At 51.9% G+C, this 60,948-nt stretch overlaps 4 protein-coding genes, 1 long non-coding RNA gene, 5 other non-coding genes and 2 pseudogenes across 14 annotated transcripts in view; 8 read left to right on the top strand and 4 right to left on the bottom strand.

Moving 5' to 3' along the window:
- The first annotated feature begins 6,869 nt into the window (after positions 1-6,869).
- On the top strand, positions 6,870-12,317 carry NOP56 (NOP56 ribonucleoprotein). The gene is made up of 12 exons (XM_040638076.1): positions 6,870-6,959; positions 7,119-7,208; positions 7,580-7,694; positions 8,415-8,576; positions 8,749-8,947; positions 9,298-9,485; positions 9,563-9,714; positions 9,888-9,988; positions 10,347-10,495; positions 10,720-10,841; positions 11,029-11,166; positions 11,859-12,317. Exons 1-12 carry the CDS (start codon positions 6,957-6,959, stop codon positions 12,231-12,233), a joined length of 1,794 nt encoding a protein of 597 aa, XP_040494010.1. The 5' UTR covers positions 6,870-6,956; the 3' UTR covers positions 12,234-12,317.
- Positions 8,191-8,258, top strand: LOC121104688. The gene has a single exon (XR_005837036.1). It is a non-coding gene; the product is annotated as a small nucleolar RNA SNORD110 (small nucleolar RNA).
- LOC121104680 lies at positions 9,046-9,176 on the top strand. The gene has a single exon (XR_005837029.1). It is a non-coding gene; the product is annotated as a small nucleolar RNA SNORA51 (small nucleolar RNA).
- On the top strand, positions 10,051-10,136 carry LOC121104687. Its single transcript, XR_005837035.1, has one exon. It is a non-coding gene; the product is annotated as a small nucleolar RNA SNORD86 (small nucleolar RNA).
- LOC121104677 lies at positions 10,557-10,627 on the top strand. Its single transcript, XR_005837026.1, has one exon. It is a non-coding gene; the product is annotated as a small nucleolar RNA SNORD56 (small nucleolar RNA).
- On the top strand, positions 10,888-10,958 carry LOC121104676. Its single transcript, XR_005837025.1, has one exon. It is a non-coding gene; the product is annotated as a small nucleolar RNA SNORD57 (small nucleolar RNA).
- A 1-nt stretch (position 12,318) lies between the features above and the next one.
- IDH3B (isocitrate dehydrogenase (NAD(+)) 3 non-catalytic subunit beta) lies at positions 12,319-17,094 on the bottom strand. 4 transcript variants are annotated; one of them, XM_040638078.1, is made up of 12 exons: positions 17,031-17,094; positions 16,822-16,923; positions 16,615-16,713; positions 16,395-16,515; positions 14,876-14,936; positions 14,667-14,799; positions 14,429-14,562; positions 14,234-14,336; positions 13,991-14,137; positions 13,664-13,758; positions 13,479-13,539; positions 12,319-12,446 (listed from the first exon to the last, which is right to left on the bottom strand). In XM_040638078.1, exons 1-12 carry the CDS (start codon positions 17,064-17,066, stop codon positions 12,366-12,368), a joined length of 1,173 nt encoding a protein of 390 aa, XP_040494012.1. In that variant the 5' UTR covers positions 17,067-17,094; the 3' UTR covers positions 12,319-12,365. The 4 variants fall into 4 exon arrangements, with proteins under 4 accessions (XP_040494012.1, XP_040494015.1, XP_040494011.1 ...); XM_040638081.1 differs by having other exon boundaries at positions 16,822-16,902; XM_040638077.1 differs by lacking the exon at positions 12,319-12,446 and adding an exon at positions 12,457-12,767.
- A 49-nt stretch (positions 17,095-17,143) lies between these two features.
- On the top strand, positions 17,144-22,653 carry LOC103674381. Its single transcript, XR_005836903.1, has 4 exons — positions 17,144-17,512; positions 17,620-17,699; positions 19,694-19,874; positions 21,338-22,653. It is a non-coding gene; the product is annotated as an uncharacterized LOC103674381 (long non-coding RNA).
- Positions 22,654-22,979: 326 nt separating this feature from the next.
- LOC103674514 lies at positions 22,980-23,902 on the bottom strand (annotated as a pseudogene).
- Positions 23,903-24,234: 332 nt separating this feature from the next.
- On the bottom strand, positions 24,235-26,562 carry LOC103674515 (annotated as a pseudogene).
- A 13,976-nt stretch (positions 26,563-40,538) lies between these two features.
- On the bottom strand, positions 40,539-41,887 carry LOC121104648 (myosin heavy chain IB-like). Its single transcript, XM_040638660.1, has 2 exons — positions 41,753-41,887; positions 40,539-41,327 (listed from the first exon to the last, which is right to left on the bottom strand). The coding sequence occupies exons 1-2, from the start codon at positions 41,885-41,887 to the stop codon at positions 40,539-40,541; spliced, it is 924 nt and encodes a 307-aa protein (XP_040494594.1).
- Positions 41,888-41,924: 37 nt separating this feature from the next.
- The window catches only part of EBF4 (EBF family member 4), a 54,807-nt gene continuing 35,783 nt past the window's right edge, over positions 41,925-60,948 (top strand). The window contains exons 1-6 of one of the 2 annotated variants that reach the window (XM_040638075.1): positions 41,925-42,061; positions 52,036-52,192; positions 52,403-52,466; positions 52,637-52,692; positions 54,256-54,329; positions 55,336-55,404. In XM_040638075.1, the coding sequence (XP_040494009.1) occupies positions 41,925-42,061; positions 52,036-52,192; positions 52,403-52,466; positions 52,637-52,692; positions 54,256-54,329; positions 55,336-55,404 (557 nt within the window). Of the gene's footprint in view, positions 42,062-50,844; positions 52,193-52,402; positions 52,467-52,636; positions 52,693-54,255; positions 54,330-55,335; positions 55,405-60,948 lie in introns of those variants that run through there. The other variant, XM_040638074.1, reaches the window with a different exon arrangement.

Genomic DNA, 60,948 nt, shown 5'->3' with positions numbered 1-60,948 from the left:
ATAAGAAACAAACCTGCATTGCAGAAAGGGACACTTGTCTCTTTTGACCTTGGCAGAAAGTGGGGAGAAAAAGTCTCCCTCGAGAATTTATAGCCACAAGGCAACCCTCACACAGAAAACCTAAATTCCCCCACCAATGGTACATCGCAAAAACCTCAAATGGAAAATTTTAATTGAAAGTACTCTTAGGTTAATAGTACCTCCGAGAAAGAGGGGGAGGAAAGCCAAGCGACCACAACAACAACAACAACAACGAATAGAAAGTACATAAGATGGGGCGCCTGGGTGGCACAGCGGTTAGGCGTCTGCCTTCGGCTCAGGGCGTGATCCCGGCGTTATGGGATCGAGCCCCACATCAGGCTCCTCTGCTATGAGCCTGCTTCTTCCTCTCCCACTCCCCCTGCTTGTGTTCCCTCTCTCCCTGGCTGTCTCTATCTCTGTCAAATAGATAAATAAAATCTTTTTTAAAAAAAAGAAAGAAAGAAAGTGCGTAAGATGATAGAAAAAGAATATATCAGGAATCAAAATAAATGCAAATGGACTAAGCTCTGCAGATAGACGGCAGAGATGATCAGATGAATATTTTATAATCCCATGCACTGTTTCCAACAGATACTTTCAAAACATACAGATAGAGTCAGGAGGGACTTTATCCCCTTTTTCCTAGGGAACAAAACTAAAATACAATCTTCAGGGGCAAAATCACCAGGTGTGGGAGTGCTGTCCAATTTCGTAAGTTAGGCTTGTTTTTGAGTGTTGAGAATTGCTAAGTAAAGACGGGTCTCTGCAGCACTGCACCAGATAATTCATTCTTCGACACAGTATTAGTTTGGAAAATGTGAAGAAAGGCCCAAGATCACGGTTGGGGTTGATGAGGTATAAAAAGCATACAGACATCTCTATCACTGAACCATGTCTGCCGAAGAGCCACGTAAACCTCACCTCCAAATTCTGTTACGAAGACTCTCCTAGTTGACACAGGTAAGACTAAGTGTCATGCATCATGCTATCTGCTCATAAATAACAGATATGATCACAGGCACGGGTAAGATCAAACATCCCTCAGGCTCAGATTCTGAACGCGAACAGCACTGGCTGAACAAAACATTTACCCTGTAATCCAAATTACTCTGGGCTTCGCAAGCTGCATCTAAAATCAGTTCAAGGATCTTCCTTGGATGCTTTACATTCTTCTGTGTCTATGGAAATAAATATTGCATGTATGTGTAACTCATTACCAAAGACTGTTGCAGGGGGTTCTTTCCACGATTGAGAAAAGGGCCAAGGAATTCCTGGAAGTCTTTCAAATTCAATGCGAGGGTTTTCCAGTCTAGAAATTAGTGTAGAGTGCCACCATCTTGTGTTTGTTTCACACAATTTCCTTTCCTGAAGCTCCCCCTACTGGCTGGAATTTAAAAAGCCCGTTCCATTTCCAGAGAGCCCCATTAGTGTTGTCAGGAGTAAAAACTCTGGGTTAATTAACACCAAAATGACACAGTGAGCCACAGCCTGGACTAAATTAAAAGGGACTAGATGCTGTAGAGTATGATCCTTCCGGTGAATGGACAGTTCTATCTACACGGAGAAAGTAAAGGCCCCAGGTGCCACATGACTTTCAAGCCTGGACTTGGAACACGCCCGGGGAAACCCACAACTCCCCTTCAGACCTGCTGCCCATGCAGGACACTTTCTCAGCTGGAACTTTCTGGGAAATCTATCTTGCATCTCACCTCCAAACTAATCTCCAATCAAAGTGTGTGCAATGGAGAATAAGAGTCTCATCTGACCCCAGCCACTCCTCCTGGCTTTTGTTCAAGGCTTCTCAGGTTCTAGATCTTACACACTAGATCCTCCAGTCTTTCGTCCAACTACTGACCAGGATGAACCTTACGTTTCTAGCAGTTCCTTCTTTCACTGCTGGCTTTTGCTTCCACGCACATTCCATCCTAGATCTCTAGATGACCTACACGTTCTTCTCTGACTACCTAGAACCCCTTCTAGCCGTGAAGTCTTCCCCAGGAACACGGGCCCAAGCGGTCTTCTGGTCTACCTCCCACCCTGCTGCGCCTCAGCCCTTGCTTACATTCAGTCTCCCGGGATCAGAAAGTCCCTGAAGTCAGAGGCCACGGGCTAGCAGCATCACTGTGTGTATTACTCTCCCAGATCTCTGCATTGCTGACTCCCCTGCTTGAGATCTCTGCTTAATGTTGCCTCTTCACTGAGGGCCTGTGTAAAATCGTGCTGCCTACTATACACAGCATTACGTGTTTACCTGAGTTTTCATCTCCCAGAATGTGAACTCCCTGATGGCAGTGGCTTACTTGGTTTGTTTCTACTGTGTCCCCAGCACATAGCTTTCTAGGTGGCGTACATACCTACCTGGCACGTAACAGGCACACACAACCCTTTTTTTTTTAAAGATTTTATTTATTTGTTTATTTACTTATTTATATATTTGACAGGGGAAGAGCACAAGCAGGGGGAGTGGCAGCCAGAAGGGGAGGGAGAAGCAGGCTCCCCACGGAGCAGGAGCCTGATGCGGGGCTTAATCCCAGGACCCCGGGATCATGACCTGAGCCGAAGGCAGACACTCCACCGACTGAGCCACCCACGCGCCCCAAAACCTTTCTTTTTTTTTTTTTTAACAAATGGAAAAATTAACTGATTCTGTAGCTTCTTGGGCACCCAGACTCCTGAACATCCTGACCGTCATCTGTAAAGGATGCTGGGTCACACAGTGTCCAAGGTGCTCCCGAGTTCAAAACTTACCTGTGTTCTTAGGGGCCAAAAAAAAGACTAGCTGAATTCAGTTGTTTAGTTTGGGTTCTGAGAAGATGAGCGGAGGCAGCTTTGGGCTCATTGCTCTGCTGCCTCCTCCCAGCACCTGCCACCACCCCATCTTCATGTCTGTGAGGTATCTGCAGACTAAAGGAGTGCACTGGGCCTAAGGCACCTATAATGATGCCAAGTTGTGGGGGCCCCACCGGAACCTGTAAGACTGAGCTGCCACGATACAATCAGGGGAGTAAATCTGAGGTTAGGCAGCTCGCCAGCTTGGGGCACCCCCAACTTTTTCACCAATAGCATCTTGCCTCCTTATCCAAAGGGTAAGCAATGTCCTTCACCAGACAGTGATGGGTGGCTGAGGTTTTTCAAAGAAAAAGAGAAGGAAACAACACTTAGGAAGCAGCAATGGGAAGCAAGAAGGATGTCAACCTTTGTCACCAATCCAAATAATGTATGGGTCATAACAGCATTCCTAGCAGAAACCAGAATACATGTGGAATTGAATTAGAAGGAAAATATTGCACACCAAAATTTGCAGACTACCACTAAAGCAGTATTTTGAGGTCAATGTGTATTTAAAAGGAAAAGTTGAAATTAACGAGCCAAGCGAGGTACAATGTGTACAAGCTTCCATATTATCCAGGTTCCAGCAGTGTTTAATCAGGGTGACAGACGATGAACCATCCGTCTACTACCACCGGCAGTAGAAAAATGGAATGCATCACTGTTTTACCGTGTAAAACTAAACTGTGTTAGAGGTGATCTGTCCACACGGGTGAGTTAGTGGCTGAAGTGGTAGAATTAAATCATGGCAGCGGGGTGTATTAAAAAATGCAGTGTCAGTAGATTCTATGGGATGCAATGGGAGAAGTGGGACTCCCCAGAGAACAGGTGCAAGGAAATGTCATCATAATTTATTTATTTATCATAAAGGGACAAAAGAAGACAATGAAAGACCACTAACACTTGTTGAGCCCCTACTACCTGCCCAGTGCCACCCCTGTGTCATACCCAGCCCCTAGATGTTCAATAAAATGTTTGTTGAAGGGATAAATGAATCCTCAGTGTTCATTCTGCAGAAGAAATGAAAGCTCAGGAAGGTGAGTGATTCACTTAGGTCACATTGTAAGTAGTAGAGCTGAGGTCTGAACCCAGGTTTACGGATTGATTCATATTTATTGCTGCTTAACAAATCATCCCAAAATTTAGTGGCTTAAAACCACAATATATTATTTCTCGCAATTCTGTGCATAGGTGGGGCTCAACTACACGGTTCTTCTCATGGTCCTGTTTGGGGTTGCTCATGTGGCTGCAGTCAGATGGTGGCAGGGGCTGGACACACAAAATGACTTTACTTACATGTCTCCTTTCTTGACAGGGACAGCTGCAAGGCTGGGCTCAGTTGAGCTGCTGGGAAAGCTAGACCTGCCCATGAAATATCAGGGCCTGTCCTTCTCTATGTGGTCTCTGCAGCAGAGTAGCTGAATTTCTCATAAGGTAACTCAAGGCTCCCAAGAATGCACACGGCGGAGGCTTGGCACGGGCACGGAATCTCTCCTGCCACATTCTATTGCCCAGAGTGAACCACAGACCCAGGCTGGTTCCTTGTGGGAGGACTACACGAGGACCTAATGCCAGGAGGCATGGATCATTGGGGGTCATTTTTGGACACTAGCTACCACAGCTGATTCTGAGACACCAAGCCCTTAACCTTCCTATGACTTCATGCCACAACGAGCACCTATAAACCGAACATGATTTAGGAAGATCATCCCAGCAACAGAGAGGAAGGTGGCTTAGAAAAGGGGAGACCAAAAGTTTTACCAAAGTCCACTTTGGTGGTGAAGAACTGAACCTCGGTAGGAATGAACCCGACCCAAAGGGAAGGAAGGTATGGTCTCTAATATCACACGCGGCAGAGATGCCCATTGCGGTCAGGATCATGAAGTATCGGGGAGATAGCTTAGTACAAGAGGTGGAGGTGAGGAAGCCAAAGGAATATTTTTAGTGTTTACCCCGTGTCCCATCTAATCATGAGTGTTTGTATCTCACCAGTGGAAATGCGGTTTTCTTCCGTCATTTCCTAGTTAGCATACTGCTTCGGCACAGCTCTTATATAACCAGAGGACTCAACTCTCTCCCAAGTATGACTATGGTTAACTTCCAGCTCAGTGACTCTCAGCCTTCTTGTATTTAATCCACAGAAATGTACTGTGGAAATACTATTAAGTTTGTATGTGTATACATGTATTTTACATGCATATGTATGTTTAGCTAAAGCAAAAAGTTTTACAGATCAATACCGTATGTGACATACTCTTATTTCTTATTCTCTATCATCCAATTTTTTTTAATGCTGGCAAAGAATGTCTAAATTAATTCTGCAATCCATTAATGGATTCTGACTTCTCCTTTGAAAACTCCGACTTTAGTAGATAAGCGCCTATAACCCTAGAAATATTTAGCATGAAGTACAGAAATAATTTAAAAATCAGTCATAGCATTAATATTTTCCATTACATTTTGGAATCACCTGCTTCATTTGGTATTTATAATTTAAGAGAATTTAACAAACTGATGTATGTAACTAATTTTGCAATTCCACTTTACAGTGTGAGCAATTGATTCAGACCCATGACTATGTAAATATATGTAACAGAATTCAATCACATTTTAAGCAATATTGAGACGGTGAAATTTTAAGTTTCACCTTACAAAGTTTCAACAGTGAGCTCACTACTTGGATTTTGTTTACCAACTAACTGAATTGGTCAAGAAGAAAATATGTTAAATGCATAAATGCGCTTTAGTTATGGGAATATATGGAATAAAAATCCCTTTAAGATTATTTTTTAAGGGGCACCTGGATGGCTCGGTCAGTTAAGCGTTTGCCTTTGGCTCAGGTCATGATCTCAGGGTCCTGGGATCCAGCCAGGCATTGGGCTCCCTGCTCACCGGGGAGCCTGCTTCTCCCTCTGCCTTTACCCCTGGCTTGTACTCTCTCTCTCAAATAAACAAACTCTTAAAAAAAAAAAAAAACCTACTAAAAAATTACCGGGGGCGCCTGGGTGGCACAGTGGTTAAGCGTCTGCCTTCGGCTCAGGGCGTGATCCCGGCGTTATGGGATCGAGCCCCACATCAGGCTCCTCTGCTGTGAGCCTGCTTCTTCCTCTCCCACTCCCCCTGCTTGTGTTCCCTCTCTCGCTGGCTGTCTCTGTCGAATAAATAAATAAAATCTTAAAAAAAAAAAAAATTACCGGTACATATACCACTTTAGGATAAACAAGTTTGGAGTTTATAATTCTAATATTAATTATTAAAGTAAAGGTAATTTTGAAAATAATCGCCAGAACGCCCAAAACCCGCCCTCAGGACATGGAAGAAGCTGCAGTTCACTTGGAGCTAACTGGGGGTTCCGCCGGCCGGCCGAGCAACACGTGGCCCTTCCAAAAGAACTGGTTCTTCTTACAGAGGAACCAGAAACCGATCTAGGAAGAGGTGAGATCGTGATTCTTTTCAACTTTATCGCCTGTAATAAATATTTTTTTTAAAAAATACAATACAACCGAAAAGCTCGAAGCTGGCCATGAGGAGCCGTCTCCTCGGGGTCCGCGCCAACGCGCCCCAGGCCCCGCTTCGGTCCGCGGGAGCAGGGTGGCCCCCGAGCTGGAAGCAGGGAAGAAGGGGTCCCGGGGGGGATGGGGCGCAAGGATTGGTCCCTGCCCCAGGTCACCCAAGCCGCGGAAAGCGGGCTCAGCAAGCTTCTGCACGAGAATGGTCGCCGCGACCCACGCGGGGCCTCCCGCCCGGCGCTTGTCCAGCTCTGCCATCCAGAATTACTACGATTGAAGACCCGAGGGGTTGCAATATTATTCGGAAAAGCGCCTTCTAGAACCGCTTTGCGGCCTTCAAGGCCGGGCCCCATCCCGCGCGTCCCCAGCAACCACGCCAGCCGGCGCCGCAGCAGAAGCCGGAAGGCCACCCGCGCGCCCGCGCTCCTCCTCCCGCCCTCCGGGCGCTACCACAGCGGCGGACCCCTCCGAAGGCCCGCAAAGGTACCGTCCCCGGCCTCTGATTGGCCGGCGGCGCGAGGGGCGTGGCCTCCGGAGCCTGGTTCCGCGCGCCAGAGCCCCCTCGCCGCATTGCGAGCCGGGCCAGGAGCGGGCGCCATGGTGAGGAGTGGTTGCGGGTGCGGACGGGATGAAGGCCCGAGGTCTGGGCCTGAGTTCGGGCGACAGCCGGGGCCGGAGCCGGGGCCAGAGCCTGCCTTGGGAGCCGCGGCGGGCGAACGCGGGGACCGCGCTGATGCTCGCTCCCCGGCTCTCTTCCAGGTGCTGCTACACGTGCTGTTCGAGCACGCGGTCGGCTACGCGCTGCTGGCGCTGAAGGAGGTGGAGGAGATCAGCTTGCTGCTGCCGCAGGTGGGTGAAGGAGGTGGTGGGCTCCCCGGCCGCGTCGCAGCCCCTTGGGCCCCCGGGCCCCGGCATGCACCGCGCGCTCCCACGTGGCCGGCCGCGCATTGGGGGGGTGCTCTGGGCCCGAAAGCTCCAGAGCCGGGGTCCATACCCGCGTTCGTGACTAGAGTCGCGTTAGGAGCATTGAGAAGGAAGCCCCCCTGGACTCCACCCCGTGCGATGAAGCCGACCGGGCTTTAGGGCCTGTCTGTAATCGGCTCATTTACGAAGCGTGCGGTTGGTTCTTGCACGCGACCAGGGCTGAGAACCGCTGCTTTACTGCGCCCTAGAGGCAAGAGCGAGGGAAGAAAACCACTCGTGTTCTCTTCTCCCCCAAGGTAGAGGAGTGTGTGCTCAACCTGGGCAAGTTCCACAACATCGTTCGTCTCGTGGCCTTTTGTCCCTTTGCCTCGTCCCAGGTTGCCTTGGAAAATGCTAACGCTGTGTCCGAAGGTGAGTCGGCCACAACCAAGTATTTTAGGGAGATAAGCGGAGGATTAGTTGCTGCTGCTCTTATCCTCGTGGGGAGTTTGTGATGGCATTTTCCTTTCCTCGGCTAATTTGTTGTAAATCTGCTAAGTGTTGGGCAGTATTTAGTGTATAGGATGTAGTTTAAAACAGTGCCCAAGGTCTGGGGATACGGTATACTGTATGTTTCACGTGCACAATCCAGGTCCTAGGCTTTGTGAGTGGTAAATGATTCTTCCGGGAAATCTGGTAGGGAGGCGTGGTTTAATGCTCAAGGTGGTTCTTCGGTCATTGTTGAAGTAATTGGAAAAGGCAATTTTGATACAGAAGAATCAAGCAAAAAGGTTTGGCTCCAGAAGGCAAATCAGATACGAAGTATTTGTCTCATTAGTGCCCCTGGGTATGTTTAAGATTTCAGTTCTGTACTTCACGCATGTGCTGTTGGACCTGAATCCTCTTCCTCCCATGGTTGATGCCGGCTTTGCAGTGATGACTTGAATCTGTCAATCCCCTGAGTTCAGTCACTGATGTCTCCATGTGTCTGAGCAAAGCCTGAAGCAAGGGAGGATGTAGGCATGCCATCTCGGCATGCCCTGTGGGACCAATGTAGGATCAGTTTGTCACTCAGTGGTTAGGGGGCAGGATCCCTTTTATGATTTCAGCCTTTTTCAGCATGTTAGTGGGAGCTCTGTTGTTTGCCTTGAGGTGTTGTTCATGAGGACCTCCGCCTGCTCTTGGAGACTCACCTGCCATCCAAAAAGAAGAAAGTCCTCCTGGGGGTTGGAGACCCCAAGATCGGTGCTGCTATACAAGAGGAGTTAGGGTACAACTGCCAGACCGGAGGCGTGATCGCGGAGATCCTGCGAGGTAGGCCCACCTATTAACATTCACGGCTTTCTTGACATCTTTGAGGGGGGATCTGAAAACCTAAGGAGGGTGCTCAAGGTTGCATCTGGGAAGCCCTTCTGCTTGGCTGGTGCCCATGGGGGCTGGAGCTGGCTTAGAACCTTTTCTTGCTCACAGTCTTGCCCTCCTCCAGGGGTTCGTCTGCACTTCCACAACCTGGTCAAGGGTCTGACAGATCTGTCTGCTTGTAAAGCCCAGTTGGGGCTGGGACACAGCTATTCTCGTGCCAAAGTTAAGTTCAATGTGAACCGGGTGGATAATATGATTATTCAGTCCATCAGCCTCCTGGACCAGCTGGATAAGGACATCAATACTTTCTCCATGCGTGTCAGGTAAAGTGCGCAAGCAACCCAAGAATGGGTGTTTAGCGAATTTTGAATGCTGAATTCAGGACTAGGTCCCGTGGGTAGAACAGGGTGGGGTGGGGCCGAGCCTCCCGGTGCTTACCACAGGCTGTGTTCTTACACTGACTGTACAGAAAGAGGAGGTAGAGTAAATCCACCCATATACACCCCAGCCCAGGCTCTTTGCCTGGTCTGTATTGTGAATGGGGGGACATGGAGTTGAGGTTTTGAATTGGCCTTGATCCCTTTTCTCTGGGCAAAGAATAGGTAAGGAGAAGGGGGAGGCTGTGGCTTGGAGGCCTAGCTGCTGGGCCGGGAGTGACTGTGGCTCCTTGCAGGGAGTGGTATGGGTATCACTTTCCGGAGCTGGTGAAGATCATCAACGACAATGCCACGTACTGCCGCCTTGCTCAGTTCATTGGAAACCGAAGGGAGCTAAATGAAGAGAAGCTGGAGAAGCTGGAAGAGCTGACGATGGATGGGGCCAAGGCTAAGGCTATTCTGGATGCCTCGCGATCCTCCATGGGTCAGTACAGCCTAGTGGCCAAAGTAAGTTTGGTGCTATGGATGTCTGGTCCTGCGTTCACACTGGCTGTCCCTTAGGCATGGACATATCAGCCATCGACTTGATAAACATCGAGAGCTTCTCCAGCCGTGTGGTGTCCTTGTCAGAATACCGCCAGAGCCTGCATACTTACCTGCGGTCCAAGATGAGCCAAGTGGCCCCCAGCCTCTCAGCCCTAATTGGGGAAGCGGTGCGTCATGGGGAACACAAAATGGGGCTAAGGAATGTTACAACGTAGGTCTGTGCTGCTGTATTTCCTGACCCACTGTTACCTTCCCCGGTTGTACTTGATGGCGAGAAGCGGAATTATGCAGTTGATAGATGGCCATTCCAGCTTCTCTAATTCCTCGAATCCTTTTCCAGGTAGGTGCACGTCTCATTGCTCATGCTGGCAGCCTCACCAACCTGGCCAAGTATCCCGCGTCCACAGTGCAGATCCTTGGGGCTGAAAAGGCCCTGTTCAGGTACCAGTGAGGGCACCTGCCCACACTCAGGTGCCACTTCTGGTGCCCACTGCTTGTTTGGGGATCACGGTGATGGCTGACCAGGGCTCCCTGACCTATACAGACCTCTGCTATGGGGGTGATGGCCAGTCCTGGTGTCTGAGTGATTCCCAGGGCCCAGCAAAGGGACGAGATTTCCAGGTCAGCGACATTGGATGCCTTCCCTGTGCCTCTGGGAGCTGTGGGTTGGCATGAGGTGGGGTCACCAGCCTGAGGCTCACTCTGGAGACTGAGGGTACAGGGGAGGGGAGGAGCTGCCATGGCTAATAGGGTTGAAATTTCTGATCTTAAAACTCCCCACTAAATATTCTTCTCCCAGAGCCCTGAAGACAAGGGGTAACACCCCAAAATACGGACTCATTTTCCACTCCACCTTCATTGGCCGAGCAGCTGCCAAGAACAAAGGCCGCATCTCCCGATACCTGGCAAACAAATGCAGTATCGCCTCGCGAATCGATTGCTTCTCTGGTATGGGCGGGGCTGGGAGGAGAAGGGCTGGGAGGGAGGGAGGCCGACTGCCCAGCAGCTTCTACAATGATGGCAGTATTTTTCGTCAACAGCAGTTCACCTAGTGAGTGTTGATACTTTGGGTCTGAGTGAAGCTGAGGGTAGAGGGCAAACAGGGTGGGGAGTAGCTGGCCCTTTAGGGGCTGTCAGGCTTTGTTTATCCACACATACACACACACATCCAGAGGTGCCCACAAGTGTATTTGGGGAGAAGCTTCGAGAGCAAGTCGAGGAGCGGCTGTCCTTCTATGAGACAGGAGAGATTCCACGCAAGAATCTGGATGTCATGAAGGAGGCAATGGTTCAGGTCAGTTGGGGCTGTGCTGGGTGGGGGGAGGACCCGAGCTGGCTGTTGGAGGTGATGAACTGGCTTAGCCTGACCTTGTGGAGTGGAGGCAAAAAACTGATTTAATGAGCCTGATCCAGTGAAGCCGGAAGGGAGGCCTGGAGAGCCTACAGTCTTTGGGGCCTCTTTAGCACCTTTCTTTGGCCAGGCAGAGGAAGCGGCTGCTGAGATGGCTAGGAAGCTGGAGAAGCAGGAGAAGAAACGCCTGAAGAAGGAGAAGAAACGGCTGGCCGCCCTGGCCCTCGCGTCTTCAGAAAACAGCAGCAGTACCCCGGAGGAGTGTGAGGTCAGTAGGCAGGCCAGCCCTCAGCCCGGGGTGAAGACCCTGGATGTGGGTTCTCAACAGCAGAACAGAGGGTGTGCTACCTCAAGCCGTGGTCTTGAGTCCAGGCTTTTGGACTGAAATAAGGACCTGAAACATCTCAACTACCTCTTGATTCTATAGGAAGGAGATAGGTGCAGAGAGAACTGGCTCAGGAGCCCAGAGAGCTGGTTGTAGCACCCCCCAGTCCCTGGGCAAGTGTTCTGTCCTCAGCTGCCTCCCAGGAGTCCTCCAACCGGGGGTAGTGTAAACCCCTGCTGTGTGTGTTCTCAGCCGTGTGTCGGAGGCGGTAGCCTTTCCTAGTGGGGCTTGGGGCAGGGAGGTCTCCACGATGCTACATCAGGGTCCCCCGCCTGGGATTTTCATGGAGTGCCCAGTTTGTCAAGTAGTTTTTCAGGGTCCCCTTTGCAACATGGCATGGTGGTTCTATCGTGGTCTTTTCTATAAGCTATTTCACAGGCTGAGAGAACATTCTCCCTCAGTGGGAGTCACTCTTGGGGTGGATTTCCAGTGTCTGTTAAAAACCACCCCAGAAACACTGGGCAATTTTCACATTTCTACATCTTTCTGCCCCAACTGCTTAGTTGCTGGAATTTTAATAGAGCTGTGTGTGTTCATACAATGGGTGACAGTTTCATGCCTATTTCATTCTTCAGGAGACAAGTGAAAGACCCAAAAAGAAGAAAAAGCAAAAGCCCCAGGAGACTCCACAGGAGAATGGAATGGAAGACTCATCTGTCCCTGTCTCCAAACCCAAGAAAAAGAGATCTTTTTCCAAGGAGGAGCTGGCTAGTAGTGACCTTGAAGAGACAGCTGGCAGTGTCAGTCTTCCCAAGAGGAAGAAATCTGCCCCCAAAGAGGAACCAGGTAGTGACGCTGAAGAGGCGGGAAACAGGAGTGTCCCCAAGAAAAAGAGGAAATTCTCTTCCAAGGAGGAGCCACTCAGCAGTGGACCTGAAGAAGCTGTTGGCAGCAAAAGCAGCAGCTCCAAGAAAAAGAAAAAGCTTCAGAAGCTATCCCAGGAAGATTAGAATGGACGCTCACCCGGTGGGGGCATAAACCACGTGACCTTCCCCAACCCATTCCTATGTCCCAATAAAAACAACTTCACAAGAGTCAGGACATATGTTTTATTGAACACCTTACATGGGTATGGGTGGGACCTATGGTTGAGGCAGAGCACCAATGACCGCCTCAGTGAAGTCTTGGCAGGTGGCATAGCCACCCATGTCAGAAGTTCGAACCTGTAGGGGAGAATTGTCATCATCCCTGTGGCCTAGGCCCCAACCCTAACCTCTCCCCCACCCCCCACCCCCACCTGATAACACCGGTCCCTAAGGAAGCCAGCCCCAGGACAACCTAGGCTCTGCCCAGAAGATGGTTTTGGTCTAAAGGGTTAAGAACTCTTCTCTGGTCCACTGTACTGAAGGGGGGTGTAGGTAGTATGGTCCTTGGGAGGTTGGAGGGAATAAAGGGGTCTAGCCCCCATGGGGGTGCAGGTGGCCGATGACAGACTTGATGAAGTCGGTTGTGGTGCTGTAGCCGCCCATGTCTCGAGTCCGCACCTACAGCCACCACCGGCAACAGCCGTGGGGAAGAAGAGAAGAGAGCCCATGAAGGGGGGATAGGGCAATGGGATGGAAATGGAATCCAAGAAAGGATGGCAAGGCCAGGAAGAAGATGCAGTGCAGCAGAGTCGCAAGGAGGCGGCCGGGTTTGGGAGAGCGTGGGCCCAGCCGCTCCTGGCTGCGGGCCAGAGCCGCGCTCAGAGCTGCGCTGCAGCCGGGGCAGGATGGAGGGAGGCTGAGCATGAAGTGAGATGGGAAATGCACGTCAGAGACAGGATGAGGATGCCTTGGAGAAAATCAGACCAGGTGGGGGGAAAGGAGGCCAGGGAATGCAGCCGAGGATGGGCTTCCAGGTGTGGAGAGCCCGACACCTGTGCCTCACCCTGCCTGCTATCTCCCTCTGCTCCTCCATCCCCCGTGCTCTCCCCGGACAGAGAGCCCAGAGAGCCGCAAGTGCTGCATTAAGACGGCCATAAAAGAGCCAACGGATGGAGCAGGAAAGAGGGAATAGCAGACGGTAACCAAGAGGCGAAGAAGAGCCAGAGGATGAAACAGCCAGGAGAAGGGAGGTGAAGAACAGCCCTGAGAGCCACAGGGGAAGATCAGAGAGCAGATGATGTTCTGGGGACCTCGAGGGAAAGGAGGCCCCAAATCAGGTTCCCCAAAGAGGAGTGCCAAGGCCCTGAACCCACAGCCTTCCTGACTCACCTTGCCAACTTTGATCACCTTCTTCACCGCATCTGCAATCATGTTGGAGTGATACTCGAGACTGTCAGTGTGGACAGGAAGGAACTGAGATTCTCCCCACAGCATTCCCAATTTCCTCGTCTATGCTCCCCCTTAAAACACCCAGCCCCGGCCCCGGCCCGCCACGACCTGCTTGAGAGACCTACTTGAGATGCCGCAGCATGTTGGAAGCTGAGAGCAGCATGGCTGTGGGGTTGGCTATGTTCCTGCCCACTGCCTGGGCAAATGGGTGCCGGGCACCCTGCGCAGAGAGAGCAGACCAGAGTCACTGGGGGCAGACGTTATGCAGAGGCTGAGGTCAGGGAAGGGCATTAGGAAAGAGAGATCAGGCCAGGGCCACTGAGAAGAGGCATGGGAGAGGGGGACAGAGCACACCAGAGTCACTTAGGCGGGGGACACATTGGGAGGTAGCTATCAAGGGACCTCAAGTCAGAAGACAGGCATGCAGAGAGGGAAGAGGGGACCTCACTCACCGTCTCAAAGACTGCATACTCTGCACTATAGCTCTCACCGGGGACCACACCAGCTCCCCCGACCAAGCCAGCAGCCAGATTGTCAATAATATTCCCGTAGAGATTGGGCATCACCAGCACATCAAACTGGTAAGGATTCTGCACCAGCTAGGGGGCACAATGTGGGCAATTGACAAGAGAAGTGAGCTCTGCTCCCTGCCCATCCCTGGCACCGCGAGAGCAGAGACTCAGGGAGGACGTTACCTGCATGCAGCAGTTGTCTATGATCATCGTCTCGAACTTGATTTTGGGGTACAGTTCAGCAACCTCCTCACAGCACTGCAGGAACAACCCGTCCCCAAGTTTCCTGTCCGTGGGCCAAAGGGAACAGATTCAGTCATGAGAGTGCAAGGGGCTACCTTCCCAGGAGCCTACCCCGTGCAAAGCCGTGTCCCTCACATGATGTTGGCCTTGTGGACAGCCGTGACCTTGCCCCGCCCCTTCTTGGTGGCATAGTCAAAGGCAAACTTTGCAATCCGCTGAGATTTGGTTCGAGTGACAATCTTCAAGCACTCAATCACACCCCTTGCACTCTGGGTAAGAAGAGAGAAGCAGCCAGGTGACCCTGGAAAGAAGGGAAGGAGCTATGCCGCTCTCCCACCTTCACCCCTGGCCTCCCCAATGTCTAGGGCCTCACCTCATGTTCCAGTGAGCTGTATTCCCCTTCTGTCTGCTCTCGAATGATCACGAGATCTAGATTGTTGTGTCGAGTCTTGTACCCCGGAAGTGATTTCACATGGACTACATTGGCAAACAAGTCCAACTTACGCCTGGGGGTGGGACAACGCCATCAGCACTACGCCTGGTGCTCCAGGACTCCTCTGACCCATGGCCCCCACCACCTACCTCAGCCGCATATCGTAGGAGGCTAGCTCCCCCTTATACTCCATCGGGGTATGGATCTTTCCTGCGTAAACAAAGGGGTCGGGGTTGGGCACAGGCCAAGCCCAAGGGAACCCAGATCAGTGTCTGATCCTCTCAGTGACATGATGCAACCCAACCTCTCATCTCCCACTCCCAAATCTGTGACTAGTCTTTAAGTGCCTCTGAAGGCAAAAAAAAAAAAAAAAAAAACAGTTAAAACCAGTGTTTTATTTTTAGTCATTGTATTTAATTTAGTTTAAAACTTCAAAATGACCTAAAAGAAGGACAGAAAACTTTTTCATGTGATCAAAGAGCCTGGGTTTAATAGGCTGAGAAACAATGCTAAGGGATTTATGACCCTTCTTGATGCTGGCATGTCTACCTACTTGACATTTTTTTCAACCCATACTTTCAGCCAAGCCTTAGGTTAAGGGAGTACAATAGGCTGAACAGTGACCCCAAAATGGTATGTCCATGCCCAGCCCCTAGAACCTGTAAATGTGACCTTATTTGGGAAAACAGTGTTTGCAGACATAATTAAGGATCTTGAGATGAAATCATCTTGAATTAGGGTAGGCCCTAAATCCAATGACAAGTCCTTCTACAGGAAAAGAAAGAGAGACAGATACACAGACACAGAGAGGGAAAAGCCATATGAAGACTGAGGCAGAGACTGTAGTAATACATCTATGAGCCAAGAAACACCAAGGAACACCAGGAGCCACCAGTAGCTGGAAGAGGCGAGGAAGCATTCTCCTTTAAGTCTTCAAAGGAAGCCCTTCCAACACCTTAATTTTGGGATTCTGGCCTTCAGAACTGTGAGAACAGATTTTGTTATTTTAGGCCACTAGCTTTGAGGTAATGTGTACAGCAGCCCTAGGAAACTATAATAGAGTGAGAACTAGTCTAACAGGTAGCATCAAAGGAAGAACATTCTGGGCAGAAGTAACAACCTAAGTCAAGATAGTACATGTATTTGGAAACTAACGGTCCAGTGTGACCAAAGCACAGAACCAGTGTTATGGGAATAAAAGCAGAAGAGCTGAGAGTCAGCTTATGAAGAACTTACTTTCCTATGCTAAGGCTGGGCCTGGCAAAGTCATGTTGGTCTTTCCAAAAGAAGAGATGCAGAAGATGGATTGTAGGGGCAGAACTGGAAGCCGAAGAAAAACAATCTAATGAGATTAAAGCAGAGAAGCAGAGGGGAATACAGAAGAAAAGAGGCAGCTAGAAGCGGCATTCTAGAAACACAATTAACAACATGTAATGACCCATGATGTAGCCCCCTGACAGACTTCAAACCCTTGAAGCCTTCCTGCAAAGACAGCTCACATGATCTCTCAACTCCTGAGTTAAAAGACAGAAGAAACAAATGACCACAAAATAGTGATGGGAGCTTGGGGGACTTAATATGTCAGCATGTCCAGAAAGATGATTAAACAGCATTTGTTCACATGATTTTAAAGGGCACATGGGTGGAGTAGCAAAGGGGCACGCATACCAATGATGGCCACCTTGTTCTCCTTCATGGAACTCAACACCTGCTCCAGCTTCTCCTCTGATGCCATATTCTGCACCTCGCTCAGGTGATGCTCCTGGAACTCCACTGGGACAGAGGCAGCCTTCGGGGACATGTCCCCAAAATCTCCAGGTCAGGATCGAATATGTCCTTTCCACCCCACCCCACAGTCCGTGCTGGCTGATGCCCCCATGGCACTCACCTTGAACACCTCCTTGACTGCGTGCATCAGTTCAGGTCCCACGCCGTCTCCTGGCAGCATCGTCACGGGAAAGGCTCCCTCCACCCTCATGTCCTCAGCCTGCAAGCGGTGCCATCAGAGCTAGAGCTGGGGCTGCAGCACAGACTCCCGGGGAGAGGGAATGAGGGGACAGAGGAGTGGGCACACCGCACTCGGACTTGCCCTTACCTGGCTCCGCGAGGCGGCGTGAGCCACGGCCGAGGTACACAGGTTCCTCCATGCCCCGGAATTCGGGGCGGCGACCAGCGCCTGCGACACAGACGCGCACGCCTGTGAGGTCGGGTACGGGAGGCCCAGACCCCGGATACTGCAGTGAGCCCGGTGCAAGCCCGCCGCTCCCCCGCCCGCCCCCGGCGCGACCTGACCCCGGGCCTCACTCGGGTCAAACAGCGGACACCTATGAGAGCTGCCATGTTCTCAGCAGGAAGTCCCGGGGGAAGTGACGCCGGACGCCGGCGTGGCCCGGCACCCCGACTTCCGGTCCGCGAAATACACGGGTATCGGGCGGTGGGCGGTTCTCTGTTCCCCGACCGACACCACCTGTCCTCTCCTGTGGCTCTTGCTCCTTCCTCGTCTTCTCCTTGTCCCTTGCCCTGGAGCCTGACGGGACACACAACCGCTTTGTCTGTTGCTTTGTTTTCAGTCTCCATATTTAATTTATGTTGAAACTAACACTGAAGAAGATGAGATTTTATGCGAGTACTTGAGTTGAACGGGTTGAGAAACAATACTGAGAAATCTGTCTTTTCTTAATGTTTTTGTGTCCATGGCTTTGTTACTGTCTTAGCCAATACTCGCAGAACATTCGTATGTGAGGCACTAAAAGAGTACCTGAACACAACACAGTCCATGGGGAAAGGTATGTGTCTGTTTTCTCCTGCGATCTCCTAGCCTAACCAGTTACTCGGTGTTAATCAAATTTTCTCGTTGTTTTTTCCGATGTGGTCTTCTTCGTTGCTCTGACAGTTGTTTCCCTAATAGTGTGTCCCAGGCCTCAACTACCCTGGGCAGGACCAATAACCGGAGACAGAAATTACTTCAAGCATGTAAGTGTGACCAAAGGGAAATTTTTAACTAAGTAACTAATTTTTTTTTTTAATGCTTTACTAACCTCGCCAGCCAGGTGCTCCCAGACTGATTTTTAAAATTCCATACATGTGCTGTTTACAGGTGACCTGCAAAACAAAATGGCACAGGAGGATTTGCCTAAACCCATATTCTAGAAGCGTGGTTTTGGACCACTTGCCCAAAGTGGACCAGGGGCATTTGTTAATAATGCAGACTTAGGAGTTCTACCCCAGACTTGCAGAATCTGAGTCTCAAGATTGGGGCCCCAGAAAATACATTTCTAACAGGCACTTCCAGATGATACACACTGAAAGTCAAACACTAGCTAGGTTCTCTAATTCATATACTTCATCTGTCTGAAAAGTGCTGGGCATTCTGCCATCCCAAGGGCAGGAATGTAGTCATTCTAACCTTAGGGCCACGTACAGGCTTTGTGCCTCCTTCTCTGCATTCCTTTAGACAGAGCATTCTCTACAGTAGTGGGAGGAAAGATTTATAGATTTAAAGATTAGATAATGTGTAAGAGTCTTGAACGAATGAAAAGTGCTGTGTAGCTTTAAGGCTGCTATAAATATTATAGTTAATATAATTAATGTATACTATTAATATAATCTACTCCTCAATCTCCATTCATTTATCCCATGAAACAAATCAAAACTAGAGAGCGTTAGGGACACCTGGGTGGCTCAGTCAGTTAAACATTTGCCTTCAGTTCAGGTCATGATCTTGGGGTCCTGGGATCGAGTACCGCATCAGGCTCCTTGCTCAGCCAGAGGCCTGCTTCTCCCTCTCCCTCTGCCTGCCATTCCCCCTGCTTTTTCCTCCTGCTTGTGCTCTAACAGATGAATAAATAAGATCTTTAAATAAATAAATAAATAAATAAATAAATAAATAAATAAAAGCTCTCGCTTAAAAAAAAAAAAGAGCATCAGGGGCACCTGGGTGGCTCAGTCACTTGAGTGACCAGCTCTTGATCTCAGCTCAGATCTTGATCTCAGGGTCGTGAGTTCAAGCCCCACGCGGCACTCCCAGAGTCTGCTTAAAAAAAAAAAACAAAAAAACCTAGACTCCCTAGTCCCAACTTCCACACTGCTATTGCCATCCACCCCCATTTTTCTCCTCCAAATATAACTCTGATGAAGAAAAAGTGAGAGATTTACTCTTCTTAAAAATTTATATTTTCTGTTACTTTAGGAAATTTAGGGTGAGAAAGAAGAGAGATGTGCCATCTTGATCCAATCTCTGGTGATAATCTAATTTTAATCCCCCAAAATATTAATTTTCTTGAGAATAACTACAACATTAATTTTCATCCCTAAATTCTGCCCAGCCTGACATTCAAGTAATATCTAAGACATTCTGCCCTTAATTGAGCCCAGCCTGACTTTCAAGTATCTAACTAATATGAAACCATGTGGCTGTCCCCAGTGTGAAAAGGACTGATGAAGGGTACCAGTTGACTCAAGCTGAGATGAGACCATCATTGTCTGAAGGCCATTGTGTCTTCCCTATGAGCTTGGCAAGCTCTCCTGGCCTTCCCAGTCTCCAGGAAGGCATCTCTCATTGATACTGCCTGAGAATGGGGAAGTTTAGCCAGGACCCTTGAAAAGTTCCTCAAACAGTCTCTTGGGCAGCGGAGGGACTGCTTAACTGTTAAACAGCCTGTTGAACTGTTAAGAAGCATATAGTGTGAGGCTGAGTCAATTGAATGTCAGTTTCCTAGGCCTACAGATCTCTAGTACAGGGGTCTTAACCTGGGGTCGACAGAGTCTACAGGTGTCCATGAATACAAACCAGTATCATGAACTTGGATGGGGAAAATCCAAAAATCACATCTTTATTCTTACTAACCTCCAACTGAAATTTAGCACTTCCTTTCATTATGAAGGTAGAATGAAATCGTAGTGCCACGGTGTAGTACCCTTGACTTTGTCACGAATAGAAATTACATTTCATTCCACATTTCACTTAGGCCCTGCATGGTCTAACCTTCCTGGCATCTCCGTGGCTCTTGGAGGCTCCATTTGTCCACCGACAACCCACCAGAGAAGGGGGTAGCTGTGAGCCGTTGACAGCTGACATCCGAAGCAGGTGAGGAACTGGCTGCACCAGCTGGCAGAGGATCTGAACAAGGCAGCTACGACCCTGTGGAGGTGAGAATGAACATGGTGCATACTCTGGGACATGGTGAGGAGAGCAGGCATGTTTGAGGAGTTGATGTACAGTGAGGAGTGGTGAATAAGATTGGTGCAAGTCTCAGGACTGAGAGAAACAGGAGTTTACGAGCAATACTGAGGACCCTGTTGGGATGGTGATGTGAATTGATCATGGTATGGCACAGCTGTGTGTGATTTCGTGGAGAAAGCTAACTCTTGGGTTCATCGAAAAATACTATTTTGCCAGAAAGAAGTACAACAGAGTTGAGGGTGATACCAACATGGAATCCAGAGGGATGTAAAGACAGTCAGAAGAGATCTAATGGGTGGGCAGGTGAGAATAGGACCAAAGATCCCAAAATATTCCAAGAGCAGTGCTGGTGGGAGTCGCTGAGCTGTGAGCTGGAAAGCCAGGAGGGTGTCTCCACCAGCAGTTTCGGAAGCCGAGCGGATGCCAGTGACAATGAGGTCCCAGATGGGGCTGTGGGAGTGGGTGCCAAAGAGAGCTCAAAGAGACCCCCACAGAAGAGGATTCAGACCCTCAATATTGGATGGGTCATCTGTATCCCCATGGGAGTCACCCGTGATAGTCTCATCAGCCGAGGCAGGGGAAAGGCGAGGATCTGGGTACCAGAATCTTCTCTTGATGAGCAGGAGAGACCAGGAGGAGAGAAATACCACAGAAGGAGAAAGGTGATGTCAGCGACTGGGAAGAGCCACCAAAAAGTAGAGCCTCTTTTTTTCTGTTAGTTTTCATATAAGAGTTTGCTTGGATATTTATAATTAGTAAACTAGTAATTAGTAAATGATTATGTTCCTTTTTTAAGAAAGTACTCTAAATCATAAAGAAAGCTGAAGTTTCTTAGCACCCCAGCCACAGGCCTCACTCTGTTTGCCCTGTCGCCAGAGGCAGCTAGTCATCTCCTTCAAAACCTTTTTCCTATGCATGTACGCTACCCACTACACACAGAATATGTCGTGTTGTTTTCAGTGTAAGGTGGGCACTTTAGAAGAAATGGTTTTATGCTTTATATACTTACGGTCTTATAATTTACTTTTTTTCACTCAATACTAGAAATCTAAGATACCGTGTTTTAGAAAAGGAGCAGGCTCATTTCATTTTGCTGTGTAGTATTCTATCATGTGAATTTACTAAGTTTATTGAGCCTTTCTCAAGTTGATGGATATTTAGGCGGTTTCTAGTTTGGACCATTACCAATAATGTTGCTGTGTACACCGATCTTCTTGGTACACGTGATAAACATTACAAAGTGCCCCCAAAGCACCTGTACCCATGTTTCAGTTACGAATATGTTCTGCTGCAATGAAAAGAAGTCGTTAAACAAATTAGGGTCTGGGGTTTTCCCCCTCATTTCTGAAGGTAAGAAGTTAGCGGGATTGGTTTAACTGCTTGGTGACTCCCCCTGAGATCCTGGCTCTCTGATTTTCCGCTCTGCCAGCCTTAGTGTGTTGTCTGACATCCTCATCCCTGGTGCCTCATCATCACCACATGGCTGCTGCAGCTCTAGACATCACTTCTGCATTCAGCTGGAAAGGAGGAAAAGAACAGTCCCAGCCATGTCTGCTCCTTCTTACCAGAAATGTAAAAGCTTTCCCAGCAACACTGTCGGCAGAGTTCCACTTAGGTATCAAAGGCCAGAACTAGGTCTGTGATCACTCCTTCTGCAAAGAAGACTAAGAAAGAGGGGAAGAGGTTTGTCCTGATTGGCTTAAAATAATTCACACCCGATGCATTTTAGACTCACCTGGGGAGCTTCTAAAAAACACCTGTGTTTCAGGGCACCTGGGTGGCTCAGTCTGTTAAGTGTCTGCCTTCGGCTCAGGTCACGATCTTGGGGTCCTGGGATTCAGCCCTGTGTCGGGCTCCATTCTCAGTGGGAACCCTGCTTCTCCCTCTCTCTCTCTCTGCCTCTCCCCCCAATTCATGCTCTCTCTCTCACTCGCTCTCTCTCAAATAAATAAAATCTTAAAAAAAAAAAAGAAAAAGAAAAACACCTGTGTTTGGACCCAACTGCCAGAGCTTTAATGTAACAGTCTGGGATGGGGCCCAGATATTGGTGTTCTTCAGAAGCTCCCTGGATGATTCTAAAAGTGGACCAGGGTTGAGAACCAGTGGCTTACGTTAATCATGACCCTTCACTTGGGGCAGGGCAGGTGTCTCAGTTAGGATTAGATTCAGGGGTAGGGAACAATGCACAACATAACCATGGCCCAGTAAGGGAGGGGTTTATTTCTGGCTCCCATAAAAGTTCAGTGATAGTTGGTTCAGGGCAGGGTCAGCCCACGGCGGTGTCAGAGGCTTACGTGCCTTATGTTGTTGCCCTTCCTGGCAAGGCCTCCATTCCCAACTTTATTCAAGATCTAAGACTGTTATTCCAGCTCCAGCCATCATGTCTGTATTCCAGCCAGCGAGAAAGACAGGGAAGAAGAGCAGAGGCCCCCAGCCCGTTAATGACACTGACATGTCCCATAGCATTTCTGCTTATGTCCCGTGTGATACAGAAACTAGTCAGTCTTTGTCTTCGAAGCTCTGGCTTTTGTTTCAGAAGACTTCCTCTAAAGATGATGAGGATATTCTCCAATTCCTTTTTATCTGAGAGAAAGTTTATTGTTCTGATTTACTGAAACTTAAAATATTCCATCAAGAAAATCCAGGTGGCAGAAATATGTCAGGGCGCCTGTGGCTTGCTCAGTCAGTAGAGCACGTGACTCTTGATTTCAGGGTTGTAAAGTCAAGCCCCACACTGAGTGTAGAGATTACTTAGAAATAAAACCACACAAAGAAAAGAAATAGGGGTGCCCGGGTGGCTCAGTCAGTTGAGCGCCTGCCTTTCGCTCAGGTCATGATCCCAGGGTCCTGAGATTAAGCCCCACATCGGGCTCCTTTCTCAGCAGGGAGCCTGCTTCTCCCTCTCCCTGCTCATGCTCTCTCTCAAATAAATAAATAATGAAAAATTAAAAAATTATTTAAAAAATTTTTAATAAAAATTTAAAAAATATTTAATGCTGCCCATTCCTTCAAGAGGTCTCAAATAAGTTGTAAAAGGCCACAGGATGTAGACGCCCACACTGTGCCACTTAAATCACTTCTGCCTTCACACCTGAAGAATTCAAGTACAGACATAAACCGTGCAGTGCTGAGGTAACGTTGTAGCCTTCCCCCAACGTGACCGGGTCGGTATTTAGGGTTAAGTGTGAAGGTTACTGTGAAGTTCCAAGTCATTTGACGAATCAATCCCATTTCAATTTTAGACCAAAAGCAGCACGATACATGCACCTGAGGGGGCTGTCTTCAGTGTGTGTGGGTGTGTGTGTGTGTGTGTGTGTGTAGGGGACAGGTATGTGTCAGGGTGAGGCTGCCTGAACCACATTCATAACGAACATCAGAAGTCTGCTGGTGTCAGGAATACAGAAACACACATCTTCACGTTCAAAGTCTTCGTGGGGATTTCTTCATAATTTCGTCTGTGAGTCTCATTCAGAAACAGCTTTAGCTTCCTGCTCTGAAGGCCAGACGCCTTGGCTGCTTCATACAGAAGACCCTGGTGGGCAAGTCAACTCTGCCCAAGTGGGGTTTCCAGTAGGAGAATGCGCACTGTTCCTATTACACACTCTTGCGGCCCTTTCGGGAGCTGCAGGTTGACGTGCTGGCAGAGATCAGTGCCTGGGCTGCCCACCACAGCGCGCGCAGACCCTGCTGCCATCCTCAGGGTTTTTCCAGTGAGACTCAATAAGTCAGTTCGGTTTCATATTTCTGTTTCACCGTAGAAGACAGCCAGCTCTGTATTTTTTCCACCAAAAATACTAGTAACAACACTTCAGCTTTGAAAGGTGTAAGCCTTTTGGATTTTCTGGAAGCGGTCCTCCACCTTGCTGCCATTTGTACAAATGTTCAGATCGACATATGCACAAGCAGGGCCAGGCAGGGATGATCCTCTGGTGAGTGTAATTTCCAGGTCAGACCCCTTTAACTGTGTTCGTTTGTTTCTTTGTTCGAAGATTTTATTTATTTATTTGAGAGAGCGCTAGCAGGGGGAGGAACAGAGGGAGAGGGACAAGCAGACTGCGCTTTGCGTGCAGCCTGATGCGGGGCTTGATCCCACGACCCTGAGATCATGACTTGAGTCGAAATCAAGAGTTGGATGCTCAAGCGATTGAGCCACCCAGGTGCCCCTCACTGTGTTTATTCTCGAACAAGGACTTTATCTGATGTTGGAACTGGATATGGTTTCGAGGGAGCCTTTATGGTGGCAGGTATGAACTCCATGTGGCTTTCGATAACATTCAGATACTTCCCTTCAGACTTTGCTTCGTAATAAACTATTATTTCATCAGTTTTGCACTTTTTGTGAAGTTTCTGGTCGTGAGCTACTCCTTCATCCATCGAAGAGAATCAAAGCCTGAGCATCCCAGTGTGCGTCAAACTGGATCGTCCCTCCTGCTGTCTGATCAGAGGTGTACATGAGACGAATGTCCTCTTTGTGCAGTTCATGCCTTCCGCAACAATGGTCCCCCTCTCCTGGAAGCGCCCCGGCTCCTTGTCCCTCGCTGCTTGACGGACACGTCACAGCCTTCAAGTCTCCCTTCAGAGGCTTCCCCAGGACCCTGGGATCAGGACCTGCCCTTAGGTGAATGCCATGTGTGTATTTTGTCTGTAGATAGCATAACTCTTCAAACACTCAGTTCCTCAGTGATACACTTTCCAAAGACTTGATCTCAGTAGGAGCTTCTGGATCCTGATGGATAACCACAATTTCTTTCAAAGGAGACTTTATCAGAATGGTTTTGGAGTCTCAAACCACTCACTCACATTCAATCACAGACCGCATCCAAGACACTGCACCCTCTGTTTTCTTGTCAGTCAGCTCCTCTCAAACATGGGGCAGCGTGAGGTAGTGGACACTGAGTGTCTCTGTGTCCTGGACAGAAACAGGGTCGGTCGGCATCTTTAGATTCTGGTCCGTCAGTTCAGTAGGAAAAGGTGTATTGGGGGCCATAAGTCTGCACAGGGCGGGCAGGACACTAAACAGGGTCTCCAGGGCCATCACATAGTCCTCCCCCCTGTTTGCACCCTTACGTCTTTTGCGGTTCATGCTGACATACTGGTTGGTCAGAACATCCATGAATTTGATCGGGCAAAGCACCACAGCGTAGAGCCTGTAAGCTGTCAGTTCGGTCTCAGAGAACCCAGCAAGTGACTACACGAAGGACAGGACCCGCCGGTCTGTGATATTGGCACTTTCTTAAACCGTGTTCTCGTAGAGGAATTCCATTTCCTTCTTCTGCAACTTCAGGACATTTCGGATGAAGAAGCAAAAGGCATTGTACCAAGGGAGCCACACGTCCTTCAAGACATCACGCACACCCTCGTCCTTAAGACAGAGGTTTTCTCTCACTGCAGGGGAATTAATCAGATAAAATCTGAGCGCATTGGCACCATATCCATGGATGATTGAAAGTAGACCCAGATAATTCTTATTTCGTTTGCTCCTTTTTTGGCCATCACTCGCCAGGATGAGCCCGTGCACAGTCATGTTCCTAAAAGGCAGCTGTCCAAAGAGAGCAGTGGCCAGCACCCCGGAGTGTAAACCTCTGGTGTGCTCAGCGCCTTCAGCAATGAAGTCTGTGGGAAATGCACCCTCCTGCTCCCTCTTGTCTTCAGATGGACAATGAACTTGAGCACAGGGCCTGCTGCCACTCTTGAACCAGCAGGCAAACGCTTCAGAGGTGCGGTGCAACACTTTTCACAGCAGGATGGGAGGTCACATGGTCCATGCTGTCTCTGTGCAGATCGGAGATCTTTGCTCCCGACCGTTCTTCAAGTTCTGCCCTTGACCCCATGCGTACTGCCTCCTCCAAGTCATCACAGACCCACAGTGGGATAGGGGTGCCCCAGTATCTGTTTCTGGAAATTGCCCAGTCATAGGCCTCCTTCAGCCCATTTCCTAAATGCTTTTGTCGTACAAACCCTGGGACCCAGTAACTCAGGTCATTGTTCCTCAGCATCCAGTCTACCATGTGCTCTACCCGCATGAACCCGCTAGCACTGCTTTGTAAATGGGGGGAGCGTCTGACCTCCAGCAGAAGGGGTGCTGTGAGTGAGGGTGCTGGCGACAAGAAGTCGGCCTCCTGGGGCGCCTGGGCAGCACAGCGGTTAAGCGTCTGCCTTCGGCTCAGGGCGTGATCCCGGCGTTCTGGGATCGAGCCCCACATCAGGCTCTTCCGCTGGGAGCCTGCTTCTTCCTCTCCCACTGCCCCTGCTTGTGTTCTCTCTCTCTCGCTGGCTGTCTCTATCTTTGTCGAATAAATAAATAAAATCTTTAAAAAAAAAAAAAAAAGAAGTCGGCCTCCTGCGTTCAGGGTCCTGATGATGTCTTTGTCAGCACCCTTCACATACTGTCTTGTGGAATCGGTCACTGCTAAGCAGCCACAGGGTGAACAGAAGAGTCTCTCTGGATGGTCCTGAAGTCTGTACAGACCCGACAGTCATCAGCACCAAGTAAGGAGCCCGGTGGGCCACTCCAGTGCCCTCCTCCTCCCGCACATGGCCGTCAGCAAGCCCAGTGAAAGCACCATTCTCCTTACACTGCACAATATAGTCACACAGGGGCCTATACTTCTTGCCCTTTGAGATAGGTACCGGGAGGTCATTCAGAGATCTCATAGTCACTCTCCAGATTATGAGCCCAAGGCAGACGCTTAACTACTGAGCCAGCCAGGCGCCCCTCCATAAGGCCTTTATGGTAGAGTTGTTGGAAGACCCACCAGACAGATTCCATGAATTGTGGATACAGTGTGTTGTAGTCATCGTCAAGGTCGATCTATCGGCCACCTCTTCTAACAGCGGACTTCCACTCAGTACATTATCTCATCACAAATTGCTTGGCACTGATTGTCACGCTCTACAATCCCCATTCTGGCTACATCCTCCGGTCCTCTGGTTCCCAGGGTCTTATCGATATCATGTTCCATAGGTAAGTCAGGACAATCCCATCCAAATCTTCTGTCAACGTGAGACCCTCTCTGGTGAACATGTCTGGTAACTATATCTTTAATTGTCCCTGCAAGTTTATGTCCATAGTGAGGCAGTCCAGTTCCAAAAGGAGGCCCCTCATAAAATGTAGATTTTGGCCCATGGTTTGATGGCTTTAAGCATTCCTTAAAACAGGGGCGCCTGGGTGGCTCAGTCAGTTAAGTGCCTGCCTTCAGCTCGGGTCATGATCTCAGGGTCCTGGATCGAGCCCTGAGTCTGCTCTCTGCTCAGTGGGGAGTCTGCTTCTCCCTCTTTCTCTCTCTCTCTCTCCCTCTCTCTCTCTCTCTCACCCTCCCTCTTGCACTATCAAATAAATAAAATCTTTAAAAAAAAAAAAAGCATTCCTTAAACAGTTAAATTCAGACCAGAACTGCAAGATTTTCTCTTCTTTGGCAGGAAAATTCATGTTTTCTGGAACTTGCTGAACCATGTTGTTGCTGAGGGGCCCGCATGCCAGGGCACCACGAAAGAGCCACGTCCGCGCCACTGCCAGGCATCCCGAGGTGATATATTCTCCAGTAGTTCTGCTAATGCTGTTATAGTTTTGTGTGTTTATATGGTTTAGGTCATTAATTTATCTGAAATGTAGTTTTGTAAAAGGTGAAAGATAAATACCTAACTTTATTTTGTCCCAAACTGTTAGCTAATTGCCCCAGTATTATTTATTACCTTTTCTCCCAGATAAGAGTCCTCCCTTTGTCAAACGCTAAGCTTGCATGTATATGTTAGATCAGATCATGTGCATTGTCGGTCTCTAGCGCCTCCCTCAGCTTTATTTTCTCAATTACCCCGGGCACTGCTAGACGCCATATTATATATTTGTTTGTTTGCTGGTCTTTGTCTCTCACTTGAATGTAAGTTCAGTGAAGGCTAGAATTTTGTTATTTTTGTCGACTTCTGCCTCATAGGTATCTGCTAATTGAAATAATGAAATTTATCCTTGAGTCTGTTATTATACATTGATGAGCTTTATAATGTTGGGCAGCCGCATATGTTAGACTAGCGGGCTTGGTTCTGATATATTATTCTTAAGTATACCGCTCTGTTTGCTCTGCTGACCTCTGCTGAAGTCTTTTGCATCTGTGATCTTAAAAGAGCTTGGATTTCTCTTTTCCTTGATTCTGCTTCCATCATCCAGTCTGGGCATCAGGACTGAGAAGAAGGGCTTTTTAAAAAGAGACATATGGGCTGCCTGGGTGGCTCAGTCACGTAAGTGTCCGACTTTTGATTTCAGCTTGGGTCATGACCTCAGGCTGGTGGGATGGAGCCCCGAGTTGGGCTCCATGCTTGGAGGGGAGTCTGCCTGAGTTTCTCTCCGTCCCTCTCCCTATGCCCCTCCCCCCTGCTCTCTCTCCCTCTCTCTCAAATAAATACATCTTTTTAAAAAATAAAAAAAGAGACAGGTGTGGCCTGGAAGTGGACCCAGGGTAGGAGCTGTTGGGAGAGCTTGGAGTGTCCCTACACAGTCTTTCTGGGTATGCCAAGAATGTGAGGTCCTAACTGTTCTTTGTGCCATTTCTCAGGCTTGTGTTTGCAGAGCAGCTTTGGGGAATGTAGCAATATCTCCCTCCAGGACAAAGAGCGGGCTTGCTTATTTTCTACTATAAAAGAAGTGGGTTCCCCAGGATCAGTGTTCCTCAGAAACCTATTGCATCACAGCATCCACTGAGGCCTTCCCCATTGCCTCTGTGGGACTTCGGGGGAAAGGGAGGCAGTGTAAACATTCTGTTTATGCTGCTTCCTGTGCTATGAGTAATAAAGCCCTTAGTCTCTGGCCAGGAGTCTCATCTTGGCCAGCATCCATGAGACAGCAAGAAGCTAATTAACCACTGATCAGCAGGGTAAATTCAAATGCCAGACGCTGATGGTTTTGGCAGTGAGGATGGGATGCTAACAGAGAAATGGTTTTCTAGAAGAGGAAGGACCCTGTGGACCAGGCCAGGGGTTCTGAAGAGACTCCCTGGTGTATGTTAGTGAATCTTCTCCAAATGGTGGGCAGCAGGGTGAGGGGGGCTCAAGTGAGGGTCTCACAGTGGCCGAACCTGTTAATGAGATGAAGCAGGGAGAGGTAGGATTGAAACAAGTCCCCGGAATGGTGCTTTGGTTCCCACTTACTGTCCGTGCAGGAGGTGGAAGGGCTGTTATGACGGTGGGGCAACACTACGGATGTGGCTGCTGGACCAGAGGACTCCAAAAGCCGAAACAAACGGTGTCAGTGTGTCTGAAGTCGAACTGTAGGTGAACCAAAAGCGTTACAAATGTATTTGGGTGAGCCCCACAGGTGGCCGTTCAAACCCAGAGTGACCAAAACACTTTGCTTGCTGGCAAGAACTGCTGTGTCCCTCTGTGCACCCCGATCCCTCTCTCCCCTCAGCTGCTTTGATGAAAAAGTGGAGTATGCTGGGAACTTCATGGAGGTAAGGGCCTCAAATGTTTGTAGCTCTATAGGACCCAAGTGCCCATGTCACCACCTTACCATGTCCTGTGGATAGATGCAGCCGGGATGGCTGAAGGCACCAAGGAATGCAGTGTGGAACAGGGGCAAAATGACCCTGGGCTCAGGGGCTCCCTGGACTGACACTAGAAAGAGGTATGGGGGAGATGTCACCTTTAAGGCCAGAAGCCAAGAGAAAGTAAAAGCCTGCCGGCTCCCCCCACTGCTGCCCCATGGGCTAGCCTCCCCCTCCCCCCAGCACTCTCTGCTCTCCTCCATCCCTCCTCTGCACCCCTGCTCCCCACCCCCCCCCAGAAAACCCCCAACCTTCCCACCCCCCTGCCTTGGAATAGAATGACCTCCAGACCTAGGCGGCACGGTTCCTTAAGTGTCTGCCTTTGGCATCCGGATTCCTGGGATCCAGTCCTGCATGGGGGGCGGGGAGGGGGTTCTTGCTCAGCAGGGAGCTCGCTTCTCCCTCTGCCTGCTGCTTCCCCTGCTTGTGCTCCCTCTCTCTCTCTGACAAATAAATAAATAAGATCTTAAAAAAAAAAAAAAAAAAGGAGGGGCGCCTGGGTGGCACAGCGGTTAAGCATCTGCCTTCGGCTCAGGGCGTGATCCCGGTGTTCTGGGATCGAGCCCCACATCAGGCTCCTCCGCTATGAGCCTGCTTCTTCCTCTCCAACTCCCCCTGCTTGTGTTCCCTCTCTCGCTGGCTGTCTCTATCTCTGTCGAATAAATAAATAAAATCTTTAAAAAAAAAAAAAAGGAATAGCATGATCTCCTATCTCCTGCAGCTGTTGCAACAGCTCCTAATTGGCACACATTAAACTCCTTGGTCTGTTTTTCCCATAAGGTAAAAAAATCACCCAGTTTCAACTGCTGGGCTCTGAGCAACGTTTGCAGTAGGGAAGGGAAATTAAAGCCGTCCTGTAGCTGGGACCTTCAGGCCAATTCAGTGTTCTGCGCTGGGGCTGCCACGGCTGAAAATATAATTGGTATTGGTGCTTGTACAGGCTTGTGCTGTGAGTGCCCGTAAGTGTCAGCGCCTTTGCCCACTCAGAGGCTGCTGCTTGTCCACAAGTGATTCCTGAGCACTCGGAATGGAACAAACTATAGGCTTCCAAGAGGAGAAAGGTGAACGGGGAAAATAGCCTCTATGGCTGCAATTACGCAGAGGCCATTTTCCAGCACAACAGCGCCACCAGCCGGACACAGTCACGAAGTACAGCGCTTAAAAAACAAAACAAAACCTTACTAGCTTGTTACTGACCTATACAGGTCCTGTCACTTTCCACCTGACGTCCCCCATTCTGGGACGGGTCAACTTGGATTTAGTGGCTACCAAGAGAAGAGCACAAAAGGCCTTAACAGTCAAATGGAACTGCTTTATTCAAGAGCACAGCTGGCCTGTCCCTAACAGAATCTGAATTGTACATGAGAGGGTGGTGGCAATCCCTTTGGGGAGAACTCCCTTCCTCGCTTCATCACCTGAAGCATCACCTGCTAGCTCAATGGGGCCCTCAATTCACAGAGGATCCCCCAAGTGCCTGCCTGGTTCACCAGTGGTTTGGCCGCACTGACACCTGATGATGTCCACACTCAGCCTCCACGCCAGCAAGGCAGAGCCAGAGTAGCCACGTTCATTCTGCTCAGTGTGCAGAACTCAAGGCAGCCGACAGCCCTGGCCGAGACGTCCCCTGGTGAAATGTGGCTCACTTTTATTGCCTTTTGTGTTGCTGTCCATGACCTAGCTGGCCTGTCGGTGAGACTGGCAGATCGAAGACATTTTTCATGGGAGCTGCAAGCTGTGTAAACAAATCTCTCTGCCAATCAGACCCCCTAGGTTGTTCATGGAGATGCCCACGGTAAGGACCCTTCTCTCGTCTGACCCACCGGGTTCAGGTTGCCGGCCCAGCCTGCACTGGCCATACAACTGCCACCACTGCCTAGATCCATCACTGCACCAGACAAGGCAACACATTGGCCACTGTGGACAGGGCACAAAGTGAAGAACTATGTTTCTGGTGCAGAGGCCACCGCTACGTATCACACTTGTGTTGCCTCCCCAAAGGTACACTGTTTGTCTCACAGTGAAGAGGCCACATCACGTGGGGCATGGCTCCCCCGTCTGCTCCTAGATGCTTGACTATCTCAGACCTTTGACCCTCTCTCTGGGCGATCATTGGTGCCTCACTGTTGTGCGTACATTTTCGGGTTATCGTGTTCCTACCCTAGTCTGATCAGGAGACTGGCCACACCGCCGTGGCCCTCGAAACTAAGCCGTGTCAAGTTTTGGCTTTTCACACCTTCTGCAGCCGGACAACGACGCACCCTTTGTTGCAAAAGCCACCCAACCACGGGCCAATAGTCAAGGTACTTGATGGCCTTGCCAGGCTCCCTACCATCTGCAGGCATTCCATATTATCCGGCGTTGGAATGGGCCACCTCAAAAATAACTCCTTTTTTCCCCCAACAACAACCCCAGGCCAGCCTAGCTGGTACAGCCTCTGGTTGTCAGCCTGGCAGAGCGACCTGGGGGATTCAGACTTCATTTTTGTGGTTTAGCCACCTGGACTCTCCTGATGGATTTACATGATCCTAGGTCATTAAGGTAACGACTACTTGGTTAAGTACACTGCTTGCCAATTCCCCCTACACTGGCCCACAGAGGCCAAGATGGGCGACGTAAGGGGTCCCTGTACATCTTGTCCCACTCACACCTGGCCCCGCCAGATAACAGGTCAGGGTGTGAGTCGGGAAAGACGGGAGAAAAGGTGAAATACTAGCTACTGGAAGGGGACACACTGCCCCCACAGGTACGGAAGCCCAATGGCACCTTCGATGCAGGGAGAGAGGGGTGACTGACATTCTCTTTGTCCCCCAATCCAGCACTGCAGCCTAGCAAAACTATCACCTCGTTTTCCGAGTTAAGGTTCAGCTGGCAGCCTGACCCCTTCTGGGTTTGTCGTCCTGTCCACATGCTATGGAAACAGGAAACTCACATCGGCATGGCTGGTCCTGGACTATTCCGTTGTGCCCTTTGCCACTGACGGCAGCTCCGAAACATGGAACCTCCCCTCCCCCGGCCTTGTACCAAGACCCCATCCAGCACAACCTTGTGGCAGTCGGACTGGTACAAATGCACATACTTTTCCTGTCACCCGGGTGGTCTTGGTTCGTATGTGGCAACCGAGGCCGCACCGGCTTGGTGACCTTGCCCATGGGCTTAACCAGCCCTGGCAATGGTGATACAAATTGGAATTCACTACAGATCTTGAACTGGGTGACATGTGACTCTTCGAGGCATACGTTTGTATGTGGGCCATGGAATGTCTCTCCATTAGGGATGGGGATTCCTTTTTAGCCCATCTACTGCGTCCTATAATTGTTGGCAGTGACATCAAAATCAGTAGACGAGTCTAAAAGTCACTTGTGAGAATTGTAATGGATTATAACCTGGGTTCGGACTATATCCTGACTCTCTGCAAACAGACCTGCTGATCCCCTTGGGACTCATTCACTGGTGACTGAGGCTGGAACCCTAGGTGGCAAGGTCGAAGCCCATACTTTAGGTTGGCCTCAGCTTGATGCTTCAAGTTCTATAGATAGTAGACTTAATTAAATTCTGTATGAGACAGATTGAGCAGATTTGGCCCCAGTCTCTGTTGATCAGATTAATCAGCGTGGCGGATGGAGTGGCATATTCATGTGAGTGTTCAAGTCAGCCAAGAATGCGCAGGGCCGATTACTGGGAGAGGCAAACCACATCAGCCGTGCGTCACTGTACGTTTGTTCTGGGCCCGAAGAGCGTACAAGGCCCCGATCACCCTGCCTGGGGTAGTTCTCAGGGTGGTGTGTGCAGCAGCAACCTTGAGTTTGCTTCAAGGACAAAGAGCTTGCTTACTGATTTCTACGTTTGTTCTGGACCCGCAGAGCGTACAAGGCCCCGATCACCCTGCCTGGGGTATTTCTCAGGGTGGTGTGTGCAGCAGCAACCTTGAGTTTGCTTCAAGGACAAAGAGCTTGCTTACTGATTTCTACAGAAGAGGCGGCTGCCTCATTCTCGTGCTGATACAACACAAACCCACCACGTGCACAACACCCAGAGGGCTCCCTGTGTGGCCCTGTGGGACTCGGAGGGCAGGGAACCCGATGCAAATATGATCGCTACTTGTTGTGCTGTGAGTAATAAAGTTTCTCGTCTCTGATCCAGGAATCGGATGTCTTCAACCAGCATCCGTTAACAGGTTAACAGTAACGTCCGGTTACAGGTGAACTTATTAGCTTGAAAGTAGGGCAAGGTCAAATTCCAAATACTTCCATGTAGTGCGGTGAAGGAGAATAAATGGGCAGTGCTAGAAAGGGCCTTAGGAGAAGGGCTGTCCTTGGGTGTTAGTGCAGGCTGCTCGGGCTGCCAGGACAAAATACCATGGACGAGGGGCATGTCACAGACGGTTATGGTCTTACGTGCTGGAGGCTGGGAAGTCCAAGCTCGAGGTGCTAGCCGATTCATTTCCTGGTGAGGACTCTCTTCCTGGCTTGCAGCCGGCCACCTTCTCACCAGGTCCTCACATGGTAGGGGAGAGCTCTCCCTTCCTCTCCTCACAAGGGCACCAACCCTATGGGATTCGTGTCCCATCCTCATGATGTCATTTAACCTTTAGCACCTCCTCACAGGCCCTGTCTCCAAATACAGTCACACTGGGGGTTAAGTCTTCAGCATAGGAATTTCAGGGGGACATAAATATTCAGCCCATAACAGGTGTCATTCAGGTGTCAGTTAAGACTAGAGAGGAGAAAGGCATGTAAAGAAATTTTGAGGGGCACCTAGATGGCTCAGCGGTTAGACATCTGCCTTCGGCTCAGGTCATGATCCCAGCGTCCTGGAATCAAGCCCCACATCGGGCTCCTTGCTCAGCGGGGAGCCTGCTTCTCCCTCTCCCTCTGCTGCTCCCAGTGCTTGTGCTCTCTCTCTGTCAAATAAATGAATAAAATATTTTTTAAAAATAAAGAAATGTTGAGAATATGAGGGAGTGGACTAATTATGGAGAAGGGATTCTGAGGGGTATGGCCGATGTTTTGGGAGGAGAGGAAGTGGTGGAGGATGAGTCAGGGCCAAGGAGAAGCAGAGCATCATGGGACTAAGTATGGGGCCAGGAGGGCCAACCTGTGGAATCCACACTTTCATAGGTGAGCAACAGAAACAGGCATGAGAAGCATTAAAACAAACAAAAACTTGTATTGAGTTAAAGTTATTAAAAGTCAGCACTAGGAGTACTACACAGAAATGGGAAAACTCTTACACATGACGACAACATCGATAAACTCTCACAGACCTAACGATGAGTAAAAGCCAAATACAAAAAACTCCATAGCGCATGACACCATTCAGACAAACTCCCAGGATGGAGAAAATTCGTTCACGGTGTTAGAAGTCAGGAGTGGGTGGGCTCCTGGGTGGCTCAGTCGGTTAAGCATCTGCCTTCAACTCAGGTCACAATCCCAGGGTCTTGGGATTGAGTTCTGCATCGGGCTCCCTGATCAGCGGGGAGCCCGCTTCTCCCTCTGCCTGCCGCTCCCCCTGCTTGTGCTCGCTCTCTATCAAATAAATAAATAAAATTAAAAAAAAAAAAGAAAAGAAAAGAAGTCAGGAGAGGGGCATGCACTGACAGGGAGGAGGTACCAGAGAGGCTGCTGGGATGCGGCAAAGGGCTTGTATCTAATCCAGACAGGGGTTATATGGGTATATATGTGCAAAAGCTTTACTGAGGTATACATGTGAAATTACTGCATTATACCATCATTTTAAAAAAATCAACACTTCTTTTAAAAAAAACTAAAAAAAAAAAAAAAAAAAAAAAAAAAAGGTGGGCATTGGGTCAAATCGATCATCCACATACATTTCACCCAACCTGAAGTCATCTCACCAGGAGAAAGAACTGCCCGCATACAGCCTGACCCAGAATATGGGGCCCCTTGGTCCACCACGCTTGATCAGGTAGGGGGGTTCTATCGCCGGGCCCACACCGGGGTGTGCTAGGGACGGCTTGCCCAGCTCTGGGGAACCTACCATGCGCGTCTCTTCCCGGCACGTCCAGTCGCATCACATCACTAGTTGGACACGAGCCGCAGCGGAAACATACCACATGAAAATCGGCAAATGCTACGAATCGGGTTTCTTTTTTGAGAGGCAGTTGTTCAACACTTAACCGTCACACCAAGGGACCCTCGGCACCCCCGGCTTACCCAGGAAGTAAATGAAGCTCAGGATAATTAGGAAAGAATATTTAATCATATAAACTGTAATAAGTAGGCAATGATCTTGCCTACTTGAGTCTCCAGGCCCCAAGTCCTTTCCACCATGTGGTGCGTTCCAAGGACCTGGCTCCAACAGGCCAGCTGGCCATTGAAGGTTAAAGAGGAGACGCCTTGATGCTTTCTACCCCAGGAGCGGGTCTGGGTGACAGGGCAGAGCAGGGCTGGGTGACAGGTGGTAGGCGTGCTGAGCTCGTCTCTTTGGGGCACCCTGCGGGACCCCCACGTACCTAATTAGTCATAAGTTCCTGACTTCTATATTCATTACACAAGCACTTGTGGACCAGCCACTGTTCTGAACACGACGGACACCAGAGAAGAGACAAAAATCCCCGTCAGCAAGAGCTACGGGTCGGTAAGTGCCAGCCCTTTTCCATGAAAACATCTCTCTCTTTTGTTCCTCTCATTCCCCCCTGAGCTGCCTTAGTTTAGGTCTTTATTATCTCTTACCTGAACGGTTCCTACCCAACCCCAGGCCCTGTGGGAAGATGGAGGTTCAGGGGAGCCTGAAGAAAAAGACCAACTTTTGAAGACATAATTATATATAACCATGGGAACACAGTGCAAGGAGCTTTCGAAGGGCCTTGGAAGGGGCCCGTGTGGATGAGGGTCCCTGAAGCTTAAGCCTCCTGGAGAATTGGCCTTTGCCAGGCCCTCTCCCCACTTCACCCAGAACAAGGTGAAAAACAGGCCCATCCCACCCTCCTCTGCTCCCCTCACCCCTTACCGTACCCCTACTTCAGACATGATGGCTTCCTTTCCTGCTGACCCCACAGCCATCAGAAAAGGAATTTGGTCTTGCCCCACAGGTCTTCCCCCCCCCCCCATCATACTTACATGCTGTCCTTTCCGATTTTCCACCACTGCCTGTGGAGAGCTGAGGGCCGGCTCTCCGGGGACAGTGTTGGACACTGCTACAGGACTGGCTTGGAAACCTGCAGGTCCCAGGCCCTCTCTGAAAGCTACTGGGTGAATAAAGGGGCTGGCTGACTGCACATATTACTGCCCCAGGTGAAATAGTTCCTCTCCACTTCCTCAGTGAGGATGAGCCTGGGTGTCTTTGACTTGGTTTGTGATTGCTAGGGGTGTGGACAACCAGGAAAATGGAGGGGACATGCTGTCTTTCTTCCAGCCTAGAAATGGGAGATGGGCGCTCAACTCTTCTGCCAAAGTGTTGACTCCCGCTGTGTATTATTCAAGATTGAGTAATTCAGCCTAGATTTGGGAGTGGGAGGGATCCCAAGGCAAGACGAACACCTGTAGTGTGGGTCTTGCCCCCAACAACAGGGGAAGTCACCCGGGAGGAAGGCTGAGAGCTGGGGCATACCCACCCGGAAACCTTCTGCGATAGCCCCAGGCATTGTCGTGTTCTCCATGGAACATGTGAACAACCGCATTTAGTGGATGCTTTCATACTTTTATTCTGTCTACATGGTGATAGCTATCAAGAGAACTTGACCTTGAAGTGGATCCAAGTACCTGACACTCTGGGACCTCCAGGGGGCGCTATGGCCCAACACTCAGCCTGGCCAGAGGACTTCTGCCTAAGGCACCACCTGAGATCTGTTTTGTGTGGTGTTGCAACCCCTTTTGGAGAGAGAGAATGAGTGAGTTCTGCTGGTTTTTAAAATACTATCTGGGGGCACCTGGGTGGCTCAGTCGGTTAAGCATCTGCCTTTGGCTCAGGTCATGATGTCAGGGTCCTGGGATCGAGCCCCTCATCAGGCTCCTTTGGTGTGGAGTCTGTTTCTCCCTGTCCTTCTGCTGTTCCCCCTGCTTGTGCACTCTCTTGCGCTCACTCTCTCTCTTTCTCAAATAAATAAAATCTTTAAAACTCTGTCTCACGGCCCAGGCCCCCAGAAAAACGCCGGCTCCTCCGCGTCACCTCTGGTGCTCCAGGTGCTAAGAGCTTCCACCTTAAAGCAAGTCAGCAGAGCCACTCACCCAGCTGCACCGGCCTTTCCCTGGGCTGTCCTGGTGTCAGGCCCAGGCCCTTCTTCTGGGCTGGCCCCAGGACTTGTCCCTGCATCGCTCTGGATGACACTGAGCGTTCACAAGTCTCTCATCGCCCCACTGCGATGCCCAGAAAACACAAAACATAAAAACGCGCCCGGAGCTCCAAGAAACAGACTTGCTGAAACTAAAGCAGAGACACTGACCTCCAACCACAAGGACTGACTCAGAATTTGCTCCTGGCCCTTCTCCCTGCGGGCCCAACTGATGCCTTCATGGCTCAGAGGCCTTGCCCCCTGGTTCAGTGGCTCTAACCCAGAAGCCTTTTTCTGGGGCTGCAGGCCCGAGGCAGCCACAAACACCATCCTGGTTGGGTTTTTTTTTTTTGTTTTTTTTTTTTTTTCTGGTCCCTGTGTTTACTATAGAATAGAAACCCATGCATGTCAGGAGCCCCTCCAAACTGGCCTTAGTTCGGTGCTGCTAACTCCCCTTTCTGCCCCAGGTTAACCCTGAGCACCTAAACCCCAAGTCTACTTTGGGAAGAACCTTCTAGAACCACAAAGATCTGCAACAGCAAAGCCCTTCCACCATCATGAAAAGGAATGTGGACCCTGAAGCCTCCCGGAGAAGAAAGGTGGGGCCATAGTGAGGGCACTGCCTCCGGAGGGACCAGCCAGATGAAAGGCCTGGTGTTGGCAGTGGCAGCCTGTGTTTGGGAAAGAGTAAGATCTTTGGCGTCGGGCAAGCAAGGGACTTGCCCAGAAAGGAAATGGAGGGAAGACTGGCAAGAGACATGTGGATCAGGCATCAAAGGGCTTAGAGACCCTAAAAAGGCTGAGTCCCTAAATGTCTACTTGGGGGCCACTAGAGACATAGGGAAGTTTCTAAGCAAGAGACAGCAGGAGGATGGAGCGTGATTGGGGCGGGCAGCTGGGGGCAGGGAGATAGTGTCAGAGATGAACTCCTGGCCCCAAGCCTGATGGGCATCAGGAGAAGTTTCCATGGACAGACACGGGGAGGGGGGCAGGAGGAAGAGCTAGATTGCAGAGACCAAGCAGCCTTATTCCTGGCCCAGGGACAGAGCTATGGTGTTAAGGACCCTCTGTAGAGCCAGGTGCACCCCTCGTCCTCAGGAGTCAAGGCCAGCTCGTGCTCACCAGTCGATGTTCAGGACGGCAGAAGCAGGATGGAGGCCCACCCTAGGAGATCGTGTCCCCAAGACCCTCTGAGGCTGTGGAAGAGCATTAGCGCTCTGAGGGAAGAAGGGGAGAAGGAAGCAAGGCCCAGCAGCCTGGGGCACTCGCAGGCGCAAGAGAGGCAGAGAGCTCTGGTCCTCAGGATGGCCCTCGCTATGGGGTGTGTGGAAGGAGGAGGGTTGGAGAGCCCAGCGCTGCAGGGAGCCAGAGGGCCTGAGGCCTGAGCGCAGAGCACACAGCGGCAGAGCTGGAAGGGAGCCAGACCACTAGGGCTTCGGGAGTGGCTTGCTGGGGGCTGGCGAGGCATCCTTGGGGGAGTACTCCTAGGGACTCTAAGAAACAGGAGGGGCACAAGTTGGAGGAGGAGGCGGGGACAAGGGGAGGGTTCTTTTAAGAATGAGGAGGTCGGAGCTGAGGAAAGGAGGACCAAGACACGCACGGATCAGATGGGGCAACATCTGGAGGTGCAGAAGATGGGACTTAGTAAAGCGGTCCCTGAGTCCCCATGTTTACCGGGGGCGCAAGGAGAGAACAGAATGGGCGATGAGCCTGAGAATGGATGGAAACCACGAACGGCTGAGAGAGACAGCGGGATCCTGCCACCGTTCCCCAGACCCTCTCCATTAAGAGGTAGGCCGTCTGCTGGAAATTTCGAGAGCCAGAGGTAGCTTTGAAGATTGTAGAGAGGGGTGAAGCAAGTATGGAACGCTTTAGGAGGGGGTCTCTAAAGCAACGCTTCTCAAATGTGATGTGTACATAAGTCACCTGGGATCTTGTTCAAATGTTGGTTCTGATTCAGCTGGCCGGGGCAGAGCCTAAGACGCTGCGTTTCTAACAGGCTCCCACGTATTGCTGCTGCTGCTGCTGCTGGGCCAGGACCATGCTGGGAGGAGCAAGGATTTAGAGTCAGATAAGGAGAAGGAGAAAGACTGGCAGAAGAACTCACCATAACGACAGACTTACCTTTGATAATCGCACCCAGGGTAAAAGCTGACACTTGGAGAAGTCTGTGTGGGAGCCACAGGCCCTGCAGGTGATGGGAAGGGGGCCATGGAGAAGGAAGCATGGCAAAGAGGAAAGAAGCCAAGAGAGAAGGTGAGCTTCTGGGGTGATAGGAGGCCCAGCAGTGCCCCTGGGACCCCTCATCTAGGTCAATGTGGGGTGGACCACCAACTGCACATTTGGAGGCCCCCCAACAGAGGATGGGAGTCGACTGGGGCAGGAAAGTGGTATTCCAGGGGTATCTGAGAGTGCAAGCCGCAGGCAGGGCAGGCCACCCCCGAGCTGTTCTGCAGGAAGGTACTGGACTATTATTCTGGACTTGTTCAAAGCTTGGCCAGGACACATCAATCCAGAGTGTGAGGAGAGGGACAGAAATGGCTCTGCCCCTAGGAACAGGGGTGAGATGATTTCTGTGCCAGAAACTAAAAAAAAAAAAAAAAAAAAAAAAAAGGAATGAAATCTGTGAAGGAAGGAGCTGGGGAGAAAGAGGAGGTGAGTTGGGCTCCGAGTCCTAACTGAGCCCTAAGGGTCCAACTTGCAGTCAGAAATCAAGAGGTTTCAGAAAGGCACAGGCTGGAAACAAAAATGCTTTAGGTTCAGGCGACCCAGGGCAGGGGCCGAGGGGTGGAGTGTGCAGGGACGCCACTCAGCTGTCTGGGGCCCAGTCTAAGGGAGAGAGGGAGCTTTGAGTCCTAGGCTGAGGTTCAACCGAGGTCAGGTTCACCAGGGGAAATGCAAGGAGGACAGCAGGGGCGAGCAAAGAACATCAAGAGTAAAAGCACGGAGGCGTCGAAATGAGCCGCAAGTGCAGGAACGGGGTGCCAGCGTGGGGAATACGGCGGGTACTCGGAGAGGGAGGTGAGGCCAGCAGCCCGAGCTCTGTCCCGCGGCGACCCGGAGGCGGCGGCGGTTTCTGAGCGCGGCGTGGCGCGCTCCCCCGGCTTTGGCGCGGTTCGCTCGCCGCGCAGCCCCGGCTGCCCCCTGCCCGGGCCTCCCAGGGCCCGCGGGTCCCTCCTGTTCCTCCCCGCGGCCTCGTGCAGGCCGCAGCCCCCAGCCCGGGCGACCGACTCGCCAGGATCCGCCCCGCCGCGGCGGCCCGGACCCAGCCGCTCCTCCCCCGATGATGTCACGTCCCCGGCCGCCCCTCGGCCGGCCGCGCCGCCCCGCCCCCGCCTCCCCCGGCCCCCAGTCCCCTGGGCCCGCCCGCTCCCGCCATCCCTCCTCCCGCCCGCGCTCCCTCCCTTCGACTCCCGCTCCCCCGGGAGCGGCGGCGGCGGCGGGATGGCCCGGGCCCGCGGCCAGGCCCCGGGGAGCGGCGGCCGGAGGCGGCCGCGGCGGGGCGGCGCGGGAACCGGGCCCCGGGGGGAGTCGGCCGGGTTGCTGCTGCTGCTGCTCCAGGTGCTGCCGCCCGGGGCTGCGGCAGGGCCGGGGCGCCGGGGCACGCGGGGCTCCGGCGGCGGCGGCGGCGTCTGCTGGCCCGGCGCTGCCCCTGCCTTTCCCCGGGACGCGCGGCTGCTGCTGCTCCTGCCGCCGCTGCCGCCGCTGTCGCCGCCGCCGCCGAGCTCCGCGCCCGCAGCCTCCGCCTCCCGGATGGTAATCAGCGCCCCGCGCCGGCGCCGCGGGCGGGCGGGAGGTGGGGGGGGCGCGAGGGGGAAAGGGCGGGCAGCCCCGCGCCCCCGCCTCGCCGGAGGCAGCTCCCGGGGCGCTCGGCCCCCCCCCTCCGACGACCGCGGCCCTGGGCAGCCGCCAGAGCGCGCCTCTGGGGCGCCTCCGCGCGGACCGGGTGCCGGCTCCGCTCCCGCCCTCCCCGCCTCGCTCGCAGTCCGCCCGCCGGCGCTCAGGCCGCGGGGGAATCCCTCCATCTCCCCGCCCCGCGCCCCGGGAGGGGAGGGGACAGCGCCGGCGCTCGCGGACCCGCTTTCTCCGAGGGAGCGCCCGAGAGGCGAGCGCGCACTGAGACGCGGGGACCAGGCGCTGCGCTGCGCTCCTGGAGGCGCCCGCTGCCGTCGGGTCGGGCTGAGCCGAGCCGCCCGCAGCCTCGGCTGGACCGCATTCCCGGCGGCAGGGGCGCCCACCGACTGCGCGCCCCTATGTTCCCCGCGCAGGACACTCTGCCCCGCGGCGGGCTGAACCTGAAGGAGGAGCCGCTGCTGCCCGCCGGCTTGGGCTCGGTGCGCTCCTGGATGCAGGGCGCGGGCATCCTGGACGCCAGCACCGCGGCGCAGAGGTAAGCGCTTGGACGCGACCCGGCGCGCTCGGGTTGGACGGCTCCGCGCCGCCTTCGCTCAGCCTGCTGAGCTGCTGGGGCGAGGGGTGGGGGGAGCCCTAACTCTGGACAGTCCCGACAAGCTCTCCCGCCCACCCTGCCCGGAGCGCCTCCGCTTCCTCCTGAGGATATGGGGCGGGCCGGGGCGGGGCTTCTGCCACCCCTGCCGCTGCCCCAGCTCTGATATCTGATTTCTGACTGTCGCTCGGGGGGCCGGGCGGTCCATGGCTCTAGAATAGAAGGTATCCCCGCTGCCCGCCGTCCCTGAGCCATGACCCACAGCCACCGGCCGTCAAGTAACAGACAACCCCTCCTTCGTGGGCAGTCCCAGTACCTCTCCTTGTCCAATTCCGAGGCTCTCCGCCAGCAAAGGCACAAAACCCAGCCCCCTGTCTGCTTTCCCACGCCCCTCAGAGTTGAAGGAGGGGTGCGTGTGGAGCCAGAGAAGCGGCCGGGGGGCTGAAGAGTGGGAAACAGGCGAGCTGGACAGTCACCTTGGCTGGAATGATTGGGGCTGGGGCTGGGGCTGGGCGCTCAGGCCCCGCCTCTCCTCAAAGTGAAGAGCCCTGGAGGAGGCAGAGGGTTCCTGGGAACCCAGCACCTCTGTTCCTCTCCTCTGACACCTTTGCAGGAGTCTGGGCACGGGGCCTGGGTAGGGAATGGACTCCTGGATTTGGAAAGGAAGTTTAATGGGTTTGTTGACCTGCCCCCACAAGACCTGACCACGGACTTTTTTGTGCCCTCATATCCTACGGGAGTTCTCAGTGGTTAGGACTAAGGAGGGGCTGCCTCTGCAGACCCCTGGGGCACGTGGGAGCTTGGCTTCCCCGAGGTCTGAGCAGCTGCTCCTCCAGCAGCCTGAAGGGATTCTACGGGAGGGCTGCCAGGGCCGAGCAGGCCTGGCGCACCGGCCCAACATTCCCATCCCCGGCCCTGTTCAGCGGACACCGCTCCTCGTCCAAGCCCAGCCTCAGCCCTTAACAGACACACACCTTGTTTCCTTTGCCAACCAAACCTGTGTCTCTGCACCCTGTCCTTTGCTGACTGTCAGCAGGGAGTGCTGGGGGCTCTCCCTGGAGCTCATCTCTTCAAGAGGAGAGGGTCTTGCTATGAATTAATTTACATAGTTTTACTCATGATATAACTATATTCCAGAAAAATTGGTAAGTAGAAAACAAAAGTCCACCTTTCTAATACAACTACCGTCAGCATTTTAGTGTATTTCCTTCCCATCTTTTTCCCAATCATGCCCCACCCCCCCACGCCGGGCCCTGGGCTGTGCATATAGTTCTGTATACTGCCTGGTTTTCTGTTGGTTCTGTTTTTTATTTAATTTGAGATGGTCAGTTCCTTAATGGGGGCTCCATCTTTTTCTCTACCACTGGCTGTGGTGAGAGCTCCTTGTGAAAATGGGTGAAGAATTCCAGGGGGGCCCTGGGGTTTAGGATTCTTATTTATCTCTGACCGGACCCTCTGTCCCTGTGTCAAGGCAGCAGATTTGATGAGGGGGAAGCAGATGTGAAAGAGTTGGCGCTCTTATAGCCTGTATGGGTGCAGAAGTGTGGGGATGGGGCCCTTTCCCAGAGGATCTGAACATCAGCGGTGTGGTCTGCACGTGGTGGGGGGGGTCTTGAGTGGCATTGAGGTGTCCCACCTGAGTCTTGGGGGCCTCATCACTGGGACTCAGATGGCTTCCCCTATTAGAAGAGGGGCATTTCTTCAGGCCTGGCTCCTTATTTGCAAATCCAGAGACTTCTGTGCCTCAGGACACAGCTTGGGAGCACACCCCTGCCCCATTTGGTTGACTCTGGACCACCTTCCTCCTTGTGGGGGGGGGGGGAGCAGGCTAATCCTTTCTCCTCATTCTTCCCAAAGTGACCCATCATCTCTCCCATTTGTGTCTTGATCCCCAGTCAGTCCTCGGCTCAGGTCTTTCCATCCTGAAATAGCAACAAGCATTCCTTTCCCCGTCCTTACCTCCCTCTTCAACCTCTGCCTGCTTTCTCTCCCTCTCACCTCTGGAAAACTTGCCCAGGAGCACTCTTCCCCAAGCCTGCTTGGGATCTGACGGTCGATGCCTTGCCCCACAGCCCCCTGATTGTCAAGACTCCTAGATATCAAGGCTCCTAGATGTTTCTTCATGTCCGAGGTCAACTTTTAAGAATGGTTTGCCCTTGCCCTCCACCTCTTTCCTCCCTGGCTTGAAGGTTAATCTATCCCCGTTCCCCACCACAGCCTCCTAGCCCACTGCCCCAGCCGCAGTCTCTCACCTTTCCCTTGAAACCATCTGCCATGCCCCAGGGGGACCAGAGCAATATTTCCGAAGAACTCTTCTCTGATCATGTCCTTCTCCAATTAAAAGCTTCAGTCACCCCCACTTCCTCCCAGGTATTCAGCACTCAGAGCTCGTTTAACTCCAAACTCCCTTCCAGCCCTTGGCACGATACTTGGTATCCAATAATGCCTCTTGAAACTGTTCCCCTGGCCCCAGCACCCACATAGCCACTGAATAAAGTCTTACAGTCTCAGGGACCCACAGCACCCAGCACCTTCTATGTGTGTCCTCCCACCCGGACCTCAGGAACAGGTCTCAGTGCTGCCTACGGATGCTGGCCACAGGCCAGAGTCAGCAGTGCCCCACCAGCCCGTGCCTTCCTTTAGGGCAAGGATGGTGGCTTATTCATGCTTGTGTCCACAGCACCGGGACAGGCTGGAGCAGTCAGTGGGGGGGGCAATCCTTCAGTATTTGCTGAAGGAAACAGCAGTACATGTTAGAAAGTTCCCAGATCCCTTTCTGTTGGGTTTCCCTCCCCATGTTGGTGGTCTCCAGCTCTACCTGACTCCAGGAACCAGATATTGGGCAGCGGCTGCTTCCCAGCTTTATGACGCCAAGTTTTACAGAAGATGGAGATGGAGGAGAAGGCCCAGAACCTGCCAAGATCAGTGAGGGAGGCTCTGCCAACAGGAAGGAAAGTTCTGAGCAAAAGAGGAGTAGGAAAAGAGATGGGTTCCTTGCCCTTGCCCTGGAGGCAAGAGGGGAGGGAAGAGAAGTCTGGCATCCCCAAGGGCTGACAGGATCTTCCCCGTGGGGAGCTCTGCACAAGGACCCCTGGCCAGTGCTGCCACTTTATCTCCGAGTCGCAGATGCCAGCCCCAGCCTGTGTTCCCCGGACTGCCCTGCAGACTCGTCCTCTTGCTGGGGTGTTTACCCAGAAGCAGCTCTCCTCTCCTGCTGTGATTCCCAGCCCCGGGGAGACCCCTGCAGGACCCAAGCCCGCCCTCCCCCTCGAGCCAGTCCCAGCACACAGGCAGGCCCTGAGAAAGCCAGCTGGGCTGCCTTTCCTGTAAGCAGCTGCGCGCTAGCCTCCCTGCTAGGAAATGCTTTTGTTTGCTTTAATAATTAATAGCCGCTCCTCAGCCTGGGACCTGGCAGGCAGGCCCGTGGGTGGGTGGCGAGGGAGTGGGCAGAGAGAAGCAGGGTGGGCAGGCTTTAGGTGGAATGGAGGGCCAGAGGAAGGGTGGGAGAGCTGGCTAGTGAGATCCTTCCCCTCCCCCCACCCCACTGGGGGACTTCCGTGGCCACCGAGACAACTTCCTGTGGCAGGTGAGGCCACCTGCTGCCGCTGCCCCGCAGCAGGAATAGGGCAAAGCCTCCCCTCCCACAGGCCCCTCTGGACTCAGGTTCAGAGCCTCCAGGTCCTCCCTCTGCCCACATTTTCCAGGTGGGTGTGCCCCAGTGGGCGCAGCTTTTATCTTCCTGGTCTGTGGCACAGCTAGGCTCTGGGCCGGTGGGGCTGGGCAGGGCTAGGCCACAGACCTTGGCTGCGGCCAGGAATGCCAGGCCCAGTTGGATGGCCATCAGCAGGCCCAGGGGCCCAGGGGAGGCCTGCAGGGAGCCGGGCCAGTGGAACCCTTGGAGGAAGGAGAGAGGACACAGAGATAAGAGAGATCTATGGGCCAGGATGGGCAAAAGAAAGGCTTAGATTAGTGGAGATTTTAGGGAAAGCTGAGACAAAGGATGGGACGCAGGAGACATGCTTTTGTTCCTTCCACCTCCTAGGGGCGGGCAGGTAAAAAGGAGCCTCCCCCTCATTGCAGGTGACCTTAGGGCTTGTCTCCATCTCCCCAGCATCCCAGATTCCAAGGCAGATCAGGCCCAAGCCAAGGCACTGCTCAGAACCTTGGGCTATGAAGGCGGCAAGAGTTTAGGATTGGGTAGGGGGCAGGGGGATGCAGAAGATCTGAGGACGCCCCTGGGGGGAGGCCAAACTCCGGCCTGGGCCACTTGTCCTCTGAGGGGTTTGGGATGCTTGTTTTAAATTGCTCGTATTTATTATAAGCATGTAGTCAGGAATGTAAGGAGCCCCAAGTGGCCTGCTGAGGACAGAGTTGAGATGGTGTGGTGCCCTCTGTGCTAGAAAGCTGTGGCAGGGTCCGGCAACTGCCTCGAGAAGGGCCCTGGTGGGTCCTGCCCTGCTCTGGGAAGGAGCATCTCCAGGGGCCACTGTGGCCCCCGCAATAGCAGCTAGACAACTCCGCAGCCCCCAGCCTGCCCTCAGATGCGTCCCCCAAGCGCAGGCCACCTGAATGGCCCTGGCCAGGAAGGTCAGGTTGTCCTTGGTGTCAACTTTAACCTGGATTCCCAGCACCGTACTCAGGAAGCCCATGCGCATTCGTGCTTCCTGCAAAGCAGGCGTCCTCAGACCATCAAGTCTCTGCACCCACCAAAGCTCTTCTGCCACCGTCGCCCGTAATTTATGGACTATTCCAGAGCAGAAGATGGGAGGGGGGGGGTGAGCAGGCCATGGTAGAGATACGAAAAGGAGCGCTTTCTCCTCTCACGTCCAGGTTCGTGAGTATGAGAGCGAGTGCCTCACCACCTCAGCACACTCCGGAGTTGAGAGGAAGCTGTTTTGAACATTTTGTTGAAAACAACCTTTTTAAGAAAGCCAAGAGATGTGTGATTCTTTTTGGAGTCTCACAAAAGTGATGAATGGGGCCGTTCTCACCATTCAGCTGCATCTATCTGAAGAAGGCGCCTGTGCCGCGTGCTTTTGCACTAATGATACTAAGGGAATGAGATGTTTCTGAATTGATAGGCTCCAGGAGCACATGTACCAGGTGAGGCCGTTCTTATGCCTTCCTGCCAACTTGCCGTCAGTCCCTTGGGCTGTAATTTTACTGGCTTCTCACACACCGCAGGCCTCTGGATGGCTGGTGGTTAGTACCCCGCCCCTATCCCCTCAGGACCCTTGGTAAAGGGTCTGCTTCTGCCTCGGGCATCTGCTTCCTGAGACTTTCTTAGGCTGCCCGAGCCTGCGCTGCCCACTTGCACACCGGGCCAGGCGCCCTGAGAAATGATGCCCCAGGAGCCCTCCACAAATGGCTAACTGAAGTTGGTGGATAACTACCCCAGCTCCCTCCTCCGAAGCACCTGTTCTAGACTGTTTCCAGAGCTCCCAGCAGGACCGAGGAGCTGCAGTGGCCCACAGCAGTAACTTCTGGAGAAAGCACCCTTCATGGAGTGCCTCTCCTCTTTCTCATTCCCCAGCCTGGCCAAGTGTGTTTGCTGGAATCACCTCCCACATCAACTGTTTGCGTTTGAATCCTTGCCTCTCCAGACTTCAGACTTCGGGGACTCTATTCCTGCTCCCCTTTTTCCTTTTAGATAAGGGATTCATCCCAGTAAATATCCTTGCAGTTTCTCCCCACACCCCATTGGTGGTGTTGGGCAACCCCACTCGGGAGACCACAAAATCAGAGACGCTGGCCTTCATCCACATCTCTCTGTCTCTAAGCTAGTATGAGAGCAGACAGTGGCCCCACCTCCCACCTCCCACACCTCTGCACCCAGGAGGCACCCAGCAGGGGCACTCTGACCTCTCTGCATCCCCTGTGTCCATTTTCAGAGCTGTTTGAGCAGATCTCTCGCCCTTTCGTTCTTTCAGTTCTTTACTCTTGGTTTGTTTTCTCATTACAAAAGCGTTGACTCTTCCCAAGGGGGGAAGAGCTAAAGTCTCTCCCCTGCCGATCCTCTCCCTTTGGGGCTTGCCCTTCCGTTTAGGCATGCGGATTGCTCACCTACTGCACGTTGGGGGTGGAGGTGCACGGGGGGAACCAGGAGAAGGAAGGGCTAGTCCAGAGCTACCCCACGTTCTTGCTGATGTATTGATCCTTCTGTCATTTTCTGTCTCTTGTTCATAGGAAATACGAGAATGCCTTTCTAAAGCAAAACTTTTTCTATTTCACCTTGAGCCTCTCCCATGTCCCGCAGGGGTATGAACAGGGTCAACTGGAGACAGTCACAGAGCAGGAGCAGCCCTGGGTATGCCCGGCAGGGGTCTTGCCCACTCTACAGTCCTCTCCTGGTCTGCAGGAGCAGGGGTGGGGGGAGCACTGGAGCTGTAATACTCATATTGTTCTGTCCTTGCTCTTGATAGTAATCCTGTCAAGGAGCTGTAAACTAGCCACCTGTACCATTGTTTTGCCTGGATGGCTGTGACCCGGAAGGATGAGGGTGCCTCAGAGCCCCTCGGCAAGGTGGGGGAGGGAGGATGATGCTGGGCTGCCTCTTGGGAGAATCGGAATGGAGCCTTTGGGGCCGGCATCGGCATGTGAGGCAGGGCAGCCCCCTCCCCGTCCCCCAGCTGCCAGCACTGGATACTGGTCCACAGGCCCCAGGCAGGGGGCAGGGGTACCTGCCCTCTTTACTCTCCCTGGGTTTCCTGACCTCTCTCCCCAGGAATCCCCTCTGGCATGGAGGGCAGCCCTGTGAAGGGAGTTTGGCTTGGGACTTGGGCCAGACTTCCCAGGTCTGGTCCTCAGAAGCCTGGCAGGAGCTGGCAGGCAGCCAGGACCCGGGACTGACTGATATTCGCCAAGAGGGATGGATGGGAGAGGGAACTCATGCCAGCAGCACTGATTCACTCTTGGCCTGGAAGTGCAGGGGCGTCTGGGAAGAAAGGGTGTATTGAGTGGTGGAGGGGACTGGGTTGTTGCTCAGTATCAACCCCTCCTCTGTTAAGGCCCCTTTTCCTATGCCCTCCGGCCCTGCTGTCTGAGAGCCTTCCAGGCACCTTTCCTGGTCGAGCTGACAGAATAAAAGGCCTAGTGGTCTGGGAGGGCTCCACAAGCCCACCCCCTTCCGCCTTTTCTCCCCTCAGGTGGTCCTGGAACCTGACCCAGGGAACGTCTCTTCCCCCTAAACTGGTCCTGGGGCCAAAAGGAGGAGTCAGGGTTGCTGCCTTATTAGCATATTCATCAGCGGTAATCAGGGACCTGCTGTGATCAAAGCTCTTCGGGCTTCTCTGCCTCTTGGCAAATGGGAAACTGGAGGGTCAAGGCCGGGACTTGAAAGGACTTTGTCGCCTGAGGGGGAGGGGAGAAGAGGGCAGAAGAGGTGGGAAGCTGGAGGGAGAAGGACCTCCATGGAGAAAGGGACTCCTGTGGAAAGAACCTTTGATAGGGAAGAGAAGGTGTCAGTGGTCCCCTCAACTCCTCGTGATCAGAGACCAGCAAGACCCATCACTTCTGCCCCTGAAATCAGCGTTCCACAAGGGCCAGTGAGGCTCCCAAGCAGGCTTAAGGAGATGGAGCAATTGTCCTTTTAATGTTCATGTATTTACTATAATATGTACCAGGAAAAACACAGCCTCTCAAGGCAGGATATCCCAGATATTACGGTTTTGCATGAAGCAGAGTAAGCTAAGTTGATTTAAAATTATATGCAGAACAACAGTAAGGAGTGAGAAATATGGCAGACGATGGGACTCTGGTCTGAATGGTTCAAGGCAGCACTCCCATCCCCATCCTCTCCTCTGCATCCCCTCGCTGCAGCTTCTCGCTTTCCCACCCCACTGCGCCTTCCCCACAGGCCACATCTTCTAAGCCCCGCCTGGCTTCAGAACCTTCTGGTGGCCTTTCCTTGTATTTCGCCAGCCCTATCCCTCAGCCAAATTGGTGCGTAAAAAATGAGCTCAAAACTCAGCAGCGTCAAACAACAAACACCCATTACCTCACGCAGTTTCTCGGAGTCAGGAGTGAGGGAGCAGCTCGGGCTTTTCCTGAGGCTGCAGTCATCTGAAGGCTTCGCTGGGGCTGGTGGATCTTCTTCCAAGGTGGCTCGTTCACACAGCTGGCAAGCTAAGTGCTGGCTGTGGGCAGGAGACCTTGGTTCTTCTCCATGTAGACCTTCCACAGGGCTGCTCAAGTGTCCTCATAACATGGCAGCCGGCTTTGCCCTGGGTGGCTGACCCAATAGAACGAGGCAGAAGCCGCCATGTCTTTTATGACCTAACCTTGGAAATCATATGCTATCACTTGTGCCATATTCTGTTGGCCACGAAGACCAACCCTCATACAGTCTGGGAGTGGACTACACATGGGCATAAATACCAGGAAGTGGGGATCCTGGGGCACCATCTTGGCTACCACACATGGGGAGCACCAGCCTGAGCCAAGTCAAGGAGGGTCTATTCCTGGAGGGTGTCCCGGGGCCCTCCACATACACTTGTGCACGCTTCGAAGCCTCATTTTCCAGCCCCGGTGGCCATAGCTGCCTTTTGCAGGGGGAGGATCTGAAGCCATAGGAGACCTAAGGAACACGCTTTTCAAGAGCCTGGCCGGGACGAGACAGTCTAAACTCGTGGCCTGGTTTTTGTGTCTCTTCAGACGTGGGCTTCCGATGCACCTTTTTCTTCACTTCACTTCACTTTCTAAAATCTGTGGTCCAGCGACACCAGCCCCCACACCCGCAGCCATTTCTCACGCTGTTTGTCCTGCCCCTTTGCCTGCCGCAACTGCTGAGCTCCTGTTCGTTCCTCAAGAGCCAGGGGAAAAGCCACCGTCTCCGTGAAGGCTTCCCCTCGTCTCTCACGGAAAGAATTCATTTTTTCTTCCTTTGCTTCTATTGTTTTGTTGTTGTTGTTGCTGTTGTTTGGTACGGTAACATCTTTTGGGGGCACCCACCACTTTGTCAGGTGTTACAGCTCCCTGCATCTGTCTTCCCTCCTTTCCAGGCATTTAATTCTGGCCTCGCTCAGTGCGGTGTGTCCGGGGCTTGGTACATCGCTAGGGCTGAGGAAATGCTTGGTGAATAGGGCCTTTGTTTTTCTCCTCCTGCTCTTGCCCGGGCCTTGCTTCTAGGAATCATTTCTTTTTCTTTTCTTTTCTTTTTTTTTTAAGATTTTATTTTTAAGTAATCTCTACACCCAATGTGGGGCTTGAACTCCCAACCCTGAGATCAAGAGGCACATGCTCCCCTGACTTCTAGGAGTCATTTCTGATGAGCCGGGAGACAGCCCATGGCGAGGCTAGACCAGAAGGTCCTCCTGCCCAAGGGAGCCAGTGTGTATCTTTCCCATGGCAGAAGGCCGGTCCCTGTACACCTGAGGGGCGCGCCCCCCGCCTTCAGACATAGCACAGGGGCCGGGCTGGGCAGACTAGTGGCCCTGAGCCAGTTTAATGCCTCTGAGCGTCTGAGGGACATCACCATCATGTCCCAGAAGATGCCGCAGGCTCACGAACACAGTCGTGGGCTGGAGGACCCTGGGTTATTTGTCCCAGTATCTCCTAGCTGCCCCCTGGTGCTCTAAAGGGCAGTCACAGGAGCCTTTGGTCAGTTAGATGGGCTGTTCGTACCTTGGTTTTAGAGATCAGCCGTTCAAAATGTGGAGCCCAGGGAAAAGCCTGGGAGGGCGCCTGGCAGGGGTGCCTCGTTGCCCCCTTCTGCACCCCTTGTCCCCAGGGGAGCAGGCTAGGGTGACGTCAGTCCGGGGAGCCGAGTCTGGAACTGAGATCCCTGGCAAGGGTGGAAGGGGCCCATCCCATCTGATCTCAGCGGCCGGACCAGCACCCCCCTACCTGGTTGGAGGGGCTGGGGTCTTTCTCCCAGGAGGGCGCTTCCGGTGGTTGGCCAGCCCCTTTCCTCCTCGCAGCGGCGTGGGCCTGGCACGTGCGCATTTTGAGAAGCAGCCCCCCTCCAACCTCAGGAAATCCAACTTCTTCCACTTCGTGCTGGCCATGTATGACCGGCAGGGGCAGCCCGTGGAGGTGGAGCGCACGGCCTTCATCGATTTCGTGGAAAAGGACCGAGTGAGAGGCTCGTGGGCTCACGGGGCCAGGGCGTGGGGGAGAGGGGCTGGGGGGTAAGGGGGGCTTCAGGGAACCCCTCCCCGGGGGCAGGCGGATGGACAGCCGGTGCAGGGGTGAGGGGGGCGGGATGGATGAAAGGGAGGGTGGCAGGGAAGGGAGACCGGAGGAGCCTCGGGAGCACTGAGCGTCCTCCCCATCCTGGCGCCGCAGGAACCTGGGGCTGAAAAGACCAACAACGGGATCCACTACCGCCTCCGGCTGGTGTATAACAACGGTGAGTGAGTGAGGCCCGCCGCCCGGACCAGTCCCGGCTCCCCGCACCTTGCGTGACCTATCATGGCCCATTCCACGGGCCGAGGAGGGCCTGGCTCCAGGTGGGGAGGGTGTGGAGCGTGGTTCAGTCATGCGAGGCCGCAGCAAGCCCCTCCTCCTCCCCACCCTTAGGACTTCGGACGGAGCAGGACCTCTATGTGCGCCTCATTGACTCCATGTCCAAGCAGGTGAGCCCGCCCAGGGGGTGCTCAGGCCCATCTTGGCCTCCTCTTGGCCCCCGTCTGAGTGAGCATCCTCATCCCTGTGCCCGCCTCCCGTGCGCTCCTCATTCCCGCTGGTCCAGCTCCTGTGGCAGGAGGCTGTGTGGCCCTGCCCTCCAATCTAGAAAAAGGCAGTACTTGTACAAAGGCCTTGTCTGGGGTTGTGTCCCCTAGAAGCCCAGCCTAGATGGGCGTTCAGGTGCGTGTGCTTTATAGGGAAGCGGGGGTGAAGGGGAGGGAGGGAAGCAGGACAGAGAAAGCTGAGCAGGGCTCAGCAAGGATGTGGTCCCAGCTGGAGTCTAGCCTCGGCCTGATCCCCAGGGAACTCGAGAGAAGGTGGCACCAGACTTGTGCCCCCTTGAGACAAGGAGGCCAGGATTCTCTACCCTGTATCAGTCAGTCATTGGCTGGGGTCCACTCCCAAGGGGAGAGTGTAACCTTCCAGACGTTTCCAACCTAGGCAGCTCCCATCTGCTGAGAGCAATTCTCAAGAGAAAGCCCTTAGCAGCCTCCACTAAGCACAGCTGGGGGATGGGCGCCCTGGTCCAGGAAAGGGGATGGGGGGGGAGCTTCTACTGCAGATCCTTAGCGCCTTGCCGATCTGGAAGGTCACGGGAGGCTCCCAGGCCAGCAGAAGGAGCTTGGGGACATTGAAAGCTGAGCGAATCCTGATGGATCCTGCCCCAGGCAGGACCCCAAGTCTCAGGGCTTTTCAGAGAAGTTGTGCGTGCTGGTCAGGAGCAGGGCTGAGCGAGTCACAAACGGGCCGGTCAGTGGCCTAGGATGCAAGGTGGAGACGGGCTTTCCCACAGTCTTCCAGCCTCCACCCAATCCTGGGGCAGAGGAAAAAATGGTTTGTTTCTAGAAAGCCTGTGGTCACTGTGGTGTGACCAGGCAGTGGCCAGTGGGACTGTGTGGGGACAAGTGTGGAAGGGGTTGGAGGAGGTCCAGAGAGAGAGGGTCCCCACCAGTGAGGGACAGCCTGGACGCACAGGGGGACAGAAAGTGGGCAGCTGGAGCTGCAGGGTAGGAAGCTCACTCCTCACTTCAGGGCGGAGTGGAGGCCGGGGGCGCTGGTGGGGAGGCTGGTCCAGCAGCACGAGGGGGACACGCTGGCCTGGGATGGGGAGAGAGACCGGTGAGGAGAGCCCAGAGGGACAGTGCTTGTGAACGGGAGGCAGAGGCCCCTAGGGACATGGGAACTGTGGAGATAGGAGTGTGTCTCCCCACCAGCAGCCTGACCTTGTGGTCTGGGGACCTCCCCCACCCCAAACACAGCTGGCTCTGGAAAAAGCCGCCTGTGGACAAACAGGATCTATAGAGCTACCTCAGGCCTCTCTTGCCCACGACAGCCCCCGGTGGGGGTCTTGGTTTGGGGTCCAGGTCCCAGTTCCTGCTTTGCCTTCTTGGGCGCCCAGAGCAAGTTGAAGGGCGCAATCTTCCCTGGGGGCAGGGCCCATCTCTCCCCTACACTTGAACTTGAGAGCAGCCTCCTTCCTCTTGAGCCTGTGCATTCGTCCTCTCCCCCAGGCCATCATCTACGAGGGGCAGGACAAGAACCCCGAAATGTGCCGAGTGCTGCTCACCCATGAGATCATGTGCAGGTGAGAAGGCTTGGGACACTTGCAGCGGTGCCCCCTGGTCCCCACCAGGCCCTGCTCCTGACGGCTGCCGCCACCCCCCTCCTCGCAGCTCCCTGGGGAAGCCTGGTTGGGGAGGCGACGAGGGAGGAGGGAGGCCCTTGAGCACAGTGCTGGCTGAAGAGAGAGGGTCCTTGAGGCCCCATTAGCCTGGCCTGTTTATGTGGCTTCTGCAAGTGTTTTTGTAAGAGAGGCCTCCTGCCACCACAGGAAAGCTTAGCTAATAAAGCTCAGGGGAGGCTTGCTGGGGGAGGGGGGGGGCTCTCGGATTCGCTCAGCAGCTAGAGAGAGGAAACTTTGCTGCCTCCTGGGTGAGCCTCGGGGTGCTCCCAGGGGAGGTGGGGGTGGGGCAGACACAGCTCTTGGCTCTCCTTCCCCGTTACCCCAGAGCTTGGCATTTCTAGGCAAGGCCTCCCCAGGAGATGCCCGTCATATAGGGTCCTGCATGGAAAAGAGAATGATGTCCAAACATCTGGTTGGGACACTGGATGCGTTTGGGAAGAGTAGTGACAAGGAAGGGGCATGAGGAGGCGTCTGGGGCGCTGATCATGTGGTCTTTCTTGGTCTGGGTGGTGGTTACATGGGTGGGTTCACTTTCTGATAATTCCTGAGTTGCATGCTTACAATCCAAGCTCTTTTGCTGTATGAGAGAGAGAGACCTGGAAGGTGGCCTGCAGCCTGCCTTTCCTGAATCCTCCAGGAGCAGCTTGCCTTTGGGACAAGGGTTTCCTGGCCAACCTTACGCTCAGGACTGGGCTCTCTAGGTCCCTGCGAAGGACGCTTCTCCCCCAGGCTCCTGGGAGTGAGTCCCCTGGACAGGGATTCCATACTCAGAGATAGGACATAGCATCCTCGACCGGAAGCACGTGTGCCCACTTGTGCGTGTGCGTACACACACACACACACACACATGCACACACACCCCTTCTCCTTTGTTCCCTTTCTCCTTCCCTCTCTCCTTTTCCCCCAGCCGGTGCTGTGACCGGAAGAGCTGTGGCAACCGGAATGAGACGCCCTCTGACCCGGTCATTATTGACAGGTAGGGGCTGGGGAGGAGGCCCTGGGAGGCCAGGGCGGGCTGGGTTCAGCCGCAGAGCACGGTAGCATACCCCCCGCACCCCCCCACCCACTGATAGCTGTAAGCAGAGAGAAACTGCCAGACACCGCGGAGCTGCCCCCACCTTGCCTCTGGGTGAAGCCCCTGGTGGCAGGCTTCCTAGGGGCTGGGCTTAGGAGTTCTGCTCCCTGGGGAAGAAGGCCCGAACACCAGGGCAGGGGTGGGGGCGGGGAGGAAGTGACCCAGAGCCCAGAGGTGGCTGGGAGGACGCAGGGGCTGGCATGGAAAAGGCAGGGAAGGCCGGGTTCTAGTCCCCGGCCCACTTCCACCTCCGCGCTGCTCGACTTGACTTCTCTGAACTTCCGTTTCCTTCATTTGAAAAGTGGGGACCTACTTGGCAGTTTCCAGTCTCAGGACTGTTAAGGCGATGCATGTAAAAATGCATTCTCCCACCATGATTTTTTAAAATTATTTTATTTCTTTTTGACAAGCAAATGCATCATATGTAAGGCACAAAATTCAAAAGGTACAAAAGAGTACCCCACCCCTATTACGGCAGACTTTTGTACCGTACCTTTTTAAAAATTTGCAACAATATATCTTAGAGACTGCGCCATGTTGGAACATCAACCCTGCCTTATTCTCCTTTGAATAGAGAAGGCATTTACAGGAGCAAATTCAAGCTTTAAAGAGTTTATAGCAAAAAGGCTCCCACCTCGGCGTCTCGCCCATCCATTGCCCTCCAGATAACCAAGCTTTGTTAGCAGTTTCTTGAGATCGTCTGCCCATAGATGAGAAAATACAGATACATATTGTTTTTGTACCTTTCCTTTTATGTTTCTAAAAATGATGGCATGCGAAATGTACTTTTCAGCACCTTTCCTTTTCTCTAAGAAACATGCGTATCTGGGAGGTTATATCAGGACACAAGAAGTCTCTTTCCTCTTTTTTGCTACTGCAAAATATTCCCTGGCATGGATAAACTATCATTTCTTTCAGTAGTCTGCCATTGTTGGACATTTTGGCCATTTCTGTTCCATTTCGGAGATAAAACATGCTGCAATGACTTACTCTGTCCGTGTGTCGCTTTGCACATAGGTGCATTCATAGGAGGGATGTTACAGAAGCGGAATTTCTGGGTCGGAGGACATGTGCGTTTGTTCATTTTAATAGTTATTATCAGTTTGCCCTCTGCGGAGATTACACCAATTGGTATTCATACCAGCAGTTTTGAGAATGCCTGTTGCCCACACTCTGGCCAATTAAATACGTTGTTTATTCATTCAACAAAAAAAATTTTTTTAATATTCACTCTGTGTCAGGGTCTCTTCTATATTCTGTGGATTAAGCAGTGACCAAAACAGACAAAAGGCTTGTGTTTATGGGCTTACGATCCAGTAGGGGAGATGGACGTGAACGGAATGAATGAGCGTAGATGATGTGAGACAGTGGTAACAGCTAAGGAGAAAAAGCAAGCATCAGGAAAGATCAGAGAGTGCCCGGGAAGGGGGGATGGCAGTTTTAGACTGTTCAAGGAAAGCCTCCCTAAAAAGATGACATTTGAGCCAAGACCTGAAGGAAGGAAGGGAGTGAGCCATGTTTGAACCCAGGGGAAGGATATTCTTGGCAGGAGCGGACCTGATGTGTTTAAGGAACAGCAAGAAAGTGCAGGTGACCTGAGCGAGGGGAACCCTAGGAGGAGATGGCGTCAGGGAACCAACGGTGGGGTCAGAGGAAGGCAAGACCATGCAGACAGGACCTTGTAAGTTGCATATAGGCCATTATAGGGGCTTTGGCTTTTATTCTGAATGGCATGGAAGCCAGGGGCGGCAGGGAGGTGTTTGAGAAGAGTGAGATGACCTGATTAATATTTTAGCAAGATCACTCTAGCTCATGTGTTGCCGATGACCTGTTGGAGGCGAGGGCGGTAGCACAGAGATGAGTGAGGAAGCCAGCATGGTTCTCCAGGTGAGAGAAAGTGGAGGCTGTTATAGAGACGGTGTTAGGAGGTGGTGGCAGGAAGTGGCTGGATATATTTCATGGGCAGAACTAACAAGATCTGTTATGGAAGGAGAAACAGAGTGACAGAGAGGGGAGTCGAAGACATGTCCCAGATGTCTGACCTGATCAACCTAGAAGGACAGAGTGCCTATTTACTGAGGAGGAACAGATTTCAGAACAAGCAGGTTTGGGAGCCGGAAGATCAGGAGTTTGGTGTTAAGATGCTTACCAAACGTCCGTGTGGCGGGCGGGGGTGGCGGGGATGAAAAGCAGCTGAAAACATGAGTGCGGATCCCGAGGGAAAGGTCCAGGCTGTGGTTATAAATCTGAATGAAAGAAATCATCATGGGAATGAAGGCTGAAAGAAAACAGGTGAGGTCCGAGAACTGAATCCTGGGGTGTCCAGTGTTTAGAGGCCGTGGATATGTGGAGCCAGTGAAGGAGAATGACAAGGAACAGCCAGGGAGGTAAAAAGGGAAGTCAGAGGATTGGAATGTTCTAGAAGTCTAGATAAGAAACTATTCCAAAAAGGAGGCAACAGTCAATTGCATCAAATGATGCTCATGGAGACGATAAAAAGACCAAGAATTGACTGTTACATTTAGCAATGAGGGGGACATTGGTGACCTCAGCAACAGCTATTTCTGTAGAGTGGAGGAGCGCAAGTCTGGTAAGAGGATGTCTGAGAACAGGAGAACAGAGAACAGAGGAGCTCTAGGAGTTTTGCTCTAAAGGGATCAGAGAAATGAGGTGGTGGCAGGAGCACAGCGTAAGCCCCCCCCCCCAAAATAAAAAAAAATACAGCTTCTTCATACACTGATGAAAAACCCAGTAGGAAAGGGGGAATAATGATGCAGGAGATAGAGGGGGAAATTGCTGGAGCCGTGTCGTATAGCCAGCGAAGGGCATGGGATCCCATGCACGGGTGGAGGACTGGTTTAGCTGGGAGCATAGACAGCTATCCACGGACAGAGCAAGGAAGTCAGAGAGCCTGGGCCCGGAAGGGGGCAAATCGGGACATCCAACATGGAATCTTGCAGAAGTCCTTTCCTGATTGCTTTGTTTCCTCAGTGAAATGGGAAGCCAGGTCCACAGGTGAGCATGAGCATGGGGAAGGAGACACTAGGGCATAAAACAGTTGTTCAGGAGAGTGAGTGGACCATGGAAATGTTGTGTGATTGCCAGGCAGCACTAAGGGCTTGCCCGAGGTTTGGGGTCATAAAAGTGAGAAATTTCTCCAGCCATGCTGAGCCACAGTGCAGGTGCTGGACAGGTGAGTGGTCACGTATAAGCATAGTTAAGGGTTTGCCAGGTGAGTACAAGGGAACACGAGAGGCAGGAGAGTGAAAAGCGTACGCAAAGGGTGTTTACAAAAATGGAACAAGAAATTTAAGGGCGAGGGAGAGGAATATGGGAGAGTGAAGAGAAGGCAGGATGAATGGAATTTTGGTTCTGAAGGGGCCAAACAATTATTGGAGTGGAGGTACCAGAAAGGGGTTCAGCTGGAGGTTAGAAGAGGGTTAGACCATGGGTTGTCTGGAGGTAGGCTTATTCGGGGAGATTGCATTTATCAGTAAGATGTGGCCAAGGGAAGGTAGAGACAAGGTCATCGGAGGAGAGATGCTCGCAGAATGCAGAGAAGGATGTTTTGGAAGAATTCTCTATCTATGTTGATACTGAAATCACCAAGAATTAAGACAGGATCATTGTTCAAGAGTATATAAAGAGTGATCCAGCAGGCAAATCTTCAAGGAGTGAAGGCAAGTGGTCTTGGGGTTGAGAAATGATTGCAACAAGCGGTGGTCGCCATACTTTTTTTTGTCTCTCTCCATCATCAAGGTGAACTGTGGTATCCTGGTGAATTTCATTTCTCTTACTCTGAGGTTGAGCATACTTTCAGGTATCTACACTCTGTTTATATTTCCTTTTCTGGAAACTCTCTCTTCATTTCCTTTGCTTCTTTTTCTATGAAGGACTGGCTTTTGTTACTGATTTGTAGGAGGATACATTAAGGAAATTCGCCCTTTGCATGAGTCACAAAGATTTTTTTCTAGTTGGTTGTTATCTTGTAACTTTTCTTAGGGTGCCACTTGACCACCCCCTCAATCTTTTAAGTACTCCGGATTTTTGTCATATTTAGAAAGGTCTTTCTCACACCAAAATTATTTTTAAAAATTTATCCTGTGGTTTCTTCTGGTACTTTTATGGTTTCCCTGTTTACATTTAAGTATGTGGTCCATTTGGAAAAAAATTTAAGTTATTGTGTCTCATATCATACATACAGAAGAAAAATATAACAAAATGGAAATTATGAGGCATAATAATGTACACCTGTGAACTGACCAACAAACTTAGAATGAGAACATTAAATATATTATTGAAGCCACCTCTATGTTCTTTCACCATCTCATACCACTGCCTACCCCTTTCCTAAAGGTAATAAGTAAATTGAGGTTTGTGTTAACACACAACTCTCTAAAAAATGATTTGCCGCATATTGTAAACACTATGTCTCGTTGTGCTTGTTTTTAACTTTATAAAAAGGATGTCATATTGTAGCGTCTTCTAAAATGTTCTTTTTAAATTCAGCATTATATTTTTAAGATTTTTCTATGTTGCCGTATTTATGGTTGGTTGTACTTTGTGCTATTATAAGCAAAGCTGCTCTGAACATTCCTGTCTGTCTCTCCTAATTTGAACAGGTACAAGAGTGTGTTTAGGATGTAAACCTAACCCTGGAACGGCCAGGTCATAGGGCGTGCATATGATTAAAACAGTAGGAGTCAATGTCAAACCATTTTCCACGACGGTTGTCCTGAGCAATGTTCCCAGCCAGTGACTGAGCTCCTATTACTCCACCTCCCACAGCCCTTACTAATGTCGAGCTTCTTTTTTTTTTTATATATAATTTTTTTAAATTTTATTTATTTATTCAACAGAGATAGAGACAGCCAGCGAGAGAGGGAACACAAGCAGGGGGAGTGGGAGAGGAAGAAGCAGGCTCCCAGCGGAGAAGCCTGATGTGGGGCTCGATCCCATAACGCCGGGATCACGCCCTGAGCTGAAGGCAGACGCTTAACCGCTGTGCCACCCAGGCGCCCCTAATGTTGAGCTTCTTAATGTTTGCCAGTCTTGCGGCCACAGAGGGAATTTTGGGGGGGCCTTCATTTGCATTTTCTTGATTACTAACGAAGTTGAGCACCTTTTTATTTGTTCATTAGTATTTGCGTTCCTTCTCCTCCTAAGGGGTTTTTATACTGATTTAAATGGATCTTCATAAATCCTAGATACTGATCCTTTGTCAGGAAAGTCTATTTCAAGTATCACAATGTAGTTGAACTTACCAATATTTTCCTTGTGATTTTTACTCCGTGTTTTATTTAGGAAATTTTTCCCTATGCTGAGTCATAAACATATTTTTCTATATTTTCTTCTAAAGGTTTTGCAGTTTTTCATTTTACATTTAGGCTTATAACCCATGTGGAACGAATTCTGGGGCATGGTATGAATTAAGAAATCAATGTA

The sequence above is a fragment of the Ursus maritimus genome, unplaced genomic scaffold (assembly GCF_017311325.1).
Source record: "Ursus maritimus isolate PB19 unplaced genomic scaffold, ASM1731132v1 scaffold_22, whole genome shotgun sequence".
In the NCBI taxonomy this organism is placed as follows: Eukaryota; Metazoa; Chordata; class Mammalia; order Carnivora; family Ursidae; genus Ursus; species Ursus maritimus.
The sequence above is the reverse complement of the archived record's forward strand: the minus strand, read 5'-3'. Positions and strand labels throughout refer to the sequence as shown.

What these genes read in the sequence shown, in the direction of transcription:
- NOP56 (XM_040638076.1), top strand. An exon ending in TGCTAACGCTGTGTCCGAAG is followed by an intron (nt 7,695 to 8,414) that starts GTGAGTCGGCCA and finishes GTTTGCCTTGAG; the next exon opens with GTGTTGTTCATGAGGACCTC. An exon ending in GCGAATCGATTGCTTCTCTG is followed by an intron (nt 10,496 to 10,719) that starts GTATGGGCGGGG and finishes ACACACATCCAG; the next exon opens with AGGTGCCCACAAGTGTATTT.
- IDH3B (XM_040638077.1), bottom strand. Translation starts at nt 17,066, where the DNA reads ATGGCAGCTCTCATAGGTGTCCGCTGTTTGACCCGA. An exon ending in GAACAAGGTGGCCATCATTG is followed by an intron (nt 14,937 to 16,394) that starts GTATGCGTGCCC and finishes TTGTTTACGCAG; the next exon opens with GAAAGATCCATACCCCGATG. An exon ending in AGTATGCAGTCTTTGAGACG is followed by an intron (nt 13,759 to 13,990) that starts GTGAGTGAGGTC and finishes CTCTCTGCGCAG; the next exon opens with GGTGCCCGGCACCCATTTGC.
- LOC121104648 (XM_040638660.1), bottom strand. Translation starts at nt 41,887, where the DNA reads ATGCGGTCCAGCCGAGGCTGCGGGCGGCTCGGCTCAGCCCGACCCGAC. An exon ending in CGGGCGCTCCCTCGGAGAAA is followed by an intron (nt 41,328 to 41,752) that starts GCGGGTCCGCGA and finishes TCCCGGGGAAAG; the next exon opens with GCAGGGGCAGCGCCGGGCCA.